Source organism: Theropithecus gelada, chromosome 2 (assembly GCF_003255815.1).
Source record: "Theropithecus gelada isolate Dixy chromosome 2, Tgel_1.0, whole genome shotgun sequence".
Taxonomy (NCBI): domain Eukaryota; kingdom Metazoa; phylum Chordata; class Mammalia; order Primates; family Cercopithecidae; genus Theropithecus; species Theropithecus gelada.
Genome location: NC_037669.1, coordinates 28,775,281 through 28,844,310, shown reverse-complemented (window position 1 = coordinate 28,844,310; position 69,030 = coordinate 28,775,281). Strand labels below are relative to the sequence as shown.

The window sequence follows — 69,030 nt, the reverse complement described above, 5'->3', positions numbered from 1 at the left end:
GCTGTGTTGCCCAGGCTGGAGTGCAGTGGCCGGATCTCAGCTCACTGCAAGCTCCGCCTCCCGGGTTTACGCCATTCTCCTGCCTCAGCCTCCCGAGTAGCTGGGACTACAGGTGCCCGCCACCTCGCCCGGCTAAGTTTTTGTATTTTTTAGTAGAGACGGGGTTTAACATTTTCTTCACTATATTTCTTATTGCAACTCAGACTTTCTTTCTGAAATCAATTTTCTTCTTCCTGAAATCTCTTCATAAAAGTTCTTTTAAATAGTTCTATTAGTTGTAAATTCTGTCATTTTTAATTTTTCTGAAAATGTCCAACAATTTTTGGAAAATATTTCAGTTGGTGCAAAAGTAATTGGGGTTTTTGATATTTCTTTTAATGCAAAACTGCAATTACTTTTACATCAACCTAATAGTTTAGCTGGATGGACAATTCTAACTTGAGGGATATTTTATCTCAGCATTTTAAGGATTTTACTCTGTATTAGTCTGTTTTCATGCTGTTGATAAAGACATACCTGAGACTGGGCAATTTACAAAAAAAAGAGGTTTAATTAAACTTACAGTTCCACGTGGCTGGGGAAGCCTCAGAATCATGACGGAAGGCAAGGAGGAGGAAGTCACATCTCACGTGGATGGCACCAGGCAAAGACAGAAGCGCTTGTGTAGGGAAATTCCCCTTTTTATAACCACCAGATCTCGTAAGACTTATTCGCTATCACAAGAACAGCACAGGAAAGACCTGCCCCCATGATTCGGATTCAATTAACTCCCACTGGGTCCCTCCAACAACACGTGGAAATTCAAGATGAGATTTGGGTGGGGACACAGCCAAACCATATCATATTCCATTATCTTTCTGGCTTGTATTGCTGCATTTGAGGAGTCAATTGTCAGAATAATAACTTCTTTGTAATGATCTTTTTTCTCTGGCTACTTTAAGATCATCTCTTGGTCTTTGATATTCTGCAAATTCAGTATAAAACATCTAGATATGGATTCATTGCACTTCCTAAATTTGCTTATTGATTTAATATCATTTCTGGAAATGTTTCAGGTATTTGAAAGATTGCAAAATTTCCATTATTTTTATTATCTTCAAGAACGTCAGTTACCTCTACATAAAACTTCTTACTCTCTCTTTCAAGTATCTTAACATTATTCATGTTTGTCATCTCTTTACACTTCATATTGAGTCATTTCTTCAGTTACCATCAACCACTAGCTATTCTAACTTATTTAACATCAAATGTTTTATGTATTTCAAATAGCAAATATCTAATATTTCTTTTCTAAAAGTTCTTTTTTTCAAACTTGATTGGTCAATTTTGTAATGTGTTTTCTTCTCTTCATATTTCCAATGCCCTAATTTATTATTTAAAAATGTAAAGAGTTATATTATAACATGTACATGACAATTCCAGTATTTTGGAAGTTCTGGTGAGAATTTTGTTTTGTTTGTTTTGAGACGGAGTCTCGCTCTGTCGCCCAGGCTGGAGTGCAGTGGCCTGATCTCGACTCACTACAAGCTCCGCCTGCCGGGTTCACGCCAATCTCCTGCCTCAGCCTCCCGAGTAGCTGGGACTACAGGCGCCTGCCACCACGCCCGGCTAATTTTTTTGTATTTTCAGTAGAGACGAGGTTTCACCGTGTTAGCCAGGATGATCTCGATCTCCTGACCTTGTGATCTGCCCGCCTTGGCCTCCTAAAGTGCTGAGATTACAGGTGTGAGCCACCGCTCCCGGTCGAGAATTTTTAACACAGATACATGAAATAAAGCCTTAATTCAGATGTTTATAATTTATTTGAGATTCAAAAATGGCTCTGACACATTGTTAAAGTACTAAGTAGAGGACCAGATCGTGTGATTTTGGAATATCTAGGAAGGACAAGGAATTTACATAATGCCATTGAAGGGGCAGGTCAAAGGAGGCTTAATGAAGGATGTGACGTTTAAGCTAAATCTCAAGGATAGGGAAGATTATCTTAGGCAGGGAAAGTTAAATCACAGAACCTTGAAAATGCATGGTATGCTTAGGAAGCAGTAGTCAAGTGTGGTTGGTATGTGGGAGATATTGTGAATGAATACAATTTGAAAGATGTTTGTGGATGGGGCAAAGACATAAGAATTCTGGTTAAGTAGTTTTCATAGAGATGAGACAGCCAGGGGTCCCTGCAGAAACCTCGCTTTCAAGCCTAAAACGGCCTGAAGGCTGAAAAACTGGACTGCTGGTCCCGGATGTAGCTGCCCTCTGCTGACGGAATAATGCCCACCTGCACACTGGGAGGACAGGGTGGAGCCTCGGGAAGTTCGTGCCAGTGGCAGGGGGAGGAGCCTGGCCTCTTCAGTTCCTTGTTGGTGACCTGGAATTCAATCTGTGAGGTGGGAGACCTGCTAGCAGGACTCTCACTTCACTGAGAGTTATTTTTCCTTTTTCCTTTTCACCCAATAAATTCTACTCCTCACCCTTTTCTGTGTCTGTGAGCCTAAACTTGCATGGTCATGTGACAAGAACCCGGTTTTAGCTGAACTAAGGAGAAAGTTCTGCAACAGTTTGGCCTTTCACGTCTAAATAAATGCTTATGAAATGGTGACTCAAGGGCCATATTACATAAGAATCACAAGCTGTTGATATGTAGATTTCTAGGCTCCAATAGAAAACTTATGAATCAGAATCACTGAAGTATCAGAATCACTGAAGTATGTGACTCACATATGTATGCCTTATAAAATCCCCTGCTGATTTTTTACTTCTCATTGAAGCTTGAGAACAATTGATCTAAGCAATGAAAATCAATAAGAGTTTTTTTTAAAAGAAGAGGGAAATAATCTGAGCTATGTCTTAGACACACTCTGAGAGTAAGCAAAAGACTTCGGGAAGGGAGAGAAATTACAAGGCTGTTGTAGTAAGTCAGGTGAAAGATGCCATCAGCCTGGATGAGGGAAAAAGAAAAATGAAATGGGATATAGTAACAAAATCCACAGGCCTTTGTCCCTTAATTGGGTAAGAGGCAAGGGTGAGGACTGAGTAAACTACCCCAAGTGGTTTTGGTTGTATTCGCCCATCTCTGCTCAGTCTCTTGGTTCTAGCTTCATCCTCAGAGTAGTAACAAGATGACTGCAGTAGTTCTGGGTGTCACATCAGATGCAAAAGTGCTCAGATAGATGAGAAGTCATTTCTTCCTGTGGCTCTATTACAATACCCTTGAACTAATTATGCCCCACCTTGATTTCCTTTTCTCACCTGGGGAACAGTTCAATTTCCTGTGAGGGACGTGGCTGCATGAGGGTGGGGAAAGTGCATATGCAAAACCAGGGACTGTTGTCCATAGCCTCCAACACCGATTGGGTGCAGGGTTGGCCATTACACTAGAATAGTGACTAGCACATAGTGGGCTTACACAAATTTTTGTGGGAAGAATGCCTTACAGGGTCATTTGGAAAATAACAGCTCCTTGCATTTTGCCTACTTCTACATTTTACTGCCTCAGTTGCCCTTTCTTATAATAGCTTGTTAGGTAGATTTAAACAGATATTATTCCTGATAAATTAGCTAGACTCTCAATCTCTGTTAAAAAAAAAGTTACAGTCATAGGCTTTAAGTTTTCCATCATACCTGTCAGAAAAAAAGAAAGTGCCAGTGATTATTTTTTTTGTATGACCTAGTAATCTTTCAAGCATTTATATTGTTTAAAAGCACTGAGGTGGCTGGGTATGGTGACTCATGCTTGTAATCCCAGCACTTTGGGAGGCTGAGGCGGGTAGATCATTTGAGATCAGGAGTTCGAGACCAGCCTGACCAACATGGTGAAACCCCATCTCTACTAAAAATACAAAAAAATTAGCCGGGTGTGGTAGCCCATGTCTGTAGCCCCAGCTACTTGGGAGGCTGAGGCAGGAGAATTGCTTGAACCCAAGAGGCGGAGGTTGCAGTGAGCTGAGATTGTGCCACTGTACTCCAGCCTGGGTGACAGAGCAATACTCCATCTCAAAGACAAACGAACAAACAAGCACTGAGGTGTCAATTACAATAATATTACAAGGGCAAGTAAGATAACCAATCAGAATTGCAGGTTTCCTCTGGTTATTATCACAGGGCATTGCAACAAACTTTAAAGACCTCAAAGTCTTAGAAGAATCTCTTCTTCTAACGATACTTCCAAGGACAAATTTATATTAACAGAGAATAGAACAAGTTGGCAACAGTTATGAATATTCACACAAGTCTCCTTGTTGCACAGAAACAAGATTGATATTCTTGTGAATGTTCTTAATTTAATACCTTATCACATCAGACTATTTGAATTTATTTTATGATGCAGAAAGCTCTATCTTGTAACTTCAGGAGAGAGGGGACATCTCTTCATCTTTTTAGCCACCTATTGTTAATTGTGAAGACTTGCATTTTTTAAGGCCAGGCTTGGGAGCTTCATTACTTGGCGTAAGAAGTGAAAAGAGGCCTAAGGCCTCATTTTTATTTGCAGAAACGAAATAAAGGATGAATAGGATTTTACTTAACAGTGAGAGAAGGAGCATGCGGCATTCATCTACCACATTCTGATTTTTGCTAATGAGGAATATGCTAATGTCACAAGAGTGGCAAAATTGACAAGATGTCAACAAGCACAAGTAAAGGTAATTCTTTCTTAAGGTAATCAAAGGTTTAGAAACTTAGAGAGCAGGGGACACTGCAGCACTTCTGGCCAGAGAAACAAGTTTCCCTGCTCTCCTAAATCCCCTGAGACAAGAGGCTACAGCTTCTGCCTCCCAATAAGAATCTGACTGTTCCACTTCTTTACTCTTTTTCCCTAACCAGTGTTCAGCGTTGAACTCTGCACACCGCTTTATTTAAGGTCTATTGCTGGAACCTTGTCTTCTAAGGCCTGCTGAGGTTAAATAAATTAGGTCAGACTGATACTAACTTGGTAATTGATATCAAGTTAGTGACAGTAAGTGATATTGCCCTTAACAATTTGATAGTAATGTCAGGTGCAGTGGCTCACGCCTGTAATCCAGCACTTTGGGAGGCCGAGGCAGGCAGATCATGAGGTCAGGAGATCGAGACCATCCTGGCTAACATGGTGAGACCCCGTCTCTACTAAAAAATATTTTTAAAAAAATTAGCTGGGCGTGATAGTGGGCACCTGTGGTTCCAGCTACCCGGGAGGCTGAGGCAGGAGAACGGCGTGAACCCGGGAGGCAGAGAGTATAGTGAGCCGTGATCGCGCCACTGCACTCCAGCCTGGGGGACAGCGAGACTCCGTCTCAAAAAAAAAAACCAAAAAAACAAAATAACAACAACAATTTGATAGTAAGATTTAGAGAGCGGATGAAGTGTAAATAGCCAAGGGATTGTTGGTCTTTTAAAAATAGGTTAATATTTATTTAAAATATCTGCATATGTCTTATCCATTTTCTAATTGATCTCCTTAAGTTAATTTTATTCTTTTGACTATATTTCTTCTGAACTTGTGAATATAGTAACCAATAATTGTATACAAATTTAATTTCTCATAGTTACAGATAAAATATCCTAAATTTTAATGGAGAGGAAATAATTTAATGCATATGTGAGAATTTTTCATATTAGTCTTACAGGAAACTGGCTTTTCTTTTGTCTCTACAAATGTTCTGAGTGGTCTGGAGCAGATTCAGTACATGGAAAAATATTAGGTTGGTGCTGCTGGAACCTTGTCTTTTAAGGCCTGCTGAGGTTGAATAAATTAGGTCAAACTGACGTAATTTATTAAGTAATTGCAGTCTTTCCATTACTTTTTTTTTTTTTTTTTTTTTGAGATGGAGTCTCGCTCTGTCCCCCAGGCTGGAGTGCAGTGGTGCGATCTTGGCTCACTGTAACCTCTGCCTCCCAGGTTTAAGTGATTCTCCTGCCTCAGCCTCCTGAGTAGCTGGGATTATAGGTGCATGCCACCACACCTGGCTAAGTTTTGTATTTTTAGTAGAGATGGGTTTCACCATGTTGTCAGGCTGGTCTCGAAATCCTGACCTCGTGATCCGTCTGCCTCAGCCTCCCAAAATGCTGGGATTATAGTTGTGAGCCACCGTGCCTGGCCTTTCCCTTACTTTTAATGGCAAAGACCACAATTACTTTTGCACCAACCTAATACCAGTGAATTTCATTCTGCCAACCCCATTTCACCCCAAATGACATCATTTTAGTACTCCTTATTACCTCTTTAAAAGAAGTTAAGTGAAAAATGAAATCAGGATATTTTGGGTTCATTAGGCCACCTGTGAATTAGGTCCACCTGTGAATAACATAAATCTCAAAACAACAATGGCTTAAATAAAACAGAAATTCATCTCTCACTTTAAAGAAGGCTGGAGATAGGTGGTCTAAGGCTGGGATGCTGTTCCAAGTGTTAGGAATTTAGCTCTTTTTATCCTATTTCTCTGCCATCCTCAGCCCATGCATTCTATCCTGTGATCTAATATTGCTATTCAGACTTCAGCCACCACATCTTTATTCCAGCTACAGGTAATGAGGAGCCAAAGAAAGGCAACACAAGCTACAGGAGGAACATTGTTCCAGCAGCTGTGCATCTGGTATTAAAGCGAAAAACGTGCCAAAGTTAAGCAAGAGAGACTTTATTCAAGACTATTGTAATAGAGGAGAGAGATTGAACTCAACTCAGCCTCTGAGTTCAGGGTGAAACAAAGGGCTGGAGAGTTTTTAAGAGCGGGGTGGGGGTAATGGTAAGCCACCTGTGATTGCTAATTAGTCTTACCCACTATAAAAGAAAATTCTGACCTATCTCCATGACGGAAGGTAGGCTTTTGCCCTCCCACAGACTGGAGGATAAAGGCATTATCTTCCTTCAGAAATTACATTTCAAAGAGATGGTTTTCAGGTTTTTGAGAAAGACATTTCTGGGGGTAATCAAATAGGTTAAAAGCTTTTTGAGGAGACATATGCATTTGAAAGGGAGCCAAAAAAGAATTTGCAACAATGAGTTTGTTTTTTTAGTAAATACTTTAGGAAAACGCACAGGAAGAAATCTGTCTGAAGTTTAGTCAACCGGAGAAGTTAATGCTGTCTTGATCACCAGTTAAAAGTAAAGATTCTGTACTTACGAAAAATGGGAGAATGGAAATTGGAGAAAAACTGAGTTGGCCCAGTTTGCTTAAGTTTTTTTCTCTCTCAATACTTTGTAGAAAGACTAAAAAGTAGAGTATTTAATTTAAAAATTAATTTTTCAAATGGTAGAATTTTTAGGTACCACTACTGCTTGTGTGGTTAAAGAAAAAGAAAAAAGACAAAACAAAAAAAACAAAGGATATGGGAGACCCTTCCATTGTTCTAAAAATTCGTCCTGTAAAGTTAATTTGGGTTTGTAAAATACAAGCGTTGTTAACTGACCTCTACCTATGTGAGCTATTTTCCCTTCCTTCTATCAACATGCTGAATCCTGACCCAGCGCAATAAACACCATGGCCTGTAGACTATTCTCATAACCTGCTGAGTCTCTCCCACCACCAAAACTGCGTTTCCAAGGAGTGCATGGCGTTTGTTCCTGCACTTGATTATTCTGGCTCTACTTGTAATTACATAAGATAATTAATTGTTATGTGTCCTAAAGAAATATGGGTGTGGAGGGAACTTTTCCTATGACAGTTAAGTTCACTGATTCCAAAGAATCAATAAACAGAATCGCTAAAAACAAATTACTGACAATTTAGGTAAGGGTGAGATAACTCTTAAAGTCTTGGAAGAAAAGCCAAAAATCTTGAGGGATGCTGCAGTTAGATTTCATTAGAAATGTTTTTAAGTTCTTATTTCACTTAAAACTAAAACTGGGACTGTAGACAGTGTTTTATGGACAATGATATTTATATAAGAAAAATAACATGGAACTCCAATCGTAGACCTACTCAAGGCAAGGCGTTGGCCCTATATCAAAAGTTAATGAATAAATGTTTATACATTTTAAATTTAAATGTTTATACATTTTAAATTTAAATGTTTATGGTACTTTAAAAATTTATTCCTCACTTGACCCAACTTTTTCAGTTAATCTACCAACTACGTTCTTAATCAATGCAGATGGAAGAAATAAACCTACTTAATTCTCAAGTGTTATGATGGATACTGACATCTGAAAAGACTTGTCCGTTACATCAGAGGTGGCCAAGAATGCTGTTGATTGAGGTTCTTTTTCCATTCTCTTCCATTTTGGTCTAAATAACAAATGTTTCCCTGATTCCAAATGAGATAACTTTCATCCCCTACAGACAAAATTAGACAAAACTGGGCACAAAATTATGTTTTGGCTTCAATATTGGGATTTATTTATTTATTTTTTGTGAGTTAGTTTTGGGTTCTGTCTTCTATGGAGAGTGAATATGAGGTCACTGCAGGGAAAACCTCTTTCTTTATATACAAAACTGAAAAAGAAAAGGTAAGTCATTTTAAAGCAAGTGGCATTAATAAACTACTTTCCTGTAAAAACACTTTACTATGAAAATATTGTGGTAGATGTAAGTCTTAGTGTTTATTGAAAGCAACAAACTGTCATTTAAGTGGATTTATTGTTGGATTTTTCCTAAATTAGAAGGGCAGTTAGTGTGTACAAGCTGCCATAAATCGTCATTATTTTTAAGAATTGTTTTCAATTTGTTTTAGTTAGCCTCTTTTGATTTTAAATAACAGAAATGCAGGCACAGCACTTAAAGAGATTACTATTGTTAAATAGATAGGATGCAGGGATAATTAAGAAATAGGGTCCAAGAGCACTTAAACCCAACTTTAGAAATCAGCTATTCTACAGAGCAGGTAAGCAAGTCTAAGTCTAGACTTAGACTACCTATATTCAAATCCTGAGTCTACAGTTTATTTGTGTGACATCAGGCAAGTTACTTTTTATCAGTCTTGGTTTCTTCATCTTTAAGATTCGGACTTAATAGCATCTATCTATCTTTTAGGGTGTTATGTGATTAAATTAAGAATGCAGGTAAGCACTTACCACAGTGTCTTACACTTAGCAAGTTCTCAATAAATATGACTCGTCATTGTCATGATTGTTATAGAATTAGTCTGATGAGTTACGGAGCTTTGAACTCCAGTCTCTGCCATCTTACTGTTAGTTTCTTCCCCTTGTACTTGTACTTGCTTTTCAAAGCCCCAATTCTATCTATGGTTTTTTTTATGTTGTTGTTCTGATCAGTATCCAGTCTCTTGTATCTAGATTGGTTCAAAGATGAATCTACTGTCTTCTTCCTATAATGTATTCCAACTAATATATGAAGGAATAACAGGACTAGAATATCATTTTGCAAGCTCCTAATGAAACAAATGATCTTGCCAGGTGTCAACCGACTATGGCCTCTAGGCTACATCTGGCCTGCTTGTTTTTGTAAATAAAGTTCTACTGAAACTCAAAAAAAGGAGAATCTACTGTCTTGATTCAGGTACCCAGCCTTGATGCAGTCAGCCACGACTTCCTAGGTAGTAGAAGCTGTGAGTGGGTGCAGAAGAGCACTTCAGAGGAGGTTAAAAAATTGCAAACAGCATTTAGAAGTGTACCTCTGTTGAATTTATATTCTGTCTTGTTCCTTTCTGTCAATGCTCTGTTTTTCTGTGTTAATATAAATTGTCTGTTCTGTTAATCAAATGACAAAACCTCAGAGAAAGATTTAAAGCATATGTCTAAACTAATCACCCTCCCTTTACTCTGCCAGAAATAAGCCATTTAATACCAAAAGGAAATGAGTTATCCCTCCTATTCTGGAGATTTGAGCTCAACTTATTGGAACTTTAAAACATTATCAGTGAAAATCTCAAGACTTGGAATTCATCTGTTTTCTAGTCATGATTTTTCTTTTTTCTTTTCCTCTGTACACATTTTTTTTTTCCAGTTGAAATGTTAAGGCTTATAATGATACAGGCTAAGGATCCATAATCTGAAAATCCAAAATCCAAAATGTTCCAAAATGGAAAACTTTTTCAGTGCCATGACTCCACAAGTGGAAAATTCCATACCTGACATTATGTGACGAATGCACGAGACTATTTACAAATATTACATAAAATGCCCCTCAAGCTATGTGTATATAAATGTAAATGAATATTCTATTTAGGCTTAAGTTCCATTCCTAAGATACCTCACTACATATGAATAAATATTCCAAAATGTAAAAATCAGAAACACCTCTGATATTCATTCTGTATTCCTTCTGGAACATAAGCCCTGAGAACTGCCAAAGGCGAAGTATATATAGTCTGTAATAATTACATGATGCTCAGTAATTCATAGCTTACTCACATTTCAAATAGTCCTGCTTAGCTTATGGAATTATACTAAATTACACTAAAAATATACTATAGAATTACAGTAAAGTGGTAAGAATGCTTTGGATTTCTGCTTCTGGCGAAGAGAGAATAACATCCTAGATGTACCCTCCTACCTGAACATACTCTGCCAGCTGAAACAACTTAAAATCCAGACAAAGGAGATGAAAGTGTTACTTGACATACTGTTTCAGGCAATGAAGGACAAGAGTCCCTGAAAGATGGGAAACAAATGAGGTAAACCTTCCTATCACCCTATCTTATTTCCTGGAGAAAAGTTTCAGGCCTTGGAGCAGGTAGATTCCTCTAGTTAAAAGTCCATTGATCTCTTGAATTGAGGAGATGGAGCTCCAGGTCAAGAGAAGTCAAAAAGGCAGAATACTGGAGAGAAGAGAGCTGCGTGTAGAGAAAACTCTGGAGAAATGTGAAGAGTCGCCCTCAAGTATTCAGTCAAGTAGTGGTCAGTGCATGCAAGTGACAAAACTACCTGAACTTGGGGAAAAACCCACCTGAAACGAATAAAGAAAACAGTGCGCATGACTCACACATGGCTGGGAATAGTGTCGGTTTTCAACAGCCGAAGTGGAAAACCTCATAATTCATGAACAGTGGTACTAAGTATTAACGAGGATCTTTCCTCAGTAATAAACTAAATTTAACTTAGTCTAAAAGCTGCTCTGGCTTAATCTAACAAAATTTAAAAGCAAGATTCTAAATGATCAAATTGTGTTCAAGTAACTTGATAGTTTTCAGTTAGCTATGTAACTGAAAACAAACTACCAAGTTTGTTTTCAGTTACATAGCTCAAAAACATTTATAAGAATGCAAAAATGGGCATCGCCAAATAAAGGAAAACGTACAGTATTTTCTGTCCAATCAAAAATCATCAGGCATTTAAAGAGGCAGAAAAATGTAACCCACAATGAGAAAAATAAATCACTTGAAACTCACTCAGAATGACAGATAATAAAATTAGCAGATTTTAAAAAGCATTAAAACAGTTGTTACAGCTGTATCCATAGGTTGAAGATGTTAGATGAGAGATTAAGTATGTTAGATAGAGACATGAAAGATGGGGGACAAAAGACCTAAACTAAATTTATAGAAAGAAAAACTAAGTTATCTGAGATTAAAAAGTCCTGTGTAGGATTATGGCAGATTAGATCATTTAGAAGAAAAGATTCATAAACTTGAAGATGTAGCAAGAAAAACTATCCAAAATGAAATACAAAAAAGAATGAAATAAAATAAACAGATAAGTAAAATGTGGGACCATTTGCAAGTAATTGAAAAACTTGAAAATGAGGAGGGTCACAGAAAAAAAAATATTGGTCATTTCCCCCCGAAATTTGATGAAATCTATAAATACATATATCTAAGAAGCTCAACAAATTCCAAACACAAGACACTTGAAAAATAACCATACCTTGGCACATAATAATCAAATTAGAACCAGTAATAAGGAAAATCTTAACAATCAGAAAAATAACGTATATCATACGTAAGGACAAAGACAAGTATTAAAGTAGATGTTTCATCAGAAACAAAGTGAAAAGACAGTGAAGCAGTATTTTTTAATTACTGAAAGAAACATTGTCATCTCAACCTTGCTTTTTGTATCAATAAATTGTTTTTAAAAAGTCATTAAAATTATTTAAACTCTGATTTGGTTATCACTAGGGTGCTATGCAGACATTAAAATTATGATATATAAGTGTATTTATATATCATTAAATACAACAGTGAAAATAAATCCACAATATATTGTTGAGTGAAAAGAAAGTTTAAGTACTGTGTACAAAAGAAACCACATTGTTGGTTAAAACAAAAAGAGAAACATCTGATATACATACATAAGCATGCCCAGAAAAATATTTAGAAGGATATATAGAAAGTTTCTCCAAGTGATTATCTCTGGCTAGTAGAATTCCTAAACTCTTTTTGATATTTGTTTGTTGTTGTAAGGAGCATGCATTAATTTGACAATTTTCAAAACGGTAAAGCTATCTTTGAGAAAAATACTTTGTAAGAAAATTATATTACTTCTCTTAGTAATGCATTTTAATGTCTCCTATACCTTTCAATTAGAAATTTATTTCAATTATGGGCTATTGCCCATTGGTGAGAAAGGAGAATTAAAACAAAACTGATTGGCTTTTATTTTTATTCTAACTTGTTCCAGAATACATTCATGCTTAAATTTTTTAAAAATTTCCCTAAGTATTAGGTATTGTGAATTTGTAATTTTGTTATCAGGCTCAATTTTCAAGTTGGGTTTTATTAAGTTTTAGTATATGTGCTGCCGAGGTGAGCACATTAATTTTTTACATTTTAGTAGTAAAGCATTTTTAAAGTTATTTGAAATACTGATTTTCACAGCATTACGTTTGGCATGCATAAGTGTAAGCTCTGAATAAGAGGTAAGCCACCATCCCATCAACAAATGATCAGGTCATCACCCTGCCGCCAAGTCCTTCTGTGTCCTCTGAGGATCTTGTTTTCTTAGCAACCATCTTCAATAGGAGCCAAATCATTGAGCTAGATCATGGCCCAGCTAGTTTATAGGTTCTCTCTTAGCACGGATCAATCCAAACAGTCTGATGGGATCATCATGAATGTTTTCCTCTACTGCCTGACTTTCTGGAGAGAAACTGTCTACTAAGGTGGTCTTAGAAACGCTGGCATCTACTGCATGTAGTTGCTCATGTCCATCCTTGTCTGAGAAATGAGAATTCTGTTTCCTGGGCTTTCTGCGCTTCCCCTTAATGCTGTGATCGAGTGAGGCGTAGCACATCTGTGTTTCATTGGTTGCCTAAAAGAAAGGGATGTTAATTTTTCATTGTTAGCCTGTTCTTTAGCTTGACTTCTGGAAATTTCTATGGTGAATGAAAACCAAGTAACTTGTTTTCTAGGCCTCACCTACCTTGTTTTGCCAAATTTGTCAGTACAAAAAACAAAAACAAAAACAAACAGAACAGAAAACTATAGTCAGCCAACATATTGAGTTGAAAAAGTGCTTAGATGAAACTTTTTCCTAGATTTTTATTTCTGTATTATACTCTAACTGTACACGAACATTTTAGGTTGATTCTTACCTGCCTCTACCTCCACCTTCACCTAAGGTAGTTTTGGCTCTGTGTTGCTCTTACCAAGTAACAATAGTCCAGTTTATTAAAGTAGGAATAAGCATGATAGGAAGGAGTTTACCAAATCACAAGGTCTACTTTACATGTACCTAACAATTGGTCATTTAATGGTACATAAATGTCCCCAATTTTTCTACATTTTTAAGATTCAGAAGTATAAAGATAACAATATTCACTTACATGATGGATATCTGGCAAATAACTAAATTTCTTATCTTTCCCTATTATTTTCTTATCTGGCTTCCCCAGCTCCCTTTTGAACTCATTTGGGTTGGTCTTGGAGATATCCATTCACATCCAAGAGGGCCCAATGGGCTTCTCTGGACTAGACCTGGGTGAATACTAAAGAAAGACAGGAAACCAGGCTATCTAGGGGAAGCAACATACTAAAGGCGAGACCTTGAATTTGGCATTGGAAAGACTACAGCTGAATCCCAGCTCTGCCATACACTGATCATGGGATCTTGGTCAGGTTTTTAAAACTATTCTGAGCCTCAATTTTCTTGCCTAGAAAATGCAAATCATCATAGTGTGGTTATGGTTAGTACATAGAGATAATGTATATGGAAGCTATAACTACTGTCCAAAAGTAAGGTAGCATTGTAGTTATGAAAAGTTGTAGACTAAAACTTTAAGACAGCCATTGAACAAAACACATATTTATGTATTAAGCATTACTCTTTAAGACTAGGCCAAAATTGTATTGATTTGCAGGGATAGAGTGAAGAAATAACATTTGGATTAACAACATTTCTATTGCATAAGTAAACATCTCCCCATTGGCACTTGTTTTCATGCTAAGAGTGAAACATTTTATATTCTCTGCCAGATAGAAAAAATGGTTCTATTATACCCCCTGCTTTGTATGTGTGTGTGTGTGTGTGTGTGTGTGTGTGTGTGTGTGCGCGCATGTTCTTTGAGATGGAGTTTCACTCTTGTTGCTCAGGCTGGAGTGTAGTGGTGCGATCTCGGCTCACTGCAACTTCTGCCTCCCAGGTTCAAGCAATTCTTCTGCCTCAGCCTCCCGAGTAGCTGGGATTACAGGCGCCCACCACCACACCCGGCTAATTTTTGTATTTTTAGTAGAGACGGAGTTTTGCCATGTTGGTCAGGCTGGTCTCGAACGCTTGACCTCAGGTGATCTGCCGGCCTCGGCCTCCCAAAGTGCTGGGATTACAGGCGTGAGTCACCGCGCCAGGCCGTGTGATTTTTTTGTTGTCATTTTTTGTCTAGCTTTTTATTCTTAAAATCCTCATTTCTGGAAAAATTGTAATAGCTGCCTAACTGGATCCATGCTCTATTTTCTTCCCACTGCCATATACTGTCATCAAGTTATTTCTAATTTAATCTCAACCTGTTTTCTTTTTATAAGGGAAAGCATTCCAAATAATGCATGTGTGGTCAACACTTGGTCAACTTTATCAAGTGCTACAGAGTTAAAGAATGTGAGTCCTAAGAAAGGAAAACAAATTGTATGTTTAATAGTCACTGGAGACTTCCACACTGCAGTGTTAGTTAAGTGTATGGGTGGAAAACACATAGCCAGGGTAAATGAATGTGTATCTATCAAAAGAAATCAAAACAATAGAGGAAGAAGCTAAGAATCAGTTTAAAAATTAGAAGGAAAAACAGTTCAAGTAAGGTTTTTTTTTTAATATTGGAGGGATTTTCACATATTGGTAGGCAAACAGTAATGATTCATTTAAAAAATGGAAACTGGAGAAAAATTAAATAATTGAAAGTACAAGATCCTGAAATAATTAGGAGAAAGGGTCAAGATCATGAATAAGAGCATTGGCTTTGGAAAGGGGAGAGGATGCCTCTGGAGGAGGAAAAGATTGATTAGAGATTTGGACATGAAGAGAAGAGGAGCAAGCTCACACTTGTGTTTTTCAAATGCTTTAGGATTTGGGAACTCTTGTGAACTAACTTTATTACTAGGCTTTCTGATTAACTCTTCCTAGTTAATAGAAGACTGAGATACTAAAATTACAATTTCTGAACTGTACACATCATTTTCAAAGGCCAAGGAGCCTATTTACAGTTTTTCCAACAAAGAAACACTTTGTCTATCAAGCTTTATGCATAATATCCTAGATTTTGACCAAAGTAACAAAGTATTGTAGTAGCAAACTGGGTAGTGTTTTTTTATGATAATAATCACTGTAGTGAAATGAAATTGAGCAAATACAAAGATATTACCTCTAATTTGTGAAACTAAATTTATGAGAATAGTATAATAGAAAAGAGTAATTTTCTTGGAAATACCTTTAAATACATAATTTATAAAAGATCAGACTTTAAAGACATTTTAAGGCTTTGTGTAATTTTCACTTAAGTGAAAGCCAGATGCAGCTCAAATAAAGCTACCTGTACAATTCACGTGTATGAAATAGTAACTTCTATTCGGAATTCTCAATACTTTTGTAACTAAAGTGCTGTGAATCTCTAAACTTCAGATAATATAGTGTATTTTAACCTTATTTGAGAGGTTTTCTTTTTATTATCATGGATTTAGCAAATCATATTATATCATGCAGGTTTTCCGTATGTCTATCTAAACTATATTTTATAATTAACTAAACATTAGATGACAGATTTGGTGACTATATTTTTCCCAAACCCTACTACATCTTGGTTTCTTAGTTAAAAAGTATTCGGCTGGGTGCGGTGGCTCACGCTGGTAATCCCAGCACTTTGGGAGGCCGAGGCAGGTGGATCACTGGGGTCAGGAATTTGCAACCAGCCTGACCAACATGGTGAAACCCTGTCTCTACTAAAAGTACAAAAATTAGCTGGGCATGGTGGCAGGCACCTGTAATCCCAGCTACTTGGGAGGCTGAGGCAGGAGAATCTCTTGAACCTGGGAGGCAGAGGTGCAGTGAGCTGAGATTGTGCCATTACACTCCAGCCTGGGCAATAAAGAGAAAACTCTGTCTCAAAAAAAAAAAAAAAAAAAAAAAGTTAAAAAATCTGATTTATTAGGGGATTTATCTGAAGAAAAAGAGCAAACTTCTACTTCACTGGGAAATTTTCAAGATGTGAGTCATTTTAGGGAAGAGAATGTTCTGTAAGATAGGACTAAGTTTGGATTCTGTCTACTTACTTAGTACCTAAGTGTTCTAGGGCAAGTTTTCATCCTTTGTGAGCATTTGTAAAATGGGAATGATAATGCTGCCTCCCTCATAGGAATCTAAGGAGATAATGCACATAAAGCACATAATACAAGACCAACACATAAAAATTGCTTAGGAAATGCTGGTTCTATTACTATGTCTAGGCAGTAACAAGACAGGATCTAAGAGGAAAAGAAAGACTATTTTAATTGAAATGTGTAGCATTTCAAGAGCATGTAGGCTAAAAATTTCTAACGGCTTTTAATAAAGTTAGAACTAAAACTGAAGAGGTTGAACAAATTGTGGTAGGAAAAAGAGAAATTAGCCATTTCTTCCTGTTTTTTTATGTTGCTCTTTACGTTTTTGTCCTGCCTACCTCCACATAAACCGTGTGTATATTTTGCAATCTCTTGCCGTAAGACCACAGCCATAGGACTTGCATTAAAATTGAAAGTCATTTGCCTTTTAAAATAGGGATATGATGTTTTGTATCTAGCTAATTTATCTTATAACTAAAGGTCTCCCTCTCCCTACCCCAGCTCTGTCTTTTGAATTTCTGACATTTAGGTCTTGTGAGCATTATCCATGTGTCAACTTCTGTATTATATGATCTCTGTGATACACACAAAATTTTCAATCAGAAAGAAAAAGCTTAATAGATTGCCTTTGTGATTGTGTACAATTTTAGAATCTATTGCCTTTGTGATTGTGTACAATTTTGACTCTTGGAATATGGTTTGAGTTCTGTTTACATGACTCTGAGTTAGAGTCAGTTCCCAGAACTTGATACCCGATTGATTGCAAAATTTCTAACAGGCTATTTCAGATGTGTATCATAATGTACTACTCTTATGCTCTTGAAATGTGCAAATACGGAAACAGAAAACAAAACTCACCTGTGCAGATGGGGTGGCTTCATGTCTCTCATTTACAGATTTCTCTGGTCGGGCTTTCATTTGTTCATAGCAATTTTCATCCATTGGTTCTTGGGAATTAAAAAGATTGTGACTCATGATAGAAAATTTAAAAATACTAGTATGAATAAAAATACATGATCTAAACAACATTTGACTGTAAATATAAACTGCCCAAGAATTACTTAACTAGTGTTTTTGGTGGAGATACAAAGAAGGAAGCCCAAACTGTTACCTGCAGATTAAGCAGTGAAGTCTCTTGAGCTACAGGGTTAGTAAGATAAAAATAAATCCTTGGCATAAGAACTAGATCATATGAATTTTCTTGTACCATTGCAGGACTTGACAGTCTTAAACTACCATTTAAATGTTATAGAGATCTCACAAGTTAAAGGATTGCCTGTACTCTCTATTTAAGATAGACTGCAAATGGTACATGGTGCCACAAAGCACATTGCACATACATCAGTGATTACAATTTTGAAATTTGTTCCTTGAGTAAGGAGTTTTACTCAGGGACATTTCAAGTCCAACATCCTAATTTTGAAAAAGAAGGTTTATATTATGACTTTTGTCCCATCAATCAGTGACAGGACATCTCAGTCAGACTGCCTAAGGGTCTGGGACTGCACAATGCTTGTCCTTAGTATTTGGGGCTTTTGTACAGTGTTCAGCAGCCAGCAGATCTGTACTCACTTCATCCTGCAGGATGAATCATCCATACCTTTCTTCCCCCAGATATGTCCATTTAAAAGGAAGAAGAAAGTGAAGTAGTGACTCATTGAATGACCAGTAACCTGGCAGAAATGTGGATTGTACCAGTTTGACCCTCAGAGAGAAAAAGATATATTTACTATAATAAAAGCAACTTAATAATCATTGAGCTCTTTCTGAAAAGCAACACAGAGAAAGGGTATGTAGAGTGGTGTTTCTCAAATCATGGTCCATGGAAAATCTGCATCAGAATCACCTGGGATGTTAAGTAGCAGATCTCTAAGCCTTAGCCTGGACCTGCTAAATCAGAATGTGTGCAAGTGGCACCTGGGCTCACTTAAGTATGGAAGTAACAAGTATGATGGGTTTAGAGTCATCAGAATACATAAGAATTCGAGTAGTCAAATATTACAGGTGGCCAACATGATTCTCCAAAGTGAAATGGGGACAAATTATTTTTAATAATGTATTTCCAAAAAATAATTTTTGATTCCTTAGAGCACTAGAGGACACTCTACAATGAAAGGAAAGATAAAAATAAATTCTTGAATCATACAAAAGAGAATTCCCACATTTCTAACTTTAGGATGATTCCATAGTGCTTTAATATATAGACTTTTAGATAAATTTTGTACATTACTGGATGTCTCTGTGTTCAAAACTTGGAGTTCAATAGGATTTAACCCCTAAGTCTCCTCTGATGTATTGAATGAGTACTTGCAGGGAAAGGCTGGTAGCTTCTATCATCAGAACTCTAAGATCAGACCAAGGTTATCTGTTTTGAGAAATGTAGGGATGTTTTATTTTTAGGTGTCTGGGATGATACAAGTGATAAGGGAATTCAAGAGCACTTATTACATATGAACAAAATAAATATATAAATCACTCAGCAACAATTTGGTTCTTCTTTCTCCCACCTGCCATCAATCCAGCCCTACATTCTCTATTTAAAATATGAGAAACCAAGGAAACTGTTCATTGTTCCATGCTATTCACTATACATTTGCTTTTGTATACTGAGCACAAAGCATTGTTTCTGTGGACAACTTTCTGTCCTAGAAATAGCTTTATTTCATAGAATTCAGTGTGTGTCGAAATTCATGGTAATAGTCTTCCTGTATTCTCATTACTACTAGAGTGAAATGAAGAGAATGTAGAAAAACAGGATGTTGATTTAGAGTGGCTATTGTAATACAGCTTACAATATGCAGCTTTGGAAATATAGCCTAATTAATATACTAAAAGTACTTGAATTGATGGTTACCACTGGGATAGCTAAGTGTGACTGTGATTTTTTTAAAGTGCCACTTAAATTATTTTGTGAAACTAAGTGTGATTTACTTGATTTATTTATAAATTTAATTTATGGAAAACTTACCTGAAATCATATCATCTAAGTTACCATAAATTGGCGTATCTTCAATATAATACTCATCATCCCTATAACAAGGAAAAATAATTTACCTTATTAGATTCTACTTTTCACATAATTCATAACTGATTTCTCAGCTAAATTCAATATTAAGTGAACTATTGCCTATTCTTGGTTACCTCCAGCCAACCACAGTAGGTGTGTTCCTGTGCAAGTGAGTGAACACATGCCTGCATGTATGTATGTGTATGTGTGTTTCGTGTAAATTTTAAAAGTTGGTTTTTGGACCTTCTTACAGGGAATAATGATAGCAAATACTTATTCAATAGTAACTGTATATTAGATGCTACATCGAGCATATTTCATATGTTTGTTCATTTAATTCTCTCAATTCCAACATAGGTACTATATCATCCCCCTTAGGTAGATAAGAAATCTGAGGCACAAAGAGATTATATCACTTGTTCAAGATTACAAGACTAATAAGTAGCAGAACTGGAATTAGAACCCAGGTAATCCATGCTCTTTATTGTACAATGTACTGCCTCTTTACTCACCCAGAATATCAGTCCAGTCTCTTAAAACCATGTTTTCTGAGTATTACAGACTGAGGTTAGCAGATGCAATAAAATGATTGATCACCTATTATGTCCAGATGCTGAGTTAGGTGTTTTACATACATTATATCAAAAGCTCACAAAGAAAATTCTCCAAAAGTAGTAGTATTCTTCCCTGCTTTACACAGGAGAATCCTGAGATTCACATAAATTAATTTACTTTCCCTAGGCTTATCTCAACTGTCAGCAATAACTACCAATTATGAAACTTTTCTCTATGCAAGTGCTCATTCAACCCTCAGGACAATAATATGAGATGCATATTTTTATCCCTATTGTGCATATGAGGTATTTGCAACTCATAGAGGTTAATGACATTGTCCACAGATACACAGTAACTGGAAGTGCTAGGATTGTACAGCAAGTTTAGTCGTAAAGCCCTGTGCTCAGTCCACATCATGAGGAAGTTATTCAGAGGGTGATACAATTCAAAGGCTCTAGGGAAACAGTCTAGATACTATGCAGGGACCACAGTTTTATGTCTCCCCCACCCCCAAGTCAAGAGAACTGACAAGAATACACAGCTATTTGCTCTTGTTAGCTGATTAAAGTTCCTTCCAGCCTCACATGAGTAATGCTATTAGAATTACAGTATACATCCTACCATTGTCACCAGACTGTCATTCTACCAATGTCATACTACCATTGATGATGGCCCTAGTGACCAGATTTCACAATAGCAGTCTGGAAACTGAGGAACTTATCAGGTGGTGAGAGTGGCATTTCATAAAATAGTACCAACTGCTTTAACTTTGAGATTACATGTCACTGAGAGCTGGAGGGAATTTCATCAAAAGAAAAAAAAAAAGGACTCTTATCTCAAGGCATAACACCTGTATTACTCCCCATGCTACTGAAAAAAAGACAGAGTATATGTAAATAGTAAGTAGGTATCAAAAAAAATAACAGTTCAAATGATACCTGTATGAAATGGCTTGAAAAGCTCAGACATGGGCATACACTTCACTCATCTGATAACAAAAGAACTCATCTGTAACCTTTTCTCCGTCCAGTAATTCAATACAGCTTAATATTTGGATATCAAGTAGTCCCTGCTCATGAGTTTTCTCCATGCCAAGAATATAATAGCAAAAGGTGAAGAATTTTTAATAAGACAATCCGTCCATTTTCCTAGCCCACATAGATAGCAGATACAACTTGCAAATGATAAATCATGTCCAGAAAATGAATATTGTTTTATTCCCATGAATGAAAATAAGATATGATTTATAATGCAGTGTCCTGTGTCTACAGGCCCATCTCAAATGATTAATCATCTCAAATAAACTATTATTCAGGAGCAACTGCCTAACAAACAAATTAAAAAATATATTCTTGGCAATGCCAAATAGCTCCAGCCTGTTGTAAATGTGTAATAAACCTCAGGAGAAAATGTGTGGCAGTGTTTTATGTGGATGATTAATTACTTTTATAAATAAATTAATAATTGAACTCATATCTGAGAGGCTAGTGTGCCTCTGAGTTTTCAGCCAGATCAGACTCTCCATTGTTCTGAACATGCATGAAATAATTCTCTAACCAATAAGTACATTTACTGACACTCCAAAATTAAGAAAAATACATTAATTGTATCTATTACTATGGTCCAGACTCTGTGCTTTCATTTATATTTTTTCTAGTTCCTATTTTTTACATTTTATATTTATATTTATTATTTATTAGGTCTTTCATAAAATTCCTCAAGTAGTTTGCGATCCAAGTCCATTTAAATAACTAAATTCAAATTTTAAAAAAAATCTGGCATGAACCCAGGAGGCAGAGATTGCAGTGAGCCGATGCTGCGCCACTGCACTCCAACCTGGGAGTCAGAGCGAGACTCTGTCTCAAAAAAAAAAAGAAAAAAAAAAAATCACTACTTTTACCTGATCACCTTGGACTTAAATTCTCTAAGTTTAGATTGTCTTACTTAAAAAATGAGAATATTAAACTAGTTGATCTCTATTGTTCTTTTCAGCTCCCAAGTTCTAGAATACAAATGCAGGATTCCAACATCCAAATAAAATTGAAAGACTTTTTCACAAAATTAAATAAATCTATTTTAAGGGTCGAGAAGTTGCCAGATATGGGAAAGGACAAGCTTCGGGATATATCAGAAGTTGGTTTTGGTAATTGCTAACCTGATTTGCTTCATAGTTGTTACTCTGAATAGGCGAAGATGTAAGCTTGGGCCCTGAAAGCATGTAAATGTTTAAAGCCATGAGAGAGGATGACATTATTTATGGAATGAGGCCCTGGGCACTCTGATGTTCAAGATTCAGAAACCAGCAAAGGAGAAGGGGCTGCTGGTAAGAGAAGAGGAAAACCAAAGAGGGAGGTGGCTCAGAGCCCAGAGAATCAGGTGTTTCAAGTAGAGAGTGTCAGGGTGTCAAATGCTGCAGAGGGACTCAGCAAGCTGAAACCGAGATTTGATCATGGTAACCTTGGCAAGAGCAGAGCCGGTGTATTAGTGAGGACCTATGGCATACAGTAGGTTCAAGAAAGAAGAGGAAGAAAAGCCAGCAAATATGGAGAGAATATAGAGGGAACTTTCAAGTTTTCTTGTAAAAGAGAAAAGAGCAGTGAAGAGGTAGTTGTAAGACAATCTAGTTTTTTTTCTGTTTTTTGTTTGTTCGTTTTTTTTTTTTTAGATGGAGTCTTGCTCTGTCGCCCAGGCTGGAGTGCAGTGGTGTGATCTTGGATCACTGCAACCTCCGCCTCCCGGGTTCAAGTGATTCTCCTGAGTAGCTGGGACTACAGGCGCATGACACCATGCCCAGCAAATTTTTGTATTTTTAGTAGAGACAGAGTTTCACTATGTTGGCCAGGATGGTCTCAATCTCTTGATCTTGACCTCATGATCTGCCCGCCTCAGCCTCCCAAAGTGCTGAGATTATAGGCATTAGCTACCACACAATCTAGTTTCAAGGAGATGGTTGGTTTTTTAAATGTATAAACAATACAGTCTGTTTATATATTGGTAGGAATGATACAAAAGGGACAGAAAAAGTAACAATGCAGAAGAAAAAAGGAAACGTTGGCAGAGTGATGCATATATGCTTATTACATTTTTGCTTTCTCTGGCATGGGCTGTGATATGGGTGTAGATGTCTTGAACTCGGTGTAGGAGGGCACCAAATAGAGAACCCTGATCCAGAGGAAGAGTGTAAACCCTAGCACTATTTCGTGTGACTGAGGCTGAGAAGTGAATCCAGCAGTGTTGTCTCTGAAGTGATTGTTAATGGTTGCTCACAGCCATGATATCCAACACTAAATTCTCATTCTGTTGATTAGTGTTCAAGTGCCTCTCTAATATGCATATTTCTTTATAAAGTCTGTTAAGCACAATGAGCTCACATTCCCAGTGCTTTAGAGCACTTCAAAAGAAGGGTCTTTTGCCAAAGTTTGGCAGAAAAGATACTGGAAAGAACTGCCAGCATGATGATTTCTAAAATGACAGAGAATCCGAGAGCAGTGATGGAGCTAGAGGTGACAAGGGGGCAGCCAAGAATAAGGTTTGGGGAACCCCGAGATTCTCAGAATTGCTTAGGAAAGGGACCAGACTTCTTGCAGTTATACAGGGTTGGGGCTTGGGGTATGATTATTTGTGCATTGAAACAAACAGGAGGCTGGAAGACATAGAGACACGTCTTCTGGGTCTAGTGAAGGCCTCAACTGCATAGCCACTTGGACGTCTGAGATGTCAGGGAAAGGCGCCCAAGAGTTCTGTTGTCATCAGCATTCTCAACCTTGAGAACAGGTCAAGAGGACAGATGAGACTAGTTATATTTAGGTAGCATAGTTAGCAAAGAAGGGAAATACAGAAGATCCCCACCCTGCAGAGCTCCAGAAATTCAAGAAGTCACCTGAAAGTAGAAGAGTAGCTGAGCTGAATTAATGTTTTATGATAAAAGCACCTCCAGTGTCCCCCAGAAGCAGTTCATGAAAAGCTGCTGGAAATGTGTCCTAAGCTTTTTGAGAGACCCTGAAAACTGAGGAGTCATGATAAGCTTAATGTAATTGTGAACCTGACCTGCTTTCTTGAATTAGGGTGTGAACATACTGCAAGTGGGCAGGAATTTTCAGAGACATTAATTTTTATTCAATAAAGCGGCAGCTTTTTAGTCAACTACGCTCTATAAATAAAGTATTATATTACAAACCTTATTCTTCAAATGATAAAACCAAATTTCACCAATGCTCATTTCCCCCAAGACTGCGAATCCACTAATTGCAAGTCTGTTTAAAATCCAGAATTGCCTGGATCTCAGACCCATGATAGTCTCACAGTGTTATCCTTCCAATACAAACCAAAAGACAAGAATTATGTTTTAAATGAGAAAGAAAGTGACCCAAGGATAAATAGCAGAAAGTGTGTATTTGACTTTCTGCTTGATTTAAACGCTATGGTCTCCTTAAAGTGATCATGTTTCTGACCTACTATTGCAGGAAGGGCAGGGAATTGGGAAACAGAAATACAATGAGAGAAGCAATTCCTTTCCCTTCCAACATAAGCCAGTATTGAACAGGAGTGGGGAGAGAACTCAGTGCGATGGAAGTTTATTTCCTTCCTCTGTGGCCACAAACGATGTTGGAACTGAAGAGGCATCAGTAATGCAAGCCCCACCTAAGAAACATAGACCTTATTTTCACTTGCCCTGTTTTAACATTTAATGGATTGAGATAGTTTTTAGTTTGCTTATTGATTTGTTTGTGGAGCTTCCATGTCCCTTTACAAAAGTGATTTTGGTTCCCAAACCACATAATCAAGAGAAATAGACAAAATATAAAGTATATACATAAACTTGTGAATTAAAATGTCAACCCTTTTATATAGAAAAAATTTGCATTGTATATTCAAATTTTGCCTAACTGGAGATTTGTTACAATAGACAATAGACTATTTTATAAATCCTTAAGGAAAAGATTCATGCCTTTCCATCTTTGTATCTTTGTTGTTGCAGGACAGTTATGAGTGACTTTACATCAAACTGGCCCTTCCTTTCTTACTTCTAATTTTTAAAAATAACTGGAGAATGTGCTGGAAATGCAATCTTCAGAGATAAAGAAGAATCGGCTGGAACAGCCTAGGTTCTATTCTAGTCTTCTCATAGAAACAGGATATCCTTCAGTGCTTTAGTCCAGCATATCATGTTGCCCCTTAGGGATAAACCCAAAGGTGGGCTGCTTTCTGGGGTCCTTCAGTTGCAGTGCAGGTGGGGAACAGGAAGATGAGTTTCCATCCACCTTGGGCAGCTTTTCTGAATCTTGGGGAACTAGCTCCTAATGTATCTTAGACTTTGGTTGTCCTTTGCTGAGTATCGGTAAGTAATAAGCTCACTTTATGTAACTGATTGTGTGTTTTGTCTCGCCACGCTCAGGCAAAGTAGTAAATGTGCAACCCAAGACACAGTGGGCTGAAGCGCTCAGACCCCTATTCCTGGTGGTTGGCATAGTAATGACCCTTTGCTATTTTACATCCTCCCTTGGGATTGGTCATCAGCAAACTTACTTTGCAATTGTCTAGCACAGTGCCTATTTGTTGAGTGAATATTTATTGAATGAATAAATGCTATAAAAGCTTCCTTTTTACATTTGCCCTACAGCTAAGAGCCTGATTGCTTTGAGGCAGGTATTTTACCAATTTTCCCTCATTCCTCCCATCCTAATTCCTAAACCACCAACCTAATTTAGCTAAATAGTCAAATCACAAGACTTTCTATCACATTGCATCTTAATTGCCCTGCAAATTACAAGTATTAAATAGATCATCAAAGAGATTAGCATTTACTGTGTGGTTATACAGGATTTTCATCATTATGTGTTGTAAAAAGAAACCAAAAGAGCGATAAGCAAATCATTCTTGATATAAACTAATGACTTGAAAATTATCTAATGTTAAAGAATTCAATGTTAAGAGTAGTCGTAAAAGCAGATTTTGTGTGTGAGGGGGTGTGCCTGAAGCCCAGATCTTATACTTGCTGGAGAAATTTTCACATGGAAAAAGAATTAAAAAAAAAAAAGACCTTTAAGAGACAAAAAAGGCTTCTGATCTTATCCTACCCAGTGAGAAAGCTCTGTGTTTTTCAAAGACCTTTCAGTCTACCATTTCAGAAAGGTCTTGAAGAGCCCTCTAGGAAATTCTCTTTATTTAGATTTTTTTTTTTACTCCTAAAACAGAAATCTCCAATATATTGACATATCTAGGTCAGAATATACTATCCAAAAAAAGTAAAATTTCTTTACTATGATTTATGCCATCTTTTTAAAAAAATGTATACTACTATACAAATTTCTTTGCACATAGCTCATTAACTATTAAAGAGAATAAGTTATATCTATAACTGCATATTCTTTCAGAGTATCTGTTCATCACATTTCCCTATTGATTGACATTAACTTTACAAACAGCATAGGGCTATGATCTTTGTATATATCTATGTGTATACACATCTTTTTTTTTTTTTTTTTTCCTTGAGACAGTCTCACTCTGTCACCCAGCTGGAATGCAGTGGTGCCCTCTCGGCTCACTGCAACCTCTGCCTCCTGGGTTCAAGTGATTCTCCTGCCTCAGCCTCCTGAGTAGTTGGGACTACAGGCATGTGCCACCACACCCCGCTAATATTTTATTTTATTTTATTTTTGTATTTTTTGTAGAGACGGGGTTTCACCATGTTGGCCAGGATGGTCTCCATCTCCTGACCTCGTGATATGCCTGCCTCGGCCTCCCAGAGTGCTGGGATTACAGTTGTGAACCACCATGCCTGGCCCATGTATACATATCATAAATTGTATTAGGTTGCCAGATTGTTTTCTACTATGGATTTTGAAGTGTAGCACAATTCTGTATCTAAGGTGGATCATAATCTAGGATATCTGCCTCTGAAATTAATGAGAATTCTATAGTTACCAGGTTAGAATCTCATTTTATCCTTCAACCAGCTCTCTTGTTGACTCACAGTGTGCAAATAACTAGGAAAGATAATAATGTTATAGTTTCTAATCTTTAGATGAAAGTAAAAGTAATTAAAACTCACTTTTCATTTTATTTTAACCTAAGTATAATATCCATGAACCAAATCTTTAAACAATATAGCATTGTTACTTTCGCTTATTAGTTGAGAATCATGATACATGACTCAATCACAACATACCTGGGAATGTGGTCATTGGAGTAGCTGTACATTTTATCTGAAAGATATTCAGAATAGACAAGTTAAAAGGAATGTTGACATACCTTTGTTAAATATTCTAAAGTGTGTTCCGAGGGGAGCTTAGCCTCAATGTCACTTAATATATTTGAACAAGGCTCTCAGGGCACTTCTGATTGAAGTAGGGTTAAAGGTCTCTTGGGCCAATGAGATTTGCCTTTTACCAAATTACCAAGACAGAAAGATTTATATGATTTGAAGAAAAACCAGATGAACGTTCTTGGTAATTTGGGATGGAAACAGTGTAGCTTGGAGACAATGTACAGCCTGGATGCATGGCGGTTTTATGCACAGCAAACACTAAGTAGAGAGAACCGGAACCTTCCTTCCTGCCTTCCTTGTGGCTCCAGTCCATTGCAGGGCATGGCTGTACTTTCTGCCTTTGGGTTCCATGAAACACCTCTGCATTCTTGTAGGTTTTTATCTTTGCCCATGTGGTTTGAATAGGCTTTTCTTCCTTACCAAAAATGAAAAAATCAATAGGAGACTTTTCTTTTATCTATCTATCTATCTATCTATCTATCTATCTATCTATCTATCTATCTATATATCTACTTTTAACATTTCTTGGCATGAGTAACAACATAAAAATGATATTAAGGAAGTTGCTCTGATCATGACGCCATTTCATCCACATGGTACAAAGGAGTGGCAAGGAGAAATGAGTGTCCTAGAAAGAAGAGACCTGGAAAAAGTTGGAACACAGGCTCTAAAATTAAGCAAAACAGTAGAACAGTAGAAAAAAAAAAGTTCTTTTTGGTCTGCCAGGGCAAGACTTACCAGAGATATGTTGTAGGACAACAAAACCACACATACAAAAAAAAAAAAAAAACTATGTGATGAATCTCAGTAAGCAACTCATTGTTAAACCTTGAATGAGGCAATTCAAAGCCAAATAAAAGTATTTTTACCTCTTTACCTCTAGGTTAAATATAAGAATTCAAAAGCTATTTAACAAATATAGTTTTAAGAATTTTTTTTTAATGGAAGGGAATAGATTAATAATGAATTATTGAGAAAAATTAAGGGATATTCAAGGTACAATCTTAAGATCAATATTATAGAAAATTCTGTATTATCCATTCATCAGTAAATTTTCTTTGCTGTTGAACTAGATGCACATACACAGTACAATGTTTATTATATTTGAATGGCTTATTTTTCAACCTGGCATTAAATAAAAACCAAAACCTTGCAAAAAAGTTATTCATGTAAAAATAAAGACCACTATTATCTAACCCTCTGACAATAACCACAAGAAAATGGTGACCAAATGATTGTCTTTCAACTTGAACATATGAAAACACTGTATTAGTGAGGAAATAGCAATAACATTTTCAAATAATTCAGTAAGTCACCAAACAACTACAAAACTTATTTTAGTTAAATGCATGTGTAACAAAGTGGAGTTATTCTCCAGAGTTTATTAACTGTTAAAGAAACATTAGTGGAACAATTTATGAAAGTAATCATATTGGAGGATGAAATGGACATGTCAATGTGTTTGGAAGAACTCTGTGAAGGACTAAATGAGGGAAGATTTTGCAGATGCACTAAGCTGCTATGGGACCAAAAGTGATGAATGTATTCCACTTGGAATATGCCAGAAACATACTTCTAGCCCAGAGGAAATGTTCTACCATGAACTGCATGTAAAAGATGCAGTTATTTTCAACTACTTTCATATTAGTCTTGTGAATATGAGTGCACACAAATGGTGGGAGAAGCCTAGAGAGGTCTGAAACATGTTGCATAATAGGCACAAATTCGGCAAAATAAAAAATCCTGAGAAATGTAAATAGTATCAATAAGCATATAAAGAAAAAAGAGTTAATATAGACCAGGAAATTGTAAACTGATAAATAAGACATGACATAAAGTATATGTTGATTTTCTTCTATGTGAAGAAAATGTTTACACTCAGGCCACTAATTACTTTGCAGATTTGCCTGGAATTAAAGTAGATGCGTAAGAATTTAGTCAAATGGTAGCCTGATGTATAATGGAACAAATCCAGGGTTAAGAATTAGAAGACATGGATTTGGTACCAGTTTTGGAATGCATTTGCCCTGTGACAACACGCAAATTACTTTAAAACTCTGGTTCTCAATTTATCCATGAAGTAGGGACAATAATGCCTATATCACAGAGTACATGTCAGAAGTAAATGAAATAATTTCTGTAAAAAACATTTTTAATGACAAAGTTTGTTACTAATATTATACATACATTCTAAATACATATTATATAACAAGCCAGAATTTAATTGCACTCATTTGAGTCAGGAAGTTTCATTGAACGAGTTAGTTGAAAACAGGTTGGTATTATTAAGATGGTATGATATTTTAAAGTTAAAAGATTTATAAGGAATGCTTGATTTGAAATGAAATTACTAAAATCTCACCTTTGACAAAAGAAAAGTCACCAGTTGAGCATTAATTTGAAAGAAAAGGGAAAACATCAGCAAAAAATTTGAAAACAAAAGTGAAGAGTGTCATTGCTTAATAAGAATAGGAAAAAGTAGGTATAGAGTAAAAATAATTCCCCAAACAGGCTAATACTTTTAAAAGATAATGTGGATTTTTCAGTTGGAGGTGCTTGAAGTATGATCGCTGGTGCTGAGAAAGAATGCTAGCGTAACACATAAAAACTAACTCTGGCCGGGCGCGGTGGCTCATGCCTGTAATTCCAGCACTTTGGGAGGCCGAGGTGGGCAGATCACGAGGTCAGGAGATTGAGACCATCCTGGCCAACATGGTGAAACCCCATTGCTACTAAAATACAAAAAATTAGCTGGGCATGGTGTCGTGCACCTGTAGTCCCAGCTACTCAGGAGGCTGAGGCAGGAGAATCGCTTGAATCCAGGAGGCAGAGGTTGCAGTGAGCTGAGATCGTGCCACTGCACCCCAGCCTGGGCAACAGAGCAAGATTCTGTCTCAAATAAATAAATAAACAAACAAACAAACAAACTATATAGAATGGTAATGTGCTGAATGTATTATTAGGAGGGGGAAAAAAAGAAAAAAAAGTAAGGCAAAAAACTGTGTGGGAAAATGGAAATAGAAGCAACCATATAAAGGATACAATATTATAATGCGATGTTTAGATGGAAGGAAAGGGACTAAACCAATTTGGGGGGAAAATAAAGAAAACAAGTAATGGACAAAGGGAACACCTGAAATGGGATTTAAGAAGTTCAAGGGCACCCCATTCCCTGCTACTCTTAGGATGTAAATGTATAATCTGTGGCTGAGCCATCAGTACTTGGGGAATTTTGTTTTGCAGTCCTTCCTAGAAGAAGGTTATAATCTCTTTAAATGAGCAGTAGTAAAAAGTTCAGAGGTTACAGCTAAGAATAAAAGCCAGCAAGCTCAGGCTCCTGAAAAGTTCACTCTGTCATGAAGGCTCAAAAGTTTATTTAAAAATAAGTGGCATGACTTAATTTAAAAGCTGCCTGGTGATTTCAATGACATTTAGCAAAATAAAAAAAGTGTATGCTTTGCTATAAAGCAATGAAGTGTGCAAGACGTGCGTGGGAAGAACTAGGTGAGCTCTCATAATCCTCTCCGGTGATTCAGATGCAAACGCTTGTGGTCAGGTTTGTAGTTGAGAGGGTGCGATGCAAATATATTTGCTTTTATGTTTTTCCTCTTAGAGTGTTAACCCTCCTATGTACAAGAATAGACAACAGCACATAGTTTAAACTCCATAATAAAATTCCTCTGATGCGTGTTCAATGCGAAGATGCCATAATTTCCTACTGATAGGACTTTGATGTATGACCAAACCATACGCTTGTTTAACCTTCTTTCCAAACCAGAGAGGAAGAGTTGAACAAAGAATAGTTTTTGGATTTAAAGAAGCAAAAAGTTAATGCACTCCTATCAGAAAAAGAAACAAATATAATCCTCCTGAAGAACAGATTTGAACAAAGAATCACATAAAAATGAAGGATTTATTTCAGGGAGAATGAGAGAACTCCATTTCAAAGCTTCTACCCAGCTGCTACAGAAAACATCAAGGGGAGGCTTATCTGGTCTATCTGATTGAATGTGCAGATATTGTATTGTTGCTGAAATGGAGATTTTCTTTTGAACGCTATTTATTACACCCGCAAAACTTATTCACTGACTAACCAAGGTGGAGTCAGATCTTGCAAGTTTCTTAGCCACAAAGAGTAACACAAAGGTACAAACATAAAAAGTTACATGAGGCCAGATACAGGGGCATTGCATTCACAGCCCAAGTGGCAGAAAAGCTGCCTGATACAATAGAGTCTCTTTTATTATAGTTTGTTTGTCCAAGAGAAATAAGGCAGGAAGGCGTCTTCAGGAAGACTGGGAAGGAACTGAACTGTTTGCAGAGCAGTTCTGAAATATATCTGAAATCTCTGGGTTAGAAACAAAGATAGTTCTGTTTGTTCATATGGGATGAAAAGAATGGCAGAGCTATTACTAATACTTGGGAAAAGATGTTAGGAGAAATTGGGGCAGAGAGAAAGGGTGGAGGAGAGATAAGCACAAAGGACATTCTCAGCATTGATGAATACATCAATTGCACACCAATAAAATGCAAATTCCAGTGTATGCTCCACCTAAGAAGGGCAAATTCTGCTCAAATAAAAAGTTTTGTGATAAGCGAATGTTTAGAACCAATTTCATAAAACCCTACAGAAAACTCTCTGAAATGGCCTGAATGTGACTTACATGACCACAACAGTTAGTGCTAAAGCTCGGTATTGTACAGATTTGTTAAATAATATAGAGATGAGGAAAGTGAAGTTGGAGCTGGAGAGGACTTAGAGGGGCATAGGGATGGTGGGAGCAGCAAAGTAGCCAGAGAAACCAATGTTCACCAAAATAACAGATGTGAAAATTAAATGGGATGAGATGTAGCCATAGTAGATCCTTAATACTTATTTGTGGAAAGAGGGAAGGAAGCAAGAGGGCCACCAGGTATGGTGATGGGCTGTACCAGATCTAGGATTGACCTACTAAGTCCCCAGTGCTATGCAAAGATTTTGTGTGTGTGTGTGTGTGTGTGTGTGTGTGTGTGTGTGTGTAATTCTTATAAGAACCCTAGGGTCTAGATGGTATTTTCCCTATCTTGTAGATAAGGAAACTGAAACTCAGAGAAATTATGTTACTTGTGCAAGATCTCCCAGCTAAATACTGAGGGCAGAGTTATAATTTACATCAGGTCTACTTCAAAGGTATACTATTAAAAACAATTGAGAGAAGCAAAATTTATTTAAAAAATACATCAATAAATGCAATTTATTGTTTGCTGTTTTCTTAAAAATGTTCTTTCCCATTACACTACTTTTAGGTAATACAGCCATTTATGGCATGCCTGGGGCAGTAAGAGTTTGCACAATTGAAAAGAAAAAAATCTGTCCTGAAATAGCAAGATTAAACAGTGTTGCCTTTCTTTTTTTTTTTTTTGACAGAGTCCCGCTCTGTTGCCCAGGCTGGAGTGCAGTGGCTCTATTTCAGCTCACTGCAACCTCTGCCTCCTGGGTTCAAGCAATTCTCCTGCCTCAGCCTCCCAAGCAGCTGGGATTACAGGCGTGCACCACTATGCCTAGCTAATTTTTGTAATTTTCATAGAGATGGAGTGTGTCCATGTTGGCCAGGATGGTCTCGAACTCCTGACCTTAGGCGATCCACCCACCTCCACCTCCCAAAGTGCTAGGATTACAGGCGCTGTTTTTTTTAACTACCAAAGGTGCTGCTTTTTAAAGTAAGGCTACCATCTTTCTGCAGTGGTCAACTTACCATAATAAGCAACTACAGAAAGGAGTTTGCATGGAGGCAAAAAGGTGTGGATGTGGGTAAATAAATCCCAATGCACAAACTATCAAAAATGAGAATTGTAAAACCTATTTACAATGAGTTGTAAAAGACTAATACAGCTGAATACTTCTGGGGCGGAAGTACTAGATTAGTGAAATTATACCAGTCTTGATCTTGATGATGATAAAAAGTGGTTTTTAACATCCATAATTCAATGCAATCATATGACTGAAAACACTGACTATTTAGGTTGAAAGTAAATAGGTCACATTTGCTAGATAACTTTTAAGTTAGACAAGTGAGCTCAAGGTAAACATGTCAGTGTCTACCTGTTACCTGGCCCCTCAGCAATCTTAAAAGGATTATCAATGGAATCAATGAAGGAGTGAGGTACTAATTCAGGTTACTGTTCTTGTCTTGGTTGTCACCTTAAATTTTTTACTCTCTGTAGATCTCAATTCACATATATTTTTGTAATTCAGACTATAATATTATCTGGATTTATAAGATATCTTAATGAAGAAGTTAAAATAGCCATTTTGATATATAAAGCAAAGTACTACTCTGAGCTCATTATTATCTATAAAAGAGGGATACTGTAGATGTTTGATGATGGGTCATTTACACATCTGACTTATAAAGTTTATGGTTTTTTTTTTTTTTGAGACGGAGTCTCGCTCTGTCGCCCAGGCTGGAGTGCAGTGGCGCGATCTCAGCTCACTGCAAGCTCCGCCTCCCGGGTTCCCGCCATTCTCCTGGCTCAGCCTCCCGAGTAGCTGGGACTACAGGCGCCCACAACCGCGCCCGGCTAGTTTTTTGTATTTTCAGTAGAGACGGGGTTTCACCGTGGTCTCGATCTCCTGACCTCGTGATCCGCCCACCTCGGCCTCCCAAAGTGCTGGGATTACAGGCATGAGCCACTGCGCCCAGCCAAAGTTTATGTTTATTTGAAAATATATTTGATTTTTAAAAGACTTACTGAAAGCATTGCTAATGAAAAAGGATTGCTTGTCATAAATTTTACCTTAGCCGTAGAATTGATATAACAGAGATCCAAAAAGAGTGTTGGGTTTCTGGCTGAGGACAACTGGTCAACAATGTCAAAATAGGATGTGCTGGTAGAAACCTTTTGGGACAGAGAATTAGAAAAACTGGACACTTATCGCTGATTTTGCTATTGAATAGATGTGTGGCTTCAGCTAGACCGCTCCATTTTCGAGTACCTCTCATCTTATTTTCAAACCTGCATGACGATAATCCCTTCTTCATATTTTTATGTTAGTATTATCAATGCTTACTTAAGATATTTCTAAATGAAATAAAGACATTTGCTGCAATCTGACCATTGTTCTAAATTAGCTCCATGCAATTTTCCTTGGACACATGGGTCTAAGTTAATTTTGTTAACTTAGTTTTATTTCATTTCCTCTGTTAAAAGGAAATGCATTTATCCTTTCTTTTCTTTTATTACCACTTCAATGTCCCGCCCCAAGGGTTTCTTGGTATTTACACATCTTCCAGGCTGGGCGTGGTTGCTTACAACTGTAATCTCAGTGTTTTGGGAGGCCAAGGCAGAAGGATGGCTTGAGAACAAGAGTCGGAGATCAGCCTGGGCAACACAGTGAGACTCCCATGTCTACAAAAAAATTCTGAAAATTAGCTGGATGTGTTTGTGCATGCCTGTAATTCTAGCTACTTGAGAGGCTGAGGCAAGAGGATTGTTTGAGCACAGAAGTTTGAGGCTGCAGTGAGTTAATCAAGCCACTGCATTCCAGCCTGGGCGACACAGCAAAATGCTGTCTCAAAAAAAAAAAAAAAAAGATACCTTCCAGCAATAGTTGAACTTTCATTCTCCCACCCATCCATATGTATGCAACATGTAATGGATTCAGCATGGATCCATGCATATTCAACGTGAATTGGATGCCTACAGCATACAAAGGCTGTGCCATCTGCTGGACTTTAGGCCATTTCAGTTGTGGCATACGCAGATTGAAAGCCATATCGTTAAAACTTATACCCAGCATGTTGAAAAAGCAAAGCTGACCGTGGCAGATACTCTTGACCTCTCCTAGACTCTGGGAGTGTTTGACAGCAAGCCCATATTTCGATCTATTCCTTTTCCAGTTGTCTTCTGAGTCCGCTCCTGTGTGTTGCACTTGAGAATGCCTGACTGATCCTGAGAAGATTAAGTTGGCTTGAACGGAATCTTAAAGAGCTAGACTTCCCTTTGTTTATTTTGTATCAGAGAGCGCCTTGATGGCTGCCCCAGCATAGACTACAATTTCATAGGTTTTTCAATTGGAGGAGGAAAAACATATTTACCAGGATAATCCCGTCCCACTCTACACCCTAAAGCAGAGTTCCTAAATTGGATAATTTTTTCACATTCCTAATATGATTGCATTCTTAAATAAGAGAACCCTTTGGGTGAGAAAAATTAGCAAATAGATTTTCTGTAGATAAAAATATCCTGTTGAATGACATTTCATAAAATTGTCTGCTTCCATAGGTTTTCCAGTGACTCCATAGTCTCCATTCAAGCAGGTACCATGTGAAATCTGTCAAAATGTCTTACCTTGTCGTTGCTTTTCCACATAGTGGGAAATATTGAAGATCAGTGATATAACCAAAGCCAAGCCCAGCAATGCCAGAAGTCCCCAGAGGAAAAAGGGGCACCCAGAGTTTCCTGGAAATTAAAATACACATACACATAATACAATAGCTGCTTACCCATTTGTTTTGGTCTGGCTATTGCCATGATTAAAGCTGTTGTATTTATTCACAATGAAGGACACATTCTCTACCAGGAAAGTAATTAATATGCATAACTTTTTTCAGTTTTCAAAGTGGGTGTTGGTGTTAAGTCGCTGAATTCAGCATGGGCAAAAGGATTCAAGTTTCTCACATTTTGAATGTTTATGAAATAAATGACTTTTTTGTGTAGCTACTAAAAGGTGACAAGTGGTGACTGATAAAAAAACTTTTGTTCAAAAAGCAACAACATTCAAATTACCAAGAATTCTAATTTGCTGTACTTTTCACCTTTCTTTAATCCTCAGACTATAACCATACATGCTTTTCTTATTTACAGAAAATCGCCTGTTCTCTTCCATTAATCTCAGTAGTATAGAATATGATGTGTTGGGATAAAACAATAATTCTGGAACCCAGTTTTGTTAAGATTGGCCACAGGGAGCTTTTCTCATACTATGTAGAGCCCCATGAATGGAAAGTGGAAAGTTAATTACACTTCTCTTTCCCCTAGGCCTACACAGGGTCAGAATAATCAGTATTACTGTCTTCCACCCCCACATCTTGTCCCAGTAAAAGGTCTTCAGGGGCAATGACACACATGGAGAGGTCATCTCCTATAACAATGCCTCCTGGAATACCTCCTGAAGGACCTACCTGAGGCTGTTTTACAGTTAACTTTTTTTGTAAGTAGAAGTATACTCTAAGGTAATGATAAAAGCATAGTATAGTAAATACATAAACCAGTAATATAGTCATTTATTATCATTACCAATTATTCTGTACATAATTGTATGTGCTATACTTTTCTACAACTGACAGCACAGTAGGTTTGTTTACACCAGCATCACCATAAACATATGAGTAATGCATTGCACTATGACATCCCAACAGTCATGATGTCACTAAATGATAAACATTTTTCAGCCCCATTATAATCTTATGGGACCACCATAAAATATGTGGTCAATCATCGACCAAAACACTGTTTTTGTGTGTGTGTGTGTGTGTGTGTGTGTGTTTGAGATGGAGTCTTGCTCTTTCACCCAGGCTGAAGTGCAGTGGCATGATCTCGGCTCACTACAACCTCCATCTCCCAGGTTCAGGCAATTCTCCTGTCTCAGCCTCCCAAGTAGCTGGGATTACAGGCATGCACCACCACGCCCGGCTAATTTTTGCGTTTTTAGTAGAGACAGGGTTTCACCATGCTGGCCAGGCTGGTCTTGAACTCCTGACCTCAAGTGATCCACCCACCTCGGCCTCCCAAAGTGCTGAGATTACAGGTGTGAGACATCGGGCCCAGTTGGACCAAAACATTGTTACACAGCACATGACTGTACATTGTACAATGACAATTATATAATATAACATAATATAGTATAGAACAACTTCCCTACAAACACATTTTATAGTTAATTTATTAGAGTTGACCAGGGAGTCGCACTGGTTAAAATTAAGCATTTAATGGATGCAGTAATAATTTACCTTTGGCCAAATTGGACTTGTAACCCTGCTTTAGACATAGTTCAAGCTATAATTATTGCATCCAATTTCTATAGTATATACTTTGGGACCTTGTTCATTCACTCATCAAATGCTGAAAGGATGAGAAACTGATTTCGGAAAGATTATTTTGACCTTGCCTGTGTGAAACTACCTGGATCTACCCATATGGAAGTAAAATAGACTTTGATGATTTTCTATTCTGGGACATGTCCCAGTTATGTTTTCAAAATTTCTTAAGGGAATGTCAAGACTGCTTCCATCTCACCGACCATTAAAGCATACAATCTGCCTAAAATGGCAACAGAGAGTTGAACTTCATGTTGTAGTCAGAAAATAAAATTTAAAATTCTCTGTTGCTCTTTCTTATTTGCTTCCATTTTCCACATTTGGGCCTTTGTTCTCAGGACAAAATAAAACATGTTTTAAGAAAAAGAACCAGCCGTATGAAACTCTCCATTGAATACATTAATTTCAGGGATACTATGAACTGGAAGATATTATTAAATACATCCCATAGTGTCTCAAATATAAAGGCCTGGGGATTTCCTTAAGAACTGGCACATTTTTGCTATTATATCCCATGTGAATATTGTACTTGGTCATCTGTCTGTCTTTGATACACAATCTACTTTAAGCAAATCTCCAGAACTTTATGATACTCATTTTTGTGAACTAATCGTATCCCTTTTTCCTTATTTTCTCTTCACTTTGACTTATTTGGTTATCTTTTGTACTGTTACACTTATTTCTAATACCCCTTTTTCTGGGGGAGGGGTAAATAAATACATGGAAAATAATAATAAATCTCTAGCACTTATCACCCTTGGGAACACTAATAAAAATCAATCTCCTTTCTACTTAGCATTTTTTTCTTTCTATTTCCCATAACACATAGCATTTAGTATATACTCAATACATAGTTATGGTTTGAATAAATAAAACATAGTACAATATAACCAATCATACTTCAAGGAGGTAAACAGAAAGCCCTAATCTTATTTTTTAAATTACACTGAATCTAGCTATAAATCATCCAATCATTTGGACAAAATTATACTCCAAATAGAAGTTTTGCTTTCTCCTTTCCAATTAAAGAGAATTGAAATAGTTGGATTAGTACATTAATTGCTATAAGAAGATAATTTGACTCTCAGCTACAAAGAAACAACCTAATCAATATCACAAGCCTATATGCTACACTGAAAGCTTTTGGGAAAGTCCTAATAATTTTCAGGAAATATGTCAGAAACACTGAGGCAAAAACTTGGGTCACACTGTACATTTCTTTAGGGTTGTGTTTTGTCATTTACTGTTAGAGTAAATTTGCCCCACATAACCACCTGGAGGGCTTTTAAAACACAATCTAAATTCTAATATTGGGGAGTAGTTTAAGTATGTGTGATGTAGTTTCACATGGTCTCTGGTTTCCTCTGCTTTTGGGGTCCATAATTCCTAATACTTCTGTTTTCCAAGTTTTTAAAAATAGAATTATATACATTTTAAACAGGAAGATTTTTATTTAGAGGCTTTGTATTTTATGACATTCTTAATATCTTTCATGATTTTTTGATTGCCAACAATAAATACCCCCATTTTGAAAACCAATGCACACACATGAGAAGAGTAGATATTAAGTAGATAATGGTGGACATTTTCAACTTGAATTCAGTTCTGCATAAATAAATGTACACACACACACAGACACACACACACACACTTAATACCTCCCCTTACCCAGTAATGCTAAATACGCAGTATAAATATCTCCATACTCTTGTGGGTATCTACTTAGTACAGACAGTGCCTCTTAGAACATTGGATGCGCAAAGTGCTTAAAACTTTTTGCCCAACAAGTGTGACCTTTAGTATCAATATCCATTAATTGTAACTACTTTCATTTGTATAGCTTTGATCAATTTTTAAAAACTCCCACACAATTTGAATTCAGCTGTTTACACTGTTAAAAAGCCAAAGGCTTTAAGAAATTATCAGAGCGGCAATGGCAGCTAGGAAAATCATGATTTAAGTTTCTCTCCAGCTTCCAACTACCAGGGGCTAATAGTGGTGGGTTTAATTATAAAACCTCTGACTCCCTTAAAGCCAACAGTAATTGGCAGGCACTGTCTTTGAAATTCACAATTGCATGTGTTCTGGAAGGAAACCCAGCTAAGCAAATATAATGTCTTTCTGCTGGCAGATTTGATTTACACAGAAGCCTTTACTTAAACAATTAACAATAGGAAAAGCAATAAATAGAATGCCTTAATTGTTTTTACTTCAGGCTGTCTTTAACTGAGACAAGTGTATGAGTTTATAGTATATTACAGCATATAGCTTCTCTTAATGGCTTCCCTTGGCTTGTAAACTCTGTCAGAGCAATGAACATCTCTTTGCATTCCATGAATGTGTAGATTTATTTTAGGCACCCAGATCTCAATAGCAGTATTATGATCCCCATGGGTCTGCTTATAAAATGAGTTTTTCTTACCATGGTGGTGGTTGGTACTAAATAAGGCACATTCTTGATGATATTTTGAATGTGACACGTCATCACTACACCCACAATCCCAACCACTGCCCATCATCCCACAATAAAAGACATTTGAATCATGGATATCAGCACAGGAGGGGGCTCTCAAATCAGTTCCAGGCTTTCAAGTAAAATACCATGCTGTCTTTAATGCAAATCTGAAATCCACTGACTTTAAGTGTCTATTATGAACAGGGAGTTATTTGAGAAGTAAATGGTATGTATTGGGGAATGAGCTGTGATGGGGAAAGAGAAAATAGCAATATTAGCTTTGGATTACCTATTTTCAAACTGGAAAAGGGAATGAGAGTAGTCACTAGTTGTGTGGCTGGTTGTGTGCAAATCACTGAACCTCACTAAGACAATTGTAACCCTGGAGTTCGTATCTTCATCTGTGTTACATTAAGGCTACCTCTTCCTAGCACATCATGATTCCCCTCAATCAACACTTTATTTAATTTAATTGAAGAAAGTATAAATGTGAAAGTAAGGTGGAGGGCAGAAGAGAGTAAATTATGATACCTCCAATGCTAGACTCTTCATTGCTTCTACAATTAAACTTTACCTGAGATTGGTAAACCTCAGAAATTCTACTGAGATTAAAGTGCTGCTGTAGATGAACCTGTCTTTCTCTGTATTTAGTGACTCCATATATGTGTACTTATTGTTTATTTGAGAAGAACCTTAGTAAGATCCTCTGAAGATGGCATGGTTGTGTGGAAACTTTCATCCAATAAAATACTTTATTATGTTTCTTTTAATATTTCAAGAAGGCCTATTAATTTTGTCATCTCTTCCCTTTAATTCTGAAATGCTGAGAAGATTATGTGTAATCAAAAATGTCTGGAAAAGTGCCCAATAATGATTTCTCTTATTCACTAGCAATTTGTGGACATTTATTACTTGGAACTGTGATCTTTAATTGACAGTCTTTCCTGGATTGACTTTTCTTAAAAACACTGCCCAACTCATAATATTACCTAAATTAAATGGAGAAACATTGTCTTTGACCCATCTGAGTTTAAAAGATAATTTACAAGTTAGTCCCACCCAGTCTCTAAAAGAAAGGATTTCATTGTTCTCAAAAGGTGATGAGGCTCAAGAGAAGATAAAACTGAGTAAAGAAAATTGAGACTCCTTTTTTTAAAAAAATGAAGATGAGTAAACTAAATTGTGAATCATTATTTAAATTAATGATAGACCAAAGGACTTGTTTTCACCATTTGATTCCATTAATATTGATTTTGTGTAAATGCAGAAACACAGCAGGAATTATGATACTAGAACATTGTGGATAATGCAGTGACTACAGGCATATAGATAAGAAAAAAGAAAATACTCGGGTTTTTGTTTTCATACATAGTTTTACTTAACTAGAAATAATTATTCTTTTGCGTGTGTTCAAATTTATTTTTTATTTTACCTATCTAAATATAAAAAATACTATCATCTGATTCTCTTCTTTCATGTGAAACTTTGTTTTGTTTTGACTTTTAATACTTGTGAGGCTTTTAAATACTTTGTCTTTGCATCTCTTCTGTGAAATTGTAAAAGTTCTCAACTGATGATGGAGGAGCTCCTGTATTAAACCCAAAGGGGAAGTCTGAACTACAAAATTCTGTGGAGGAAATGTTACCATATCTCTTCTAAATTTAGAATTAATTAGTCCCAAAAATAGTTGAATGTCATATTCACTGTCTTTGGCCTTCCCATGCTTTCTGAGTTCCCCATCATCATCAGCTCATGGCAATTATACTTAGTAATGCTATGTTCATTTCTTGCAGGGCACTAGAAAAATGGGGACACTTGTTTTTGTTCTTTGCTCAAGTATGAACTGGTAAAGAAAAGGAGAGGTATGAAAATTGTACGTCAGCTTATGGTCCCTGTGTGATTTATGTAATCAACTGATTGTAAGATCCATCAAACAGAACAATGGAAGCCAATTCACAGAAATTATAATATATGCAATCTTTACTCCATAGCTGGCCTATACAAATTGGTATTAAAAGTACTATAAGCATAATAATTAAGCAAAAGATGTAATCAAACTATTGCAAATGATAGAGTTATAAACAGTTTAAAAATCCATGCAAAAATGTTCAACCTCATTATAATCAAAGTAATGCATATTAAACAATGAGTTAGCATGTTGTGCTTATGAAATTAGTGAAGATTTTTTAAACAAGATCAGCTTGTGAGGGAGAAGCACTGCTAGAATGAAAGGGAATTGGCATCACTCTTGGAAAAGCGATTTGGCAATAATGAGATTTAAAATGCTCGTAATCTCTTAGTAATTTCAGTTCTAGAAAGTTTTTCTGAGAAAATAACCCTTACTACGGAAAAAGCTATAGAGTTGTTCATCTTTCTGCCATATAAAAATATTTTTAAAAGCTGTGTACAATAGGGCTGGGCGCGGTGACTCACGCCTGTAATCTCAGCACTTTGGGAAGCCAAGGCAGGCAGATCATGAGGTCAAGAGATCGAGACCATCCTGGCCAACACTGTGAAACCCCGTCTCTACTAGAAATACAAAAATTAGCCAAGCGTGGTGGCGTGCACCTGTAGACCCAGATACTCGGGAGGCAGGAGAATTCCTTGAACCTGGGAGGCAGAGGTTGCAGTGAGCCAAGATTGCGCCACTGCGCTCCTGCCTGGCGACAAAGAGAGACTGTCTCAAAAAAAAAAAAACAACAAAAAACTATATACAACATAAATGTTTGGCAATAAACAAATGACTAAACTATGAATAGATGTCATTTTTGTTCATTCATTTAAAATGATTAGGCAGAAGTTATATTAAAAAGGGACGTGGTTATATTAGTGAAAAAAGCTGGATATATTATGTACATTATCATTTCAGTTATGTAAAGCAAACATGTAGAATGTATATAAATAAAAATTGAAAGGAAATACAACATATTTTGTGTTTTTAAGGTGATGGAAAATATGTATGAATTTTTAATATGTATTTCACAGTTCTCTCACATTACATAAAATTCATGTTTTCTTTTGCAACAAAAAGATGTTTAATAAATTAAAAGTACATAAAAGAATACAGGAGGAATGAACCATCAACATGGATTCACAACAGCAATCAATATGGATCCAACCCTTTCACAACAGCGAGTCAATATGGATCCAACCCTCATGATTAATCGCACAGCAATTGAATTTTCACTGGCCTTTTCAAAATTGTCATCTCTCTGAATGTTGACAATTTAATTGCTTTCTAGAAAATACTATAGTGCCTAATCTCTGAGGAATTAGAATTACACCTATCCTGTTTAATAGCTAAACTAAACTAAAGAGGAATACACATAGTCAACAAAAGCTTCTTTAAAAATAACAAGTACTTCACATGGCATAATTATCAGTGAACGCTTACTGAACAGCTGTAATTAGATTTACATTCTAAAACACTGTCCACATTTTTCTTTCAAAAGAATAACGTCAACTTATTAGCATGTTTCAAAATATATTTTAATTATACTAAAAGTTATCCAACATTTTAAAAATAACTACTTTCTAAATACTAAGGGTCTTCTCATTAGGACTTAGAAATTATTAAGTGAATTTTTAGACACACAAATGGAACAAAAACATTTAAAATGCCACTTACCTGACATGCTTCTTTTTTTAGAGAAATCTTTATCTAGCCATAAGACAAATATATAGATTAAAAATCCTCCTACAAACTTCTTTCCTAGGTAATGTTGCTATGTTATGTTAAAAGCAGCATGACAGTAAAACTTATCTTTATCTGTGCCTCAGATTCTTTTCTCTTCTGTTTCTTAAAATCTTTTGTGTGTACTTTGTTTCAGTTACAAACAGGAAATGTGGTGAAGGAGGTGTCTTGAGTTTTGATCTGAAAACAGTCGACTTAAATTGTGTAACGTGGGAAGAAAAATCCCACATGCCTTTGTAATCTGACATTTGAATTTTTATCAATACCTGAGTCTATTTGAAAAATAAATAAATAAAGGTATGAATTCAACTAGGAGGGATTTTCCTATCTCTGGAGAGAATCCAGTCAGCTCTTCACAAGTAAATTCACATGGAAACAAAATAAGATACACTAAACTGAGAGTAAATAGTAAGCAACCCCTGGGTGTGCTCAGCTATTGTATTTTCTTGAGCCATGATGGAGGACAGGGAGTTAATATTTTTTGGGCACTTAGTATGTATCAGTTGCCTTCTATACTTTCGCTTAATGGGAGGCTAGATGCCTGTCTTATTTCCTGACAATCCTCACCTTGTCAGCATGAGTTTCTCTGTCCAATCTAGAGCCACCTGACAACAAGCTCCTGCTCTCAACTACCACCCAGAGTCTTAATAGCAGCAGTTCTTACAGGCTGGTATACGTAAGTATGCTATATGATGCTAGTTTAAAATCCTGGGCCCATCTGAATCAGACTATTTAGGGTGAAGCACTAGAATCTGCACTTTAACAAGCAGATTTTCTGAGTGCATTTTAAATTACATATATTGTATATGATAAACTATTTTAATATAGATGTTCTGGACAATGCTTTCGGAAACTCATATGGAATAGAATCTATCTTATTCATTATTACAATTTCATAACTAGAATTATGCACACCGGCACGTTGCAGGTCTCAATAAATACTCTCAGTGATTGAAAAAACAAAACGATGAGTGGCTTGTGCTTTTTCCTCCATTATAGAAAATAACTCCCTAGTAAGCAAAATACAGTGCATCTTATCCTTTGGACAAAGCCAGCTAAACACTAACAAATTTTTCCATTTCAATCACTTCCCCTCAAATACTTTTTGGTGAATCATTGACTCAGAGGCTGTAAAACTGAAAGAGACCTTGGAGTTTCTCTGGTCTAATCTTCCTTAAAAGGCATTTTTAAAGTATGTTCCATAGAACGCTCGGTCTTTAAGAAACTCAGAAGACAAATGTTTCTTCAACAAATATATTTGGAAAAGCTATATAGCTTTATTTTTACCTCCGCAGATACATATTAAAGGCTTAGGTAAGTCCTGTGAAAAGGAAACCCAAACAATATTTTTATGGGAGTTTTTCTAAACTTATTTGACCAGAGGACTCTCTATTCAGCAGCTAACCATGAGCAAAGTGACAGGTTTTATGACGCAGGCCTGGATGCTCACAGAACAAGACTTCAGGGAACAGCAGCCTCAGGTTCATGCAGGGATCAGAGGACAACAATCAGAAGGTTTCATCCTAGAATTAAATGGAACATAGGGAGGAAGACTGCTGAAAAGTTGAATCCCAGACATTCAGGAGGGTTCGGGCACCTGATAAATCAGTTTGAGAGGAGAGGGCCTAGTTATGGCCTTGAGGAGTTGAGCTTTGGTCCTGAAAGAGGGTAACTGGTAAGAAAAGTAGAAGTCCTAGGCTCAAGAAAGAACTACAGAGGTTACCTAAGCAACACCTTGGAATATGGACAAAGTAGATGCTCACAACTGGAGCATACAGAGGACATTGGAAAGAGAAAGAATTTCAGGACTGGAAATTTGGGTGCTGGCATTCCTTTGTTAGAACAAAATTTATCACAGAGGATGGGGAAAGAAGGAAGGAAGAAGGAAGGAATTGCAGAATTTTCTGGAATTCTGCAATTCCAGAAAAACGGTGTTTAATTATTATTGGCTGTGAATGGAGAGAAGGTCAACTCAGCAAGAATGACTCAGGTAAAAATGCAGAAACTCTGTGGTTTGCTCAGAAGTAGTACCTCTTAGAGCAGCCCAACAGGAAGAGAGACCCAATGCAAACCCACCTGTTCGGAGAGCAGCTGTCTAAGGGCTTCCCTGCCTCAAGTGTATGCTTTTACACAGACAGCTGCAGGAAGCTGGGGAAGGCAAGAGAAGAGACGTTAGCAAGGATATGTCCTGCTTCAGAGAGAGCCTGAAGTACCTGTTGAGTGATTACCTTATGGTTTAAAAGGGTTAATGTACATCCTATGCATGATTGACATCTCTAAATGGTAAAAACTTAGGCTAATAAATCTGAACCACTTCACAGTTTCTAATTATTATAGTATTTTTGAAAAGTGATCTTCATTACAATGTTCCATTCCATAGATTTAAATAATCTATGGAGATATAACAAGATCGTTCAAGGTCACGCAGGAAGCCCGTGCCTGCACATTAGTTAGTTCCATAGACGTTTGAAATTTGCCAGGAAAAAAAAAAAAATAGCTTTTCATTAAATATAGATAGCTGAGCACATGGAAACATTATCAGAATATAAAAAAGCATATGGATATGTATTTGTTATAAAATATATTAGAAAGTGCATTCAGAGATTTGAATGATGGCCTCATGAGCCACGTTTAAATAATAAATAAACATGAGGCCTCTGTAGTACTTTTTAAGGAGATGGGTTACCAAAAGGGAATTTCAAAGATAGCTAGATGAAGCAGAAATGTCTCGACAAGCTTAAAGCAGTTAGAGATGTTGTAGGAAATTTTGGGGGGAGGTTTTGATGGGCACCTGTCAAGAAATAAAAATATTAAGGCCAACAAAATTGAGGTTTTGTTGCCAACAGAAAATGAAAAACATGTCAGAATGGCAGCTGCCATTCAGAGTTTCAGAAAAATGGGTCAGAGTGTAGAAAGAGGCCCGGTTTTTCAAACTTCTTTTTTAATGATCATCTGTCATTTTTATAATTAATTTTCATCACCATAATGTATTTTCTTCTATCTCTGTGTGTGTATATATATACACACATATATATATACACACACACACATATATATATATATAGAGAGAGAGAGAGAGAGGGAGAGAGTCTGAGGGTTTCTAAGCTGCTGAATAGATATATTTACAAATGTATTTAGCTATTGTTTAAATTACTTACAATAACATGCACCAGTGTTATAACTGGAATAAAAGATGTGCCCTTATTTTAAAGGCTCTTTATAATATCTGTTTTATTGAAACACTACTTATCTCTCTGTAGTTTTTCTTTATTCGGGTGAGTTGCTGTTTAGTCATACTGAAGCTAGTACAAAGTAAGCAAACCGCTTGATGAGAGAAAGGAGCGGACGGGCCACCTGTGCTATCAATTATGCTATTTTCACCTGTGAAATTATTCAAAATTATTCAAAATTGATTATGAGGTTGCAGTTGCCGCTGATTAGACTATATTAGTATTTATATTTTCATTGAGTTTAGACTATGAGGTCCTCCAGAAAGCACAATTATTCAGACAAAAAAGATAAAAGCAAAGTAAAAGCAATAGAACAATGCATAGACTTAGCATCAGATTTTTCTATCTTTTTATTACAAGTATCGTGCCTTACAGAACCAGAAGTCTTAAAAATTAAACACTAAAAATAAAACCGTAGACACAAAAACTTCAGAAACAGTAGAGAAAAATGTCTAATATGAGGTAGTCTGTTTTCCTATATGTGAGAGGCTTAAGTATCCAGGTTTTCTAGAAGACAACAATTTGCCCCATTATACCGCTTTCTAGGTAGTGCTCTGGAGGGAATACTCTCAGCAAACCTAAAGCATTCTGAGAAATCTTGGTCTCATTTGAAACACAACTGATTCCAACAAAGTAAATCAGCTTATTTACCACAGCACTTCTCAGAGATAATATTCAATTTCTCTTCTTAAGGGAAGGCTATGTTACACAGTATTTTTAAAAAGTATTTCATAAGAGTTAACATCCCTTTATTTTTAAAGCATTTTACAAGACTACTGTTATAAAGCATATGTTTTAGAAAACACGGGATCAGCCAACTTTTTCTTCCTGTTGAACTGGCTCTTACTCTCTGGCCCCTTCTGACATTGAGGGCCTGGCGTACTTGAGGAGCACCATGATAATATCAGCTGTAACACCTGAATGTCAATTTTTGTCATTAGAGATAGTTTTCTTAAGATTAAAAAAGAATGAGTCCTTACAACTCAAATGCCCTAGGACACAGTTAGCATCCTCAGAATATCTTACACAGTGAGCCTAGTTCTAGTGAGTCCTCTACCAAATGAGATATATGATAGATTAATTTTGATTAAAATAAGAGACTTGGTGCTAGACTATTTTTAGGAAAAGGCAAATTTTAGTTGAAGGACCCCAGGGAATAGGAGCACTGAGTGGAAGCAGGAACACTAAGAAGTGAGGCACCAGTCAGGGTTCTGGCCGGCAACAGATGCTAACAGTCAAAGGGGTGGTAGAATGAGTTAAATGAAGAGAATACATTTACAACGGTGCAGGCAGGGCTAGCAGGAAGCAAAAGGAAAGTGAAGCACTTCTGGGTTAACAATAGAGGGAGCCAATGACCACCCATGGCTCTAAAATCTTGGAGGAGCATCAGTAACTGGAAACCAGCAAGTAGCCATGGCAGAGCTGCCTGACGGGAGCTATGGCTTTCAGAAAAACAAAAACAAAAACAAAAGTGAAACAACAACAACAAAAACCAGCCATTGCCATGTTACAAGCCAGCAAGAAGAGAACTATGGGAAAAAAAAATCTCAATTTTGCTCTCCTCTGCCTTCCATTCTTCCACCCATTTCCTCATTGGCCAAACCCAACAGTCAGAGGAAAAGGCAGCCCTGATGATGCAGTCCGTAGAAGTTGCCCTTGCAAGGCTCAAAGATGGGTAAAGAAGAAGAGAGAGTGGACCTGGAGTGATAAACATGTGAGTAAGACGTGCAGAGAATGAGCTTAAGTTTAGATAATTACCCTCTGTTCTGCCTAACATGGATTTCAAAATGTTAGAGGTACACTAATTTTCCAGAGCACAGAAGAGTAAATAAGAGCAACTTATTTTTATATATTGAACTAGATTCATCAGGGCAATTTTACTGACCTTAAAAGAATACCTGAGATGTCTTAATTAACATTTAGCTGGTTCTGCATAATAGAACAAAACTAAGAATAAAATTTGTCCCTAGATTGTACAAAAATGCTGGTAGGAGGGATATAATAATGGAAACTATATACAAAAATTTCCCAGTGTTTAAGAAAGATATGAATTTTTAGAGTGAGAAGACTCAGAGACAGAGATAATGAAAAAACAATAAGGTCAATGTAGTAGATGGTTGGTATTTGAGGAATCTAAATTAAAGGTTTATGAGAATATTTTGTACTATTCTTGCAATTGTTTTGAAAACTCTGAATTATGCCAAAATGAAAGTTTTCAAAATGTAAATTACTTAGAACAGTGTCTGGTACCTGTGAAATGCTCAGTAAGTCCTAGATGCTAATGTTGTCCGTATTACCCTGATAATAAATCAGATAAAGGCATTACAAGACAAGATAACTACAGATGAATTCTTCCTCATAAACACAGATAGCAAAAATTTTAAACAAAAGGTTAGCAAGTTGAATCTACCAATGCAATAAAAGGATAATATATAGTGACTGAGTGAGGTTTATCCCAGGAATAAAAAGGTGGTCCAATATTAGAAAATCAATCAATGTAAATTACCATATTAACAGACTAAAAAATGAACAAACAAAAAACATGTGATCATCTTAATAGTAGAAAAATGATTTGGCACAATCATTAAGCTCTAAATTAAGCTCTGAGAAAACTAGAAATAGAGACTTCCTCAACATAATTCAGAGTATTTACAAAAAAACCCTACAACTCACATCATCTTTAATTGTGAAGTACCAAATGTTTTCTGCCTGAAATAGGTACAAGGCAAGAATATTCACCCTCACCACTTTAATTCAACATTGTACTGGAAGTTCTAGCCCAAGCAATAAGTAAAGAAATTAAATGCATTTGAATTAGAAATGAGGAAAAACTGACTTACAGATGATGTGATTCTAGGGAATCTACAAAAATACCTGCTAGAACTAATTACCAGGTATAGCATAGTGTCAGGATACAAGAATAATATACAAAAATATTGATTTTATTTATAATACTGGCAACAAACAATCAGAAATTGAAATTAAATTAGAACAGAAATGAGATCAGTAAATTTTGGAGGTAGAGACTGACTACAAAAGATTACAAGGAAATTTTGGGGGAAAATTTTAAAAAGTGAATTTTTACTGTATCTAAAGTATACCTCAATAAATCTCACTTTTAAAACGCTAAGAAAAAAATAATCTATGAGTCCATTTTGGTAAACAAACTAAAAAACGACTGAATAAATGAAAAGGGAAAATTATTTCTTAGAATAGAATGCCAACTAAAAATTGAAAAAAGAATGATGGAGTTAGAAAATCTACCATTTTACGACTATCAAATTAGTAACTGATTCAGAAAAAGATTTGTCATTAGATGCTAAAGTAATATGTGAATAATTAATGAGCAAGGAGATATTTATCCAGTCTCAAAATGTCTTCCTACAAATTATTTATTAATTTAAAAAATCCATTAACTTCATGGTAGAGAAATCTAACAGATACAACCTTAACTAAGTATCAAAGTTAGTGTTACCAATAATGGGGCAAACCAAAATCATTCATCTCCTGATATAGTGCACTGACAAGTATTTTTCTGGTATTCTTGTGAAAATTGCCAAACGTTAACCAATCATGAAGTATCAGACATGTCCAAACTGAGAGGCATAATACAAAAATAGCTGACCCACATCCCTCAAAAACATCAAGATCAAGAATGACAAAAAATGCTGATTAAATGTTCCAGATTAAAGCAAACTAAGGAGACACAACAAGTGAAGGTAAAGCATAATCTTACATTGGATCCTGGGCTGTGGGGAAAAATAACTATAAAGAAAATTATTGGGACACTTGCCAAACTTTTAATACAGACAAGTAGATAACAATATTATATCAATGTTAAATTTTCTGATTTTGATAGTAGTATAATGGTTATGAAATAAAAAGTCTTTGATCTTAGGAAATATATACTAAGGATTGAGAGATTAAGGAGTATAATCTCTGAAATTTACAATCAACTTCAAAATACATGCAAAGAAAGAAGGAGGAAGAGAGAGCAAATGATATATTCACCCCAAAGCAAAGGGGGGAAATGCTAATGACTTGTATATTTGGATAAAGGGTATATGCAACAACTTTGTGCTATCAATTTATGTGCTATGGTTTAGCTACAGTCCAAAAGAAAAGTTACAATGTTAAGCTATTAACTTATTTTATTTTTATTTATATTTTTTGAGACATGATTTCATTATATTGCCCAGTCTGTTCTCAAATTCCTGTCTTCAAGTGATCATCCTGCCTCAGCCTCCCCAAGTGCAGGTATTACAGGTGTGAGCGACCACTCGCAGTCAACTGTTAATAATTAAAAGACGATTAAATCAGCAAATCAAGCACCCAACTCAATAAGTTATATATCTATAAAATAAATCTAAAGAAAATTAATATATTAATTGGTCAAGATAAAAGCAATAATAAATTAGAAAACAATAAAAAATTCCTGCTAATAAATAGATCTAAAGACCTAATTTTTGAGACCTCAGCACTGAAATAGATAAATTATTGGCTATTCAAGTATAGTTACAATGGAGAAAGTACAGATATGCAATACAAGAAATGAGAATTGGAAAATAATACAAAAAGGAAATTGACAAGATTATAAGTGTACATTGTTTAACTCCAGGCAAATGTATTTGAAGACCTAGTTGATAGATAAGATTTCTTAGAAAAATATAAATAATCAAAACTGACCCCATTAGAAGATAACTAAACAGGAAAATTCTCATGAAATTGAGAAAAATTATAGTAAGGATCTACTCATTAAAATGTGACAACTCTTCACTATTGGGAATCTTTTTAGTGTTTTGATACTGAACATAATGCCAATTTGGCTCAAGGCAGAGGTTCAGTATAGATGTATATTTGGATAAGCATTTAATTATAGAGACAAGTATGTAGGAAAGATCACTATTATTGTGTTAAAGAAATAACCTTCAAATATTCTGTATTTTTAATCAAAATTATATTATATATATAATTTTATATATAAGTCAAATAGAAGGAGAGTGATTTTCTTCTGGTAATAGTGGCATGAATAGATTATAGAATTTCCCTTTGCAGAAAGCAAGTATAAATCTGGGGGGAAATATCTTAAACAACTATCTGGAAATTGATCAAAGGCAAACAACAAGTTGTAAAATGTTTATTCTTGGAATATTGCTGCAGTTTCAGGTAAGAATGCTGTAGTACATGGCCTTCTAGCCTGGGCTGCTCACATCCTCTCTCCCCTCCTTTGTCCTTTATCCTACATTGCTTGGTAGGGTGGCATCCTTGATTTGGAGTCGGGCAAGAGTAACACGTGAAAACCCATATATTGCTGGCTAAAAGTGGCAGTCTCCATTAGGAATGAATGTTCAAAGACCATAATTTTGCTAGTTCAAAGTTGCAGATCTGGTTTTGGAGAAAGGGCTCACCAGACACAAATTTAATGGTAAGAGATTTAGCAGGCCTAAGGTAAGCTATCCACGCATCCCTGTCTATCTGCTAAACTATGCATGTTGTTGAAGAAACCCAAGAAGGCCCATGGAAGAAAGAAAGCCATGGCAGACACGAAAGCTGGCTGCAACTTTGAATGTTTTCCTTCAGTCCACACATAGCTTAGTAAACAATGGATGGGGAAGGCTTGGGGAATTGAGGTGTCTGCTGAAATCACCGGCTGACCACTAAGCTATACAGACACAGGGGTTGCTGCAAGGAAACAAGACTAAGAAATAAGTTTAAAAATTCTCAGCGAAAGCACTGTTGGCCTCACTTTATGGGAAAATAAATTATGTAGTTTTAAGTTGAAGCAAGTTACTAAAACACACACACACGTATGCACAAACACACACACACAAACCAGTGCACCTTTGAAAAGTAAAATTGCAGAAGTGCAACAATCTATTATTTAAAATTTTAATTTTCACATATACATTACAAGATATGCAAAGAAATAGAAGAGTATGACCCATACACAGGAAAAAAAAAAAAAAAAAGGAAAAAAACAGACCATAGAAACTGACTCTGAGGAACAGAGATGTTGAATTTAGCAGGCAAAGACTTCAAAGCAAATTTACAAATTTGTTGAAAGAATTTAAAAAAATATGTTCAAGGAATTGAAAGGAAATAACCAATCAACGAGTTAATTAATGGAAAATTCAGCATAAAAATATAAACTACACAAGAGCACCAAACTGAAATTTTAGAATTGAAAAGTATAATAATTAAGACTTAAAAAATTCACTAGGTGAACTCAACAGCAGAGTTCAGATCACAGAAGACTCAGTAATTTAGAAGATAGATTAATAGAAACTGTGCAATCCAAAGCTCTAGGAAAAAAAGGGTTGAACAAAAGGAATAGAGTCACAGAGATCTACCAGACAATTTCAGGAATTCCAGCACATGTTTATTGGGGATTATAAAAGGAGGGGAGAGAAAGGGAAAGAAAATCATCGGAAAATATAATGGCTGAAAACTTTGCATTTTGATGAAAAACATTTACTTCCAGACCCAAGGAACTCAATGAACACCAACAAATACACTCATAAAGGGAAACATACCTAGGCACAACAAAAATCGAGAGAATTCACTGCTAGCTGACCTTACCTACAGGGAAAAACAAGGGAAGTTCTTTGGGCTGATAGAAAGGACACAGACAGTAACTCAGATCCATAGGAAGAAATGTAGATCACAAGAAATATTTGAGTACATGAAAACATTGTATGTGTGTACTTATACCTTTTCTTATCCTTTCTTAATTTCTTTTTGTATCCTTTCTTAATTTCTTTTCGTATCCTTTCTTAATTTCTTTAAAATCAGAACATTGTTTAAAGTAATAATTATAACACAGTATTGTTCAGTTTATTTGTGGTGATTTCATATGTATGACATTAATAACACAAAGGGATGGGGAAAGATAAAATGGAGCTTCACTGGTGCAAATTTGCTGTATTTTACTAGAGTTAAGTCAGTGCTAATTTTAAATGAATTGTGAAAGTTAAAGAGAAATACTTCGATCTCTAGAGCAACTAATTTTTAAAAATCACACACACACAAAAAAAGACAGTCAAGTCATGCATGGTGACACATGCCTGCAGTCCCAGCTACTCCAGAGGCTGAGCTGGGAGGATCCCTTGAATCCAAGAGTTCAAGGCTACAGCAAGCTGAGAACACATCACTGCACTCAAGCCTGGGTGACAGAACGAGATCCTGTCTCAAAAAAATATAGCCAAAATATCAACAGAAGAGTTAAAAATGATATTCAAAACTACCAAAGAAGACAGTAATGAAAGAATAGAGAAATAAAAAAGACATTAGATATATAGAAAACAAATAGCATAAGGGCAGATAATTTTAACTACAGTCATATGTCACTTAACGACAGGGATACATCTGAGAAATGCATTAGGCGATTTTATCGTAGAGTGTACTTACGCAAACCTAAATGGTATAGCCTACTACACACCTAGGCTATGTTGTATATAGTCTATTGCTCCTAGACTGCAAACCTATATAGCATGTCACTGTACTGAATATTGTGGGCAAATGTAACACAATGGTATTTTGTGTATCTAAACATATCTAAACACAGTAGAGTTACATTAAAAACACAGTATTATTATCTTATAGGACTACTGTCATACATGCAGTCCATCCTTGCCCAGAATGTCATTATATGGAAAATGACTGTATACTAATGATATAGTTTGGCTCTGTGTCCCTACCTAAATCTCATCTCAGATTGCAATCCCCACATGTGGAGGGAAGAACCTGGTGGGAGATTATTGGATTATGGAGGTGGTTTCCCTATTCTATTCTCATGATGGTGAGAGAGTTCTCATGAGATCTGATGATTTAAAAGTGTACACTTCCTCTTCACTTGCTCTCCTACTGCCTTGTGAAGAAGGTACTTGCTTCTCCTTTGCCTTCCACTATGATTGTAATTTCCTAAGCCCTCTCCAGCCATGCCAAACTGTGAGTCAAGTAAACCTCTTTTGTTTACAAATTACTCTGTCTCTGTCTTTATAGCAGTGTGATAATGGACTAATACAACCAATGACACATTAAATGTGAATAGACTGGACACCCAATCAAAAGGCATAGATAGAATGGATTAAAAAACAAGATCTTACTATTTGTAAAAGATGCACTTTAAATTCAAAGGAACAAATCGGGAAGGGTAAAAAATGAAGAAAGAGGTGCATGCATACCATAACAATAACAGAGTTGAAATGGTTATATTAACATGAGATAAAATAGACTTCAAGATGAAGAATTTTACTAGACATGATCTTGTTAATAACATTTTCTAATGATAAAAGGATCAATACATCAGAAATATATAACAATTATAAATATATAGGCTCATAACAGAGCCCCCAAAACAAATAAAGCAAAATGTGACAGAATTTAAAAAGAAATAGAAACTATAGTTGGAGATTTAGCCATTCCTGTCACATTAACTGATGATAAAACTAGAGTGAAATCCAGTAAGGATACGGAAGACTTGAACAACACTGCTAAATTATAAGACCTAATTGACATTTAAAGAGTATTCCGGCCGGGCGCAATGGCTCACACCTGTAATCCCAGCACTTTGGGAGGCTGAGGCGGGCAGATCATGAGGTCAGGAGTTCGAGACCATCCTGGCCAACGTGGTGAAACCCCGCCTGTCCTAAAAATACAAAAATTAGCAGGGCTTGGTGGCATGTGCCTGTAGTCCCAGCTACTTAGAAGGCTGAGGCAGGGGAATCACTTGAACCCGGGAGGCAGAGGTTTCAGTGAGCCGAGATTGCGCCACTGCACTCCAGCCTGCAGCCTGGTGACAGAGTGAGACTCTATCTCAAAAAAAAAAAAAAAAAAGAGAGTATTCCATATAGGAACAGCAAAATACAAATTATTTTCAAGCACACATGAAAGAATCTTCAGCATAGACTGTATGACAATCCATAAAGCAAGTCTCAAAAAATTAAAAGCATTGAAATAAGTCTTTGTTATAATAATAGAATTAAATTAGAAATCCACAATGGAAAGATAATTGGAAAATCTCCAAATATTTTGCAATTAAATGACAGGTGTCTAAATAACAGATTAGTCAAAGAAGATATCAAAAGAGAACTTGTAAAACACTTGAAACTAAAAGAAAATAAAAACACAACATATCAAAATTTATGGTATGCAGCTAAGCAATGTTTAGAGGCAAATTCATAGCATGAAATGCTTATATAATAAAGGAAGAAAAGTCTCCATCATACCTTTTACCTTGATAAGCAAGAAGGAAAAAGTAAAACCCAAAGTAGACAGAAGAAAATTCAATAAAGATCAAAGCAAAAAACAATGAAATAGGAACAGAAACACAATAGAAAAAAATGGATGGAACCCAAAGCTGTTTTTTTGTAAAGATCCACAACATTAATAAACATTAAGTACCAACCATATAAGAATTAAAAGAATTATAAGGAAATATTATGAACAATTTTCTTCCTACAAACTTAACACTTAGATGAAATTGATAAATTCTTAGAAAAACACAAATTAGAAAAACTGATTCAGAAGTAACAGAAAAATGGAATAGAGCTATCAAAATAAGTAATTTATAATTAAAAACAAGGGAAGAAAGATTTCTGTGAAAAATATTTTACTTTGTAAAATTCTACGTTATTTGAATCTTTTATTGAACATGATCGGTATGTAGTCCTGAATGATTTACGTGGTAACCAAAATGCCTATCTCTGCTATCTATAGTTGTTAGGGGTTCAGTTTAATAAACTCATAGAACACATTAGGCTTCACCCAGTATGAAGTTTCTTTAGATTTAAGAAAGTGCATAGGAAATAACCCAGCATGCACAACAGCAGCATAGGTGTGGTCTTATATCTCCCAGGACCAGCTTGCAATGTTCCTGCCACGCTGCTTATAGAACATGCATGGCCATGAGAAATGAAGCTGAAAATGTGCAGACTGTCTCAACTCAGGGAAGCATCAGCTCTGGGTTTTCTTAAACTTTTGTATCCAATCAGTTACATGGCCTTCTCAGGTGAATGTGACCAGCCGTAATTCTCTGGGGCAGCTACATCTCACAAATTGCAGTTATTCATTGCTAAGTCTTAACAACGGGGTATGGTGGTTGTTCCTGTACACACACCTTGATTAGATTAGATTTTAATATGGATCTACTCTAGTTAAATTCCTAAGCTTTTCTTACATTAATATTTCAAGTAGGATTAAATATGGGGGAAAAATCCTCAGGCTCTTCAGAAACTAAAGGAAAGACCAAAAAAAAGTTTTTAGCTCCTCTTAAAAGTCTGAACAGGCATTGCTCAAAGGTTAATAATAGGTATATGTCAAGATTATTGATGATCTTTTTCTTTCTTATTTAAACTTTTACTTGTTTTGTAATTTCACAATGAGTAGTAATTAATTTTATGTTCAGAAAAATAAAGCTATTTCCAAAAAAATTATAAACAAAATCAAACGTTTGCTCAATTGGAGAAATGAACTACTGATGCAGATGGCAAACATGCATCACACTTGCCAATGTTGAAATGACAAAGAATTTTATTGGCATGTCACATTCTTTAAAAATTACATTTTACCTTTAGTAACTAATTTTTAAAACATTATTTTAAAATTGCAAATACACTTTTAACTAAAATAAAGAAACATATTTTGAGGACATTGAATCTCCTGTTCTAGTTTTGTAGCCTGTTGGGTTGTCCAGGAAGGAGATGCTGAGATGGGCAGTAGCACGCAGCAGTTTGGTAAGGACTGCTGTTGAGATTAACACTTGTGGAAGGAAGAGAAGAAAGCAGACTGAGCAGAGGGAGAAGTCAAGCTGCAGTGTAGTCTCAGCAGAAGCTTCAGGAGACCCCCTAGCTCTGAAGACACAATGACCCATCACAGCTGTTCTTACGTTCCAAGTAGCAGTGAGGAGGAAGAGGAGAGGGAAGAAAAGCTGGGAAAGTGAATGAAGGGCCCATGTTGATGCAAGCAGCCCTGGGATGAGGGCATGTCCTTGGTCAGGTGATTCTCTTCAGCTGAGGCAATACCTGAAGGGAGCTGATAGTTTGAGGCTAGTCTTCAAGAAACCCTCCCAGCAACTGGGTAATCAGCCCCTTATTCCTGAAGGGGGATTTGGGTGGTACATTACAGTGTTCATTACAATTTGAAAATAACAAATGAGGTACACTAAATTTGTCTTACAACACAGCCTGTATAGCAGATGCCATTAGTTGCCTAATTGAAATTCAACTTCTCCCTGTGGTCTCATTTGTTTGAAACAATGAATGTGCCAAACCCACATGGGGGAACATGAGCACCTAAACCAATTATGAGAAGCCCATTCACTGATTTTTTCTTCTTCTTCTTCTTCTTTTTTTTTTTTTTTTTTTGAGATGGAGTCTTACTCTGTTGCCAGGCTGAAGTGCAGTGGCCTGTCGGCTCACTGCAACCTCTGACTCCCTGGTTCAAGCTAATTCTCCTGCCTCAGCCTCCCAAGTAGCTGGGATTACAGGCGTGTGCCACCACGCCCAGCTAATTTTTGTATTTTTAGTAGAGATGGGGTTTCACCATGTTGGCCAGGATGGTCTCGATCTCCTGACCTCATGATCTGCCCACCTTGGCTTCCCAAAGTGCTGGGATTACAGGCATGAGCCACTGCGCCCCGCCTATTCATTGATTTTCTAGAGCTTCCCGCTGCTCTCCCATCCTTCGCAGTAGTTAGATGTAGTAGATTATGTAGCCTAATTCTAGATAATAAGACCCAAGGAAGTGTTTGCTATAGGGATTATGAAAAATATTTTGTTTTATTTATTGTTTAAAATTTATTTATTTTTTTGAGACGGACTCTCTCTGTCACCCAGGCTGGAATGCAGTGGTGCGATTTCAGCTCACTGCAACCTCTGCCTCCCGGGTTAAAGCACTTCTCCTGCCTCAGCCTCCCGAGTAGCTGGGACTACAAGTGACCGCCACGATGCCCAGCTAATTTTTTTGTATTTTTTAGTAGAGACAGGGTTTCACCGTGTTAGCCAGAGATGGTCTTGATCTCCTGACCTTGTGATCCGCCCGCCTCAGCCTCCCAAAATACTGGGATTACAGGAGTGAGCCACTGCGCCCGGCCTTGTTTTATTGTTAAAAGGTACAAATAAAGCTGACATCCCCTGACCTCTCCTAATACACCTTCCTCTTTCTTGAACACAGCTACAATGCTTGTAGCTGCAACAGCCATCTTGTAAACAAGAGGAGGAGGTCAGGAAAACTTCCCAGTGTGTTCTGAAGTTGCTGAGCTGCTGAAAAGCCATAAATCTATCTCTGGGTTTCTTGCTTTTTAAAGAAAAATAATTCATAATTGTTTAAGTAACTAAAATGGATTATTCTGTTACTTGCAGCAAAGCATAATCCAAAGAGATCCTAGAGTTATAAAATGGGATGATAACTCTATTGAGGATTTTGTTAAAATATATAGTTGATATATGTGATGTGTGCTTGTGTTTACCAAATTGTGGTGTATTTTTAATAAATTTGAAAACACCAAATACTATACCCTCCTTCTGGGGTTTCATATTGCACATTAGCCTTCATGGTGTTAAAGATTAGCATTTAGATGTTCTGTCGTAAACATGCCTATTTCAAGTTTATGCTTTAGAAAAATGTGCTTCTTAAATTTCTTAAATATATTTGACCAAAAATCACCTGTTAAAACTACCTACTAATACAGAATACATTGGGATACATTATTTCGCTTGTATCCTAACTCACAGTCCACTAACTCATTCCCTATTTCTGTGATTGCTTTCTGCAGTAGTGTTGCTAGGAGCATCCAGTTTAAGTTGAATTAAGTCAAAACAGTAAAATATAGTTACATTTTTTTTCTTATGCCTATGATTAGATTACTCCACCAAGCAAACTAGCTCTGATAGATTGACATGTTGAGCTGTGTTTTAGGATGTGGTCAAAGCCTGACAGAGAAATATGCGTAGCAGCACATTTGCAGCATCATTTGCTGGTCACAACTAACATCCTGTGTCTTTCTACACCAGTTATTTTTATCTGCCTGCAATCAGTCCCCTTTCACTGCTCTACCATTTTGCTTACTGACAGTGCAGAAACAGAGATATAAGGTGGAAGTATGCAGCTTCCTATGCGGAAGGAGGTCTTCTATTTTGACAAAGGAAGTGATAGTTGTGGTCACCTTAAAAAAAAATCCTGAGTTGCATTTGATTATGTAGCTTCACGGCCTGGTATCTCTATATATTATATCATGATCTGCTGCAAGGGACTTAGGTACACTCCCTCCCAGCCATTCTTGTGTGAATGACTGGATACGAGGCTTGCTTTGCTCTTTCACCTGCTCTTTAAAAATGCTTTATTTTTATTTGTAGTAATTCATTCAGGCATTCTGAAGAGTGATACAGAATGTCTTATAGATCTTAATTTAATTAAGAAATTAAAACTCGCTGAAACCTAATTGTTTTTCTTCCTCCATCTTCCACATCTTGATAATAGCACTATCATCACCCAGAAATCTAGTTCCAGCCAGAAATCTGGAACTCATTCTTGCTACCTTGGCATACTCTCTCTTTTGCCCAGGCTGGAATGCAGTGGTGTAATCTTGGCTCACTGCAACGTCTGCCTCCCGGGTTCAAATGATTCTCGTGCCTCAGCCTCCCCAGTAGCTGAAATTACAGGTGCCCATCACCAAGTCCAGTTAATTTTCGTCTTTAGTAGAGATGAGGTTTCACCCTGTTGTCCAGGCTGGTCTTGAACTCCTGACCTCAAGTGATCCTCCCGCCTTGGCCTCCCAAAGTGCTAGGATTACAGGCGTGAGCCAATGTGCCTGGCCACAAGACCTGGTAATTGATTCACACCATCCCTCTACTTTCTTCTCCAGGCCAAGCATTATCATCTCTAGCCTCCCTACCTCTTTCTACCCTTCCGAGTTTTATGACCCCTTCCCCACATAGCCTCCAGAATAATATTTTAAAAACTATTTTAGATCAAGTCACTCCCTTAATTAATGGTCATTTTCAATGGCTTTACATTGCACTGAGATTAAAACTTCAACTCCCTCTCATCCCCTAAGATCCTGCAGAGTCTGGACCTTGCCCTGTTTTCCAGTTTCAGTATTTAACACTTTCTCTTCGGCTCTTTACTTTAGAGCAAAGGTTAGGAAACTACATACAGCCCATGGGCCAAATCCACCCTATCATCTGTTTTGCAGATGAAATTTTATTGGAACATATCCACATGCATTCCTTTATGTATCATCTATGCCTGTTTTTATGCTACAATAACAGAGTTGAATAGTTGCAACAGAGAACATATTGTCTGCAAAGCCTAAAATATTACCATCAAGCCCTTTAGAAAAAGTTTGCCAGCCCCTCCTTTAGAGCCTCACTGGCCTCCTTTTCTCTCCTTAATCAAGATAAACTCTTTATTACCTATGGTCTTTGCACTTGCCCAAGCCTCTGCTTGGGGAGGGTTCTGTTCTTTATAAATCTTCTTCCATCTTTTCCTCAATGACTCAGCTCAAATTCAGCTCAAGTATACAGAAAGATTTCCTTTTAGAACTCAAATAAAATAGAGCACTTTTTTCCCCAGGTTACACACCACTCCATTATATCCTACTTTTTCCTGTATAGCACACATTAAAATAGAAATATCTTGCTTAAGTTTTTGTTTATTGTCTACCTTGCCTGCATAAGACTCTATGTAAGCTCCAGGAAGCCAGGCCCCTGTCTATCTTCTTCAGCACTCCTTCCCCAGTACCTGGAAAGTGGCTGTACATAGTAAGTACTTACCAAATATTTGTTGATTTAACGTAGTAACAATTGTAACCCACTTTCCTGAATGGCATTCAATCATTTAGCTTCATCTCCAGTATAAACTTCCATAGGAAATATAATGCTCTTTCTTCAAAATAACCTAGAATGCATGAGAGGATAACAATACTCTATTATTGCAGCTCCTAGAGGTAGTCAAGTTGCTAGTTGTATTCATTCATGTGTGCATTTATTCATTCAACAAATATTTTTTGACTGCCAGCTCTGGAGGGTATGGAGCAAGACATGATTTACAAGAACTATCCATTTGTCAGAAGTGTGACTAGCATCCTAATATGACTAAGATTTCTTTTTTCCAATTTTTAATTAATGCATAATAATTGTATGTATTTATGGAGTACATGTAATATTTTGATACAGGCATACAATGTGTAATGATTGAATCAGGGTAATTAGGATATCCATCACCTCAAATATTTATTGTTTCTTTGTGTTGTGAACATGCCAAATCTTCTAGTTATTTTGGAATATACATTATTGTTATAGTCATCCTACTGTGCTATTGAACACTAAAATTTATTCCTTCCAACTGTATTTCTGTACCTATTAACCAACCTCTCTTCATCTCCCACTTTTCCCTACCTGTCCCCGTCTCCAGTAATGCCATTCTACTCTCCACCTCTATAAAATCAACTTTTTTAGCTCCCACATATAAGTTAGAACATGTAATGTATATCTTACTGTGCCTGGCATATTTCACTTAACATAATGACTTCCAATTCCATCCATGTTGCTATAAGTGACAGGACTTCATTCTTTTTTATGGCTGAGTAATATTCCATTGTGTACATATATCACATTTTCTGTATCCATTCATCTGCTGATAGACACTTAGGTTGATTTCATATATTGGCTACTGTGAATAGTGCTGCAATAAACATACGAGTGCAGATATCTCTTCAGTATACTAATTTCCTTTCTTTTGCATATATACCCAGTAATGAGATTGATGGATCATACGGCAGTTCCATTTTTAGTGTTTTGAGAATCTTCTATACTGTTTTCTATAGTGGCTATACTAACTTATATTCCCAACAGTATACTAGCATTCCACTTTCTCCACATTCTCACCAGAATCTGTTCTATTTTTGTCTTTTTGAGAATAGCCATTCTAAATGGAATGAGATGATATTTCATTGTGATTTTTATTTGCATTTCCCTTATGATTAGTGATGTTGCTCATTTTTTAATATACCTATTGGCCATTTGTATGTCTTCTTTTGAGAAATGTCTATTCAGATCTTTGCCCATTTTTAATCGAATTGTTTTGCTATTTATGTTTGAGTTCCTTGTATATTCTGTTATTAATCCCTTGTCAAATGGATAGTTTACAAATATTTCTCTCATTTCTGTTTACTCTGTTGATTTTCTTTGTTATACAGACACTTTTTAGCTTGATGTTATCCCATTTGTCTATTTTTGCTTTGGTTGTCTGTGCTTTTGAAGTCTCAGCCAAAAAATCTTTGCCCAAATCAATGTCCTGAAGAATTTCCCCAGTGTTTTATTTTAGAAACATTATGGATTCAGATCTTACATTTAAGTCTTTAATTCATTTTGAGTTGATTTTTGTGTGTGGTGAGAGACAGCAGTTTAGTTTCATTCCTCTGCATATGAATATCCAGTTTGCCAGCGCAATTATTGACGGAACTGTCCTTTCCCCAATGTATGTTCTTGGTGCCTTTGTCAAAAATGATATGGCCGTAAATGTGTGGATTTATTTCAAGTTTCTATATTCTGTTCCATTAGTCTATGTGTCTGTTTTTATGCCAGTACCATGCTAATATACTATAGCTTTGTAGTATATTTCGAAGTTAGGTAGTGTGATTCCTCCAGCTGTGTTCTTTTTGCTCAGAATTGCCTTGGGTATTCTGGGTCTTTTGTGGTTTCATATAAATTTTAGAATTTTTTTTTTTCTATTTCTGTGAAGAATGTTATTGGTATTTTGATAAGGATTGTATCAATCCATAGATTGCTTTGGTAGTATGGACATTTTAACAATGGTAAGTCTTCCAATCCATGAGCATGGAATATTTTCCATTTTTTGTGTCCTCTTCAATTTCTTTGGAGTTTTATCGTTTTTATTGTAGAGAGCCTTCACTCCTTTAGTTAAAATTACTCCTAAATGTTCTATATTTTTTGTAGCTATTGTAAATGGAATTGCTTTATTGATTTTTTTTCAGACTGTTCACTGTTGGTGTATAGAAATGCTACTCATTTTTATATATTGATTTTGTATCCTGAAACTTTACTGAATTGATCAATTCTAACTCTTTAAGAGTTTTTAGGGTTTTCTAAATATAAGATCATGGCATCTGTAAATAAAAATAGTGTTTCTTCCTTTCCAATATGGGTGCCCTTTCTTTCTCTTATGTGATTGCTCTGACTAGGACTTTTAATATTAGGTTGAATCAAAGTGGTAAAAGTGGGCATCCTTGTCTTGTTCCAGATCTTAGAGGAAAGCCTTTCAATTTTTTCTCATTCAGCACAATATTAGCTGTGTGTTCGACATATCTGGCCTTTATATTTTGAGCTCTGTTCCTTCTCTTCCAGTTGGTTAAGGGTTTTTATCATAAAGGGATGTTAAATTGTATTGAATGCTTTTTCAGCATCTATTGAAATGGTCATATGTTTTTTGTTCTTGCTTCTGTTAATGTGATGTATCATATTTGTATGTTGAACCATCCTTGCATCCCTGGCATGAATCCCATTTGATTATGGTGAAGATCTTTTGAATATGTTGTTGAATTCAATTTGCCAGTATTTGGCTGAGAATTCTTGCATCTATGTTTGTCAGGGATATTGGCTTGTAGTTTTCTCTTTTTGTGTGTCTTTATCTGGTCTTGGTATCAGGATAATGCTTGCCTCATAGAATAAATTTGGAAGTAATCTCTCTCTTCAGTTTTTGGAATATTTTGAGTGGAATTGGTATTAGTTATTTTTAAGTGTTTGGTAGAATTTAACAGTGAAGCTGTCAGTGTCTGGGCTTGTCTTTGATGGAAGACTTTTCAGTGCTATTTCAATCATGTTACTTGTTATTGGTCTGATATGTTTTGAATCTGTGTCCCCTCCCAAAATTCATGTTGAATTGTAATCTCTAATATTGGAGGTAGGACCTGGTGAGAGGTGATTGGATCATGGAGGCGGTTTCTCATGAATGACTTAGCACCATCCAGCATCTTGGTTATGTCCGTTGACCTCAGCACTTGTGGGACTAGGGAAATTCTCTGCGAATAGTGTTATGTTGGCTGGGGAAGAGAGTGACAGTCTGAAATGACCGTTTCTCTTACCAGTCACAACATCTTTCGATTCTGTGGGCGCAAGGGGTTCTTCCACTTCTCTCTTGAGTTCTGGTGTACTCAGGGTAATATTGTTGTCTTTGAAGTTTCTAGGTAAATTTTTATGGGGAGAGTGATGCCAGGGGATCTTTTATTCTGCCATCTTGCTGACATCACTCTAAGAGATTTCAAAAGATAACGAGATTTCATTCTGAGATTTTCCTCAGCCTACTACCTGCTTATCCAAAACCACTACCTCAAGGACTGAGCAAGAATGTTGTTATTAACCCCTGGACTAAAACAGTCAACACTGGTCTTACCAGGCCCAGTAGAAACTGCCCTGTATAACAGCTAAGCATGTTTAGATAGGTTTAACTGAAGTATTCTACAAGAAGGGATAAAGTAGTGTGTGCTTTTTCTAGTGATTGTGACTCAGGTCAGCTATGCAAGGAGGAGCAGTGTGGGACAGAAGATGTTTTGGAGCTTGGTGATGTTGGCCTTGGATATAGCTCTGCAATGGAAGGCTTTAGACAATACAATCACGGGTATTTTGTGGAGTTAAACAACATGTCATCTGAGAGCTAAGGGGAGGGTTTCATAAAATAGTGAAGAAATAGCAAAGACATGATTTTGTGTTAGTCTGTTTTCTGTTGCTATAAAGGAATACCTGAGGCTGAGTAATTTATAAAGAAAATAGATTTATTTTGGCTCATGGTTCTGCAGGCTGTACAGGAAGAAAGAATAGCACTGGCATCTGCTCTGCATGAGGGCCCCAGGAAGCTTCCAATCATGGCAAAAGGCAGAGGGAGAGCAGGCATCTCATGGCGAGAAAGGGAGCAAGAGACAGGGGAGGAGGTGCCAGTCTCTTTTGAACAACCAGCTCTCGCAGTAACTCATTGCTATGGGGAGGGTGCCAAGCCATTCATAAGTTATCTGCCTTTATGACCCAAGCACCTCCCACCAGACCCCACCTCCAGCAGAGGGGATTAGATTTCAACATGAAATTTGGAGGAACTAACATTCAAATTATATCCATTTCCTTTTCTCTGGGTCAGGGGAGGGGGGTAGAATCTCCCTCTGTAGCCCAGGCTGAAGTACACGCCCTCGGCTCACTGCAATCTCTGCCTCCCAGGTTCAAGCAATTCTCCCGCCTCAGCCTCTGGAGTAGCTGGACTACAGGTGTGTGCCACCCTGACCAGCTAATTTTTGTATTTTTAGTAGAGACAGAGTTTAGTAGAGACAGTATGGCCAGGCTGGTCTCGAATTCCTGACCTCAGGTGATCCACCCACCTCAGCCTCCTAAAGTGCTGGGATTACAGGTGTAAGCCACCCTGTCTGGCATCAATTTTCTTATTTTGCATGTAAGACAATTTTTCTCTCACTAAAAACCATTTAATCAATCCTCTTAAATCTGGACCCATAGCTTGCAGGGTCTTAGCTATTTCGCTTTGTAGCACTCAAACTGCCCAGTTCAGATGATTTCACATGGTATCGTCTTAAATATTTGTTGAACTGAATAGCATGTACAACCTGAGAGAAGGTATTTTCCTGATGATTTTGTCTACAGTGAATGCAACAAAAGTGTTTGTATGATTTTACTAGAGTAATCAGGTGTTCCATGCTGCTAAACACACAGCAGGCTAATAGAATCAGTTTCTGAAACTTTTTATTCACTGTATATATATAGATCAATTTAGAATGGTAGTGCTTAGAGATGGACCTAAATGCTGTTGGTGTTACAAGATAAAGCTGCTTTATAATTGCCTTCTTATTTGGAAATGGCAAATCATAAGTTTCTGGATATTCTGCAAGCTGCAATCTCATTAACCTGCCCTTGAAGTGACACTATAAGCTGAAAAATGGTTCCTGGGGGGAACCACCACTCTAGTTCTAACCTTTTTTCTCCTACCACTGTGTCTTAACTGGCATCATTTCCAAGGAAGCCCTGCAGAGTTAGCACATTTTTAAGCATTTATATTTCTAGGAAAGAAAAGGAGAAAAAGGAACATATAAGTTGGTATTTATGTAGTTCTTGTTGAAGTATTTTGCATACATTGATTCCAATGCTTTCAATTTAAATCTGTTTTCCCTAAGGAGAGAATTAATTTTTTAAAAGGACCTTTTGCCTGTTTTCATTTTCATACTTCAGTGTCTTTCTTGCTAAATTAACCTAATAAGTATTTATACATATTGCTCCTATTTGCCATTGTCCCTCTTCTATCAGTGAAGACTCTGTATTAGAAACATTGAAACAAATTGTTAGCAATCAATGATTATACAAAAAGCTCAGTATTGCTCTGTTGTTAATAAAAGCAAAACTGGGTGGAAGATTTCATAGCATTGGGATATCATTTTGCCCAGTAATCCAGGTTCTCATTTGATACCAAAAAGCTGTCACAATAAGATATTGAATACATTCCAGGCAAAAGAAAAGGCTAATAAATCACTTTGAGAATTATGGCTAAGGGTAAATGTTGGAATTTCACAGCTCTTTCAGGAACTGCCATGTATTTGAACATTGAATTAGTTAGTGTCCAAAAGAAAAATGTGAAACTAGTTTAGCCAGGTAAGAAAATGCAGATTTTTTTTTTAAATTTTAACAAAATAGTTCTATTAGCTCCGTTGACACTGAGCTATCATGTATTTGAGAAATCAACAGTTTCTCCCTTATAAGTGAAATACACAGATTCACAGTAAACCCCACAAGGCAAAGATTCAACTTATTTACTGACTCAATTAGGATCATAAATATCTGGATTTATAAGAAAATATAAGTGTCACAGAAATTGTATTTAGAAGCCTTTAAACTGTATTATGTAAGCTTCTTACAGCAGATGACTTCTTTTCTTCTTTTTCTTTTTTGTCCCTTTTTTTTTTTTTTTTTGAGACGGGTTTTCACTCTTGTTGCCCAGGCTGGATTGCAATGGAACCATCTTGGCTCAGTTCAAGCAATTCCCCTGACTCTGCCTCCCGAGTAACTGGGATTACAGGCGACTGCCACCATGGCTGGCTGATTTTTTTTTGTATGTTTCACCATGTTGGCCAGGCTGGTCTCGAACTCCTAACCTCAGTTGACCCACCCACCTTGGCCTCCCAAAGTGCTGGGATTATAGGCATGAGCCATCACGCCTGATCCCAGATGATTTCTTATGCATTTTTATGATTCTCCATAATGTCAGAAAGAGTTCCGTGATTGTCAGAGGTGCTCAGTGTTTATTAGTAACAGAATGGAGTTAGTGCTATGTGAAATTGGTCAACCCAGACAGTCCTAAATTACACTATTACTTATCCACATTTTACCATTAAATATTGTTAAAGACTTCATTTTGTCATGTACTTTAAAAATTTTATCTCTCAATTTCCTTCCACCAGTTTCCCCTGATGCCTTTTTCTATTCCATGTTCACCTCCAGAATATCACATTGCATTTAGTAATCACGTCTCTTTGGACTTCTCTTCTTTTTGGTAGTTTCTCAGGTGTCCTTGTTTTTGATAACCTTGGAGGTTTTGAAGAATACTAGTCCAACATTTTGAAAAATGTGCTTCAGTTAGAATTTGTTTGATTTCTTTTTCTCGTGACTAGACTGGGGTAGTGTGTTTTGGTGAAGACCACAGAGGTAAAGAGTCATTCTCATCACATCGTATGAAAGGCTCATACCATCCATATAACTTATCAGTGTGGATGTTATTCTGGATCACCTGCCTTGGGGTAAGTTTTGTCAATTTTCTGCACTAAAAAGTTATTCTTTTTATTTCTCTTTTCCCACACTGTACTATTTGGAAGAATGTTTTTATGCACAGTCCATCCTTTAAAAGCAGAGAGTTATGATCTGTATTCTTAAGGGCAGAGTATTTACATAAATTATTTGAAATTCTTTTTTTTTTGTTTGTTTTTTGTTTTTTTTTTTTTTTGAGACTGAGTCTGGCTCTGTCGCCCAGGCTGGAGTGCAGTGGCCGGATCTCAGCTCACTGCAAGCTCCGCCTCCCGGGTTTATGCCATTCTCCTGCCTCAGCCTCCGGAGTAGCTGGGACCACAGGCGCCCGCCACCTC

The 69,030-nt window shown here is 36.6% G+C and overlaps 1 protein-coding gene across 2 annotated transcripts; it reads right to left on the bottom strand.

Moving 5' to 3' along the window:
• Positions 1-11,864: 11,864 nt before the first annotated feature.
• On the bottom strand, positions 11,865-43,832 carry LOC112618980 (T-cell receptor-associated transmembrane adapter 1). 2 transcript variants are annotated; one of them, XM_025376685.1, is made up of 6 exons: positions 43,597-43,832; positions 35,766-35,876; positions 27,336-27,372; positions 19,574-19,635; positions 17,464-17,552; positions 11,865-13,117 (listed from the first exon to the last, which is right to left on the bottom strand). In XM_025376685.1, exons 1-6 carry the CDS (start codon positions 43,601-43,603, stop codon positions 12,860-12,862), a joined length of 564 nt encoding a protein of 187 aa, XP_025232470.1. In that variant the 5' UTR covers positions 43,604-43,832; the 3' UTR covers positions 11,865-12,859. The 2 variants fall into 2 exon arrangements, with proteins under 2 accessions (XP_025232470.1, XP_025232471.1); XM_025376686.1 differs by lacking the exon at positions 35,766-35,876.
• Between the last annotated feature and the right edge of the window lie 25,198 nt (positions 43,833-69,030).

Excerpts from the sequence above, each read along its gene's own strand:
- LOC112618980 (XM_025376685.1), bottom strand. Across the intron at positions 27,373-35,765 it reads TGTGGAAAAGCAACGACAAG|ATAAAATGTACAGCTACTCC; the intron begins GTAAGACATTTT and ends AATATCTTTCAG. Across the intron at positions 13,118-17,463 it reads AAGCCACCCCATCTGCACAG|GCAACCAATGAAACACAGAT; the intron begins GTGAGTTTTGTT and ends CCTTTCTTTTAG.